A 72,089-nucleotide genomic window follows, 5' to 3' on the forward strand; every position below is an offset into this window, starting at 1 on the left:
TCGACTTTCGCATACCAAATCTCTTCTGTTTCTATAACTGTATGCGAGACGTATCAGCACATCTAATGTTCGTATGCAGTATGAAAGTAGTAACATCAATTAAATTTTTTCCTTAAGAAAATGGAAAGAGGTTTATACGTTATCTTATTTGAAACGTTTTCGATAGCGACTATAGCACAGCTTGCCTTACCGCTTACTCACTCGGCAAGCAATTATCTTGGAGTGGCGCACGTTTCCTCATTTGCTTTATCTCGTACGTGTAAACAGGGGCTTCCTCGTTCGCGATAACGGTCTCGCGTAGACCAATGGAACGCCGGGGAAAGCTGTGAACATATGCACACACGTCGCCCTCGCGTGAGATATCCTATTTCGCCACGAGGCCACTTAACTTCGTTCGTGCGTGCAAATACTTCTCTTAAAAATGTGTCGTACCGGATTATCTAACACGTAATGAAAGCGGATACTGCAGATGTCACCCACACAGATTGCTTCAAAAATTACAACCCACCAAGCATATGCAAATTTACGTTATTAATACAGATTACGTCGTAGGCTGTCCGTGACTAACTTCAAGGCTAGCGATACCTAATAATATTCCGTCTACAGTCACAGTATTTTTATTTCCTAATTACTGTCTAGCGCGTTTCACAACTACAGCTCCATTCTGGACTATATAGACACAATGTGCGTTACAACTGTTTCAGTTTTTCAACCAACAGTGACAGCACGCCACAGATGTTAGTTTTACGAGATCAACTGTCGCAAACGGGATTAATGATAGAAATACGGTACTGGAAAGTAAAAGATCACATGCCAAGATTGAACCAGTTTTCACACAGGTAGCAAATATAATATAAATATATAACGAACAAGTCGACTCTACGTTTGAATGTAAATAAAAAATCTGCAATGGCAACTCCTCTTTATTACAGCAAACGCATTCTTCCAGACGTCTATACAGATCTCACAATTTACCATAGACGACCCCCCAGGCACAAAACGCTAGATACTAGAGGCACTAGAAATACCCAGACTATAAATACACTGGCATGCTGAATGAACAGTTAGCGAATACAACCGATTACTTCCTGTAGTCAGTAATGAAATGACTGTCTCTTTAATACAACAGCCTCACAAGAAGTAATGATCACAGCTCCCTTTTCCCTATACGAAATAATAATACACCCTCTAAGTTAAACACACACACACACACACACACACACACACACACACACACACACACACATTATCCCCTCCACCGTAAACCCATCCTCCCATGATGCCCTAACTACCATATCATCCTCATTGTGACTTTGCAGTAGGTTATTTCATTTGATCGTCATGCATGAATTAAAAAAAACTAAATTAATATGATTGTACTAGATTACAATCTCAGTAAGTATACATCACACACTTAGCATTAGAAGCAGTAAATTGTAACGAGTATTTTGAGCCACTCTGTATGTTAATAAGCATGTCAAATCTCGTGTTGAAGCGGTAAGAATGTAAAACTATAGTTGTTAACTGTCACTCCTCTAAGTAATATTAAATCTATTTCGTCAATCTATCCAAACGCATATTATACACAGTTCGATACTGTACCACATCACTATAACATGGTTTAAGTGTGTGTCATTTAAGTCATCTAGTACTGTCACAAACATGCAATTTTCCACAGTATTTTCTAACGATATATTAGCAAGTTTTTCACCAAAACAGAAGACGAATGCTATGTGGCCATTACTCCCGTATGAAATAGATTTTCTCGGGAAAGCAACTACTATATTGTTCTGTTACTATTAGGTAAAAAAATGAAGCAGAAGTAACGCCTGTGAGTGCATACTGTACTTCAAAATGGAGTTGTAGCTCCGAAACGCGTTGAGTAATAACTAGAAAACAAAAATATTGTGATAAATATCGAATGTAGTTAATAAAATATGTTGTATAACTAAACGAAACTTTTTTTGTGTTACAATAACCACGTTTCACTAAGAACCCACAACGGAATCAATTAAAATGAATAAATTACATCCATAAGCAAATACAGACTACCTTTCGGAACACATATGTAATCAAAATAGACATAGAAATTTTACAAAATACTGGCGGATGAGAAGGAAAGCAGGCAGAGAACATTACAGAGCGATTTTTTGTTTTTTTGAAAGTATACATTTCTAAACCGTTAATAGTCAGTACTCGAAAACATCCGGAGACACAAACCCTACTAAGTTTGTAACCAACTGAGTCTCTTGAAATCAGATCGAATTAAGATTTCAAAATAACTTTGGCATGATGACAGAAATATTGTGGCTTTTATATCACGGCACTAACACGGAACCCCGGTCCGTCTTCACTTCGTGCAATAGTAACCCGATATCTCGTCCAAAAACCTGCATATTCTCTCATATTTTAATATAGGAAGCAAATACATACAATGAAAAATAGTGTAGAGTTACGAGTATGCGCCACCCCGTAGTTATTATGGGACTTAACAGCTGAGGTCATCAGTCACTAAGCTTACACACTACTTAACCTTAATTATCCTAAGGACAAACACACACACACACACCCATGCCCGAGGGAGGACTCGAACCTCCGCCGGGACCAGCCGCACAATCCATGACTGCAGCGCTTCAGACCACTCGGCTAATCCCGCGCGGCGCACTTGTCAACCTATGAAAATTGAGAAAAGCATACCTGATAGCAAACGTCGATTAAAAGTGCTCGTTCATAAGATACCCGACTAAAGCTAGGCAGTGATTAGCCTATCGTAGCCATCTCCTACAACAATTATAGAGCCAGCCCATCGAGCATATGATAATTTTTAATAAATCTATAACCTTGCATGTTCTTTGCTGCTTGTTTGCTTGTATTCTGCAACTCACCAAAATACAAAAGTTGGCCGGTTTAAATTCCCATTTACAATAAAAGAAAATAAGCACACATACACACACATAAAAAACATGGAATATATTGATTAGCGACAAAAGCTGTAAAGCAGAGAGAGTTAATGACTGTAGCGGTCTTGGTAAAGAGAATTCTTGGCAGTATAATTCGGAGATTTACACAAAATGGTTCAAATGGCTCTGAGCACTATGGGACTCAACTGCTGTGGTCATCAGTCCCCTAGAACTTAGAACTACTTAAACCTAACTAACCTAAGGACATCACACATACCCATGCCCGAGGCAGGATTCGAACCTGCGACCGTAGCAGCAGCGCGGCTCCGGACTGGAGCGCCTAGAACCGCACGGCCACCGCGGCCGGCTAAATTTACACATAAATGGCATATGTTTCACGACTACGCAGACTCTTTAGACCATCCATTCCCTCGATAAAATTCAGCAAGTGTAACAATAATACCATAGCGAGCGAAACTTGTAGAGCTTCGCAGACTCATCGAAAAGATAATATTGTTTAAACTGTCCGCAACTATTTGCAGGTGTAGCTGCAGTAGTTAGCTTCCAATGTGAATGCACGTAGCGCTCGATCTCTGAATACAGCGTCGAAGACACACAGGTAAATGACAATACTAGGCGACGGTGTCCTCTGCCTCTCGCAACGTGATCAGCTGACCCTGGCGCGTGCTAGCCGCCAGCACTGCAAAGCTTACTCCCTCTGCGGTAACTCCCCGGCAACTGGCGGGCTTGAGATCGCTACGGCTGAAACTGTCGTCGTCAGAGATCGCCGCTATTCGGTTGGCTGCCGGACACCGCTGCCCCCCCCCCCCCCTCGCCCCTCTCCCACAACCCCCACCACACCACCCAATAGGCTATCTGGGTGCTCGGGAGGTTCCTTGTCAGTAGCTTGCAGCACGTGCTGCCATGAAGGTGACGTTGAGTCGTGGAATGGCAGCGGCGCAACGCAGGAAAGCGGAGATCGCGCAGTCACTGTCGCAAAGGCGCGTCAACAAATCGAAGGTGAGCTGCGTCATGTGGTCGCACATGGCGTCATGATGCACCAGTCTTCAGAGCAGCAGTCGACAATGTTATGTTATTTCTACGAGTGAACATTTTATAAAACTTTTTTTTTTCACTGTCCGCTCGACTGTGGACAGTTACTTAATTTCAAATGGTGTGTCGAAGTGTCGTTTCTTAAAGTGAATATCCGAGTGGCTGCATTAGCTTTCCATCTCAGAAATTTCTCAAATGGTCAACCATGTTCAAATAAATCGTGTGGTACATAGAATCGTTTGTCATCAAACGTCAGAGTAATTTGGATCAGAGTCGAAAATGGCACTAAATGCACATACAGTTTGTATTGTGTTAACCGTTTTCTGTTGTTGATACAGTGACGAATTCTTGGCCTCGGATTTCATTTAGTACCAGGTACGGTAATATTTCAAACAGTTGTTAAGTGTGTACATTGCTTGACATTCTTACACATCGATAGGATCTTCAGCATTGTTTAATGTTCCTCCTTCAGAGACGACTTTGTTCTGAACTGTAAAACATCATACTGTTTTGTTTCCTCTTTGATGCCCCTTGTGTTTATTTCCGAAGATACAATTCGATACAATGCTGACATTGCAAGATGCACACTAATACGTGGTTAAGGCATCCTAGTACGTAATTTTTTTAAAACATAGACCCAAGGGCTTTTTTTGCCGTCGTTTTCATAGGCCTGGTGGAAGGGGGTGTGAGTGGTGGGGATGGAGAGGGAGGGAGGGGTGGGGAAGATTATTCAGTGTGTGAGCCCTATCCCTCTAGTGACTAGAGTCTAGTCTGTGAATACTGTTGCCAGCCCGTAGATGACAGGTGTGAACAGAAAACTTACCGTACAATAAAATTTCCACATACCGGTCATTTAAATTGCAACTACCTTATTAATTTACGGGTGATAGCGTAATCCTGCTAAAAATACCAAGGATTCATCAATGGCGATGTGGCTGCTGTTTCGAAGCGTTTAAGCACCACGGCGTGAAAAATAGGTAAATCCGTAATCTAGTGTTCCCACAACCAGCTTCAGTGTTTCAGATAGGCTTCAAAATTCTCTGAAATGAACACTTTCAAACAACAGACAAAAGTCATATACTGGATATGTACTGTCACTAGTGCCTACACAATTGTTCAGTAGTCTTGCATATTCCGTTAATAACTGTCACTAAAGTCTTCTTATACAGTACACCGTACAATGACTAGTCTTGTCATTTGAATCACAGTGTTCTATTACGTTTCTTTATACTCAGTCGTAGTTATGTTTTTTCAAACTAATTACAAGTGTTCATTAGTTGTCATAGAAAAGTTGGTATGCGTTTGTCCCGCAATAGTCACAATTTTCATTTCCTGGTTTCGTACGTCATTGAAGATGGAACAATAATTTAGTTTTACGAAGGTAATGCAGGAGCAGGTAGAGAGAATCGACCTTGTCACACCAAAACTATCACTGCAGTACTAGCCATAAATTATTCTAAAAAAGAATGTATTTAAATGTAGACGAACGGAGGAACGACTTTTCGAACCTTTCCTTTGTATTCAAGTTTGTGTTGATTTTCAAAAATAAGTAAATTATTCTGTTAATTGTCAGCGAACAAGTTGAATTATGATTCTAAATATTATACAATTCAACTATTAACTGTGTCATGAGTCGTCCGGCCCTACACCGTATGAGAAGTGTTGCATTGTTAGCGCCTTCTTTTAAAGTATTTGCAGCCGGTTGCGTTCCCCGTCAACAGTTTCTGAAATAGCCAGAGTTACAAAATACATCGGCATTTCCACGAAATGTTTCTGTAAAATGTCAAACCAAGATAGCCCCGATATTGCGCGCATCATTCAGCTATATTTCCTTAATGTCATCAAAACTGAAGAGTTACTTCAATCAGAAGATCGATAAGAGCATTTTTCCTATGGACTACGAACAGCTCTTTCGTCAATAAGGAAAGGTTCAGTTCTTTTTCCTTCTTTTCAGATTTACGAAAGACTTTGTGCTGTGCTGGTGTTTATAATTATTTTCCTTTTGTTTTTAATTAGCTTAGCGCTCGGTGCTTCGTTCGTGTAGACAGTGTGGGTGTGCACAGACAATTTTTTTTTTTCTTTAAACGAATTTATATATTGTGAAAATCTACACACTAGTCTACGCAAACTAAGCCGCAAACCGGGTATTCAAATTTAATAATGCAATGCTTCGTATAAGATTTGCACATTTTTAAAAGTTTAATTAAATTTATATATTCTTACGGATATGGTACATGTACAAATCAACAATCTAGAAACATTGTACCTGCTCATCTCAAACTGATATCCCTGTACACAGACTCGCATTCAAACGTTTTGTCATCAGTAACTGTTAGTGCCTGGCATTTATTTTACTAATATTCTATTAGAAACAAATACGAAAAATGAACTGTGTTTGTAGTGTAATATCAATAAAATTTCATTTCCTTATAGTCGTGAAAACGCATCTGAAATTACGAATTAGTCGTACAAAGAGCTATGCATAATGCACAAATGTATAAGTACAGTATCCAAATTAAGAACCATAGTACGCAAAATAAAAATTCTCTGTAATGTTTATTTAACTCAGAACCTGATTATAAACAATATTTCTAGTACGGTGGCCGTACCTGCTTCGCAAGTCTAAAACGCGATTTTGTAAATGTCTCTATGAAAACGCCTCTTCATAGCTCCGTAGGCGGCTATTGTATTCGCCTACGGCGTCGCAGTTGAAAGCTGTCAAAAGCGCTGCCTGATCTTAGGGATTTCCCTAAGATGACTCGATTTTAGGAGTGTCTTAGTAATAAAAAATAAAGGCATTAAAACTTCATGAACGATGCGGCATTTTTTTCACATCGCAGTGTTTATGACGTCATATCACCTTAACTATGACAGGTTCTTACTCCGACAGCGATTGTTGCGAGACACTAAGGAATACGTGTATCCAGTTTGGTTGAAATCGATCCAGTGGTTTAGGAAGAGATGTGGAAATTACACACAAACATTCATTTATTTGTCTAACATGTATGGATATTAGGCCTACTGAAAAATTAGCTTATGGAAGATCTATTTCTTTTTCTAAGCAATTAACAATGCCGATTTCGTGGTGACTCAAATAGCTTTCGTTTTAGTTCACAAATCGCAACCAACACCTTCTAAATTTTTCACGCTAATTAAGGCCACAAAAGCATAGTCTTTACCGAATGCACTTTGACCATAAATCAATTCTTGTAGCTCGAATCGGATGCTTTTAAAAAAAAAATTAAAAATATCCTGTCGTTCCACTTTTTGTGGTGACATTTCAATAAAAACTTTCGTTCCCTAACACACTATTTTATTTCTAGCCGAGAAGTCAATTACAAATTTTCGTAGGTTAAGCTTCAAAAATGCTTTCACTATGAATTATTTCCCCCTACTTCCCCGTAAACATCGAGTGAGTGTAGCTTGTCCCCCTGCGGATAGGATCGTGGTCTAGCACGCCGCGTCACTTCCTAAACGTGCGTTCACTGTAATTGCTGAATACTGTTAACGGCAGTTGTGCCAGCAAGCGTTAAGATATACAGCTCTGTTGGTGGGCAGCAGGAAAAGCGTGGCGGAAAGATTCGAGGTAGTCCCCGGCCCCCGTGCCGTGGGCCATGTTTCCGCGCTGAGCGGTTCTTTCCTGTGCCGGCCTTAAAACACTTCCTCTTCCGGTAGCGTCACACTGCCACCGACTGCCGTAGAGCTGGACAGTGCTTTACGGCAGTGTGAAAGCACCTATAAGACAAATCACTAAGATTCTTTTTTTAACTACATATTTCTGTGTAAAGTTACACAAGTGGTATTGCTCATTACCGGTTTCGACTCACTGCTAGTTACAGGAAAATTTCGCGAAAAGGATGACGCGAAAAATAATGCGAAATATAACGCGAAATTGGCGCTTTTTTACTGAAATAATGTGAAATCGCCGATTTCTATTAAATACTGTCATTTTCTGGTATAAAAATGTTATAAATCTGAGGACAACGGCTTACCAATATCCGTTGAATGTTGAAATGCATTTGCTATAAACAGCACCGAAATGATAAAAAATGACACCGAATTTGCAAAAACAGCACCATGTCAACAAACCAATAACGCCGGATTTGTCAAAAAAAAATCATCTCCATAGTTAAAATAACACCGAAATCGACGAAAATGATGATTATGAGGTCCCATACTCAGAGGAGCGTAGGGGACGATGCGGGAGACCCACATCGCCGTACTAGGCAAGGTCCTAGTGGAGGTGGTTTGCCATTGCCTTCCTCCGACCGGAATGGGGATGAATGATGATGAAGACGACACAACACCCAGTCATTACGAGACAGGAAAAATCCCTAACCCCGCCGAGAATCGAACCCGGGACCCCGTGCGCGGGAAGCGAGAACGCTACCGCAAGACCACGAGCTGCGGACATCGGCAAAAAATAACACTAAAATGAAGAAAAATCATCGTAACTGGCAAAACATAACAGCGACATTAGCAAAATAAATACTTAACTAGGCAAAAAAGTAAAACCGAATTTAGCAAAAAAGTAACACCAAATCTGGCAAAATAGTAATACATAAAATAGCAAAAAACAGCTCCAAAATGACACCTAATTTAGCAAAAAAATAACGCCAAATTCGGTAAAAAATAACACGGAAAAGAGAAAAATAGAAACTGGCAAAAAAGAGTGAAACCGGCGAAAAACGAATCAGACAAAAATAGCACAGTATCGCAATAAATAGCACCGAAACTGACAAAAAACAGAGTAATTGGTAAAGAATAACACCATATTTGGCAAGAAATAACACCGAATTTGGCCATGAAGTAAAAAGATTTTTTTCGTGTTCCTACTTATTACCGATTCGTCAGTTAACCTGGTTAAAAAAAGATCCGAATAAGAGCGAGCAGGACTCGAGCACAGAGTGTTCGTACAAACTTAATTATGTATACATATAGTTCATCCATCCTGAGAATCGAGAATTTCGACAATTTTTGCCTTTGTCTACGAGGGCTATCCAAAAAGTTAGGTCCGATAGCGCGCGAAACGGAAACCAATGTGAAAATCAAAAATGTTATCGTAGTGCTCGTCATAGAAGACAGCCGTCTTTGCTTTCCGCCATTTCTCTACGCTGGTCTGCAGCTCGTTGCCTATGGCAAACTGTTTTCATCGTAGCCAGGGTCATGTGAACAGAGATAAAAATCAGAGGGAGCTGCGTCCGGGCTCTATAGTTGGCGATCAAAGACTTCCTATCGAAATCCCTGCAGGTGCGTCTTCGTTGCCCCTACAATGTGCTGCCGAGAATTGTCAGTATGAAGGAAATGCGTGACAGTTAGGTTATGCTTACTGCATGAAATCAGGCGAAAGCTCACGGCGAGCACGCTCAGAACTGAAAAGGAGCGATGTTGATGCGCTCGATACGCATACTAGAGACACAGCCCAACATATCCCGTGGAAAGTTTCATCGGGTTTTCGCAGTGGTTTCCGTTTCGCGCCCGGTTGGCAAGATATCAAAATACCTGACATAAATGGGCGTCCTTTTGATTGAACTGTATTAGAAGCTTCAGTTTTTTACACCGCCAAAGGACTGTAATCCTTGGCATGTGGCAAAAATTTCAACTAGGTACGTATACCCATTCCTGAGAAAAAGGATTTTCAAAAGTCGGAGACACAGACCGTGACCCTATAAGGGTTCCATACCTCTGACGCTGTGAAAGAGAGGTCGCCGTGCAGAATACGCTGACGAGCAACAGATCTTCGAATGTTTAAAGCAAGAACGTTTTAGACTGCATCTACAGACTCCCTACTTATTTTCGTTGAAAAAGTATCAGACAAAAATCGACAAAAGTTACAGAAATGTGACATTTAATATTGTCCCTGCGAATTAAGTGCTCGAAGAGATCTTGGGACTGCAGCCGGTCTTCGCTGAACATCACTGGCAGGTGTCCATTCGAAATATCGTGGAGTGAAGTTTACAACGACCGTTGCAATCCCGAAATCTCTTCAAACTTTAACCAGTTTCATCATAAGAAATTCAAAGCTAGTGTAGACAATTTTCAAAGGTTCCTTCTCTTCTTCAACAACTGGAAATAGATATGGTTACACTCAGGTCCACAACTTAAACTTTTTCGCAATGTCATTTGTGCTTTTCTCACATTAATTTCCCCGTTTGGTGCAGGTATTTAAGGCACAACATATTAAGAGCTAAGGACAATTAAAGATCTTTATTAACTTCTTTTAATTTCACATCTTCGAAAATAGGTTACATTATGCAAGCATCCAATGAATTTGTCTTTCTCACACCCCTTGCAAGATCTTTTTGAGTGCTTCCGAAATTTTCTAGGAAGCACGAATGATATCTATATTATTATATCAGGCAGCGTTACATTCTCTTCGGACTACCCAATCGTTCACGCAGCTCATGTCAACAACGACAAAAGTGAAAGAGAGCAGACGATAGGTTTTTGTTGCTAACACCGAAGCGGAGAGGAAGCGAATTTTCCTTGATGGTTCGCTGAAAAGCTGACAACTAACGAAACAATCAGCGAAGAAATGCGAAAGCTAACCAAACAAAACCGAATGCCGCTTGCACACGCGCGCCTAGTTTTTTATGGCGTTTACATAAGAGAATTCTATTCATTCGTACGTCCGCTCCGCTGCAAAAGCGGCTTTACATAGTAATTCGTTAACTGCACTATGTTGGAACTGAAGTCTAGATTTGACTACGTAATGATATAACGTTGGTGGCTCTGAAAGACCAAAGATATGATTAAGAATATTCACACTGTAAAATTTATTATGAGAAAAAGCCTTCTCAGTCATAACTAGTAAAAAAAAATTCTTAACTACTTGTTTAGATAAGCTAGATGTGCACTAGGATTATGATACACGATGCGACTAGTAAACTATTATCTGGTGGTCTGAAGTGTAGACTTAACAGCCAGTATGAAACAGGAAAAAGACCCCAATGAAGAAAAAGGCAAGAACAGGGAGATAAGGCCTTGTAACAGATCAGAAAGGTCCTCGAAAAAGACATCGATACGGAAATCGCTTTGTTCATCTAACGAGAGATGTATTACTTTTTTTTAAGTTTAAAGTTCTTATGGGACCAAACTGCCGAGGTCATCAGTCCCTAAGCTTACACACTACTTAATCTAACTTAAACTAACTTACGCTAAGGACGACACACACACACACACACACACACACACACACACACACACATGCCCGTGGGAGGACTCGAACCTCCGACGGGGGGGAGCCGAGCGGACCATGACAAGATGCCTTTTAAAATTAGAAGAAATTTCAAGCTCTTAACGTGTATCCAAAGACATCCTTTATGAACCTGATGACAGACATCAAGGTGTGGAGCTATGCCTCCTAATTGTGCTTTAGGAACATGACAGGTATCAAGATGTTCATCTGTACCTCCTATACTGTACCAACTTTTTTTTTCTTTCTTTTCCCAATGAGAACCAAAAGCTGTTTTATTACTATCTAAATTATAAAGTTTAGTAAAGCGAACTTCAAAAGATCAACGCTTTTGGCCTACGTAATATTTCTGACAGGCGCCACGTTTATCTCATACATGCTTGCTTGACTTTGAGTACGTATTATGAACTACTGTAGTCGTATTTGGAAAGCTAAGTTATTATTTCTCCAGTTACAATTGTTTTTCTTGGCACAGATGTGTGCAATCAGCTTAGACAATTGTCGTGGACGGGAAGGTAATCTGGCCACCTTGTACCACTAAATTCAGAATAAGATGTCGACCCGGTGAGGATACGGGATAAGGCCAGGAAAAAAAAAATTGTCTTCCACACTCGTGTCCTCCGCCACTTTCGACAAAAGTTTACATGTCGCGGTAATATACTTAATGTCCTGCGAATTTCGCGGTGAAGTATTTTCACTCTTAGAATTATAAGCGTTTCTGTATCCGAAATAGTTAATTACATGAAATACGATCTGAAACCACCAGCAACATTCGCCTAACTGAACAGAGCACGTCGACCAATCCCATTTCCCTGGAACACGTTCATCAGTCGGCAGAGTTGGGAGCGTGAAATTGGGACTTGCCATAGCCTGTATTAGTCATGATCCTTACTCCGCCGACCAATCGGTCGGAAGAATACGATTCGACTAGCCTTACAGCCCGATCAGTGAAATTCACAGTGTTGGGAATGAACTGTCCAGAAACAGGCGTACATCAAACAAGTACTACGTGATGTGGCGAACTGCTAAGGGCAAATTTTCCTGTAGTGCCAGCACGAGTCTGCCGAGAAGTACGCTACTACATTCAGTTATCGGAGTGGCATACATAGTCGGGTGATCGTTGGTAATATTGCACCATGCGACCCAGATCGGTGTTGACAATGACAATCATACAAGGGAGATCACTTGTGTGTGAGATAGTCCAAATATTCACCCTAGCTCAGCATTCCGCTCATTGCCACAAACACCCATATAAAAGTATCACAACGTCGGAAGAAAACTAATATCCAGTGAAACTGGATACAAGAATTACGTGGATCAAACGTTTAGCAAAGTTATTAGCAAAGAATATTAGGATTTTCAATGCTTCAGCGCGTGTCAGTTTCATTCGCTCTAGAACAACAACAAAAACTTAACACATAAATAAGGCCTACTTTCAGTTGTCTTAAGAGACCAGATGCTTGAGCAATACAACCGATGACGTATAGCAGGACGTACGTTTGGTTATTCGAGCGTTCACCGTCCAGCGCTCTATAAGCACCACTGCCCACTCCCGTAGAACAGAGTGAGGCAAAAATATGTTAGCATTAAAATGATGTTTATTGTCAGGCGCGATGGTGCATTCCATCAGTATAGGTCTTGCATTTTTCTTGTACAATGCTTTGAGACTGAAAGAACTCAAAGGTTCAAATGCGTGTGAGTTCCTAAGGGACCAAACTACTGAGGTCTTCGGTCCCTTTAACTTATGCTAAGAACAACGCACACGCACCCATGCCCGAGGGAGGACTCGAACCTCCGGCGGGAGGGGTCGCGCAATCCGTGACATGGCGCCTCAAACCGCACGGCCACTCCGCGCGGCTGAAACACCTCAGTCCAGGTAGCTATCTTCCTTTGTTCATCAATGGAATATCGGGACGCCGTTGTTTAATCTGCGGTAAACAAAAACGAGAATTCCCACTTAATGTTAACAGAAGAAGCAAAAGTACCGACTGGAGGGGCAAGTAAATTTCATATCCCTTCGACCTTTTCTGCTTGCTTTGCTCCGAACTCAGCCGCTAGAAATCGAAAACTTTCGGTCAAATAGCACATTTTCTTGAAAACCCGCTCGCCGACCTCTGACAGCTTACAATATTGTAGCAAAGTGGCAGCAGGAATCCGTGGCTGAACATGAGCAAGGTGTGTAGGCGGCAGCTGTTTGAACCAAACGCTCTGTTGCAACATAAACCATGTCAGTGATAGACATCTGTTAAGTGGCTGTCGTTTCTTTAGGATGTTACTTGTACGTGACGAAACGTCGCTGTAGAAATGACAACTTTCTTTCTCACGCCCTTGCAAGATATTTTTGAGTACTTCCGAAATTTTATAGGAAGCACGAATGATATCTATATTATTATATCAGCAGCGTTACATTCTCTTCGGACTACTAATTGCGTTTACTGTCGCGGGTCGAGGGAAAGGCTCACTGGCAGAAAATATGAACACATAGGGTAGGATAACTCACGTATCCCTCTCCCTCCAGTTATTTCGTAAACAGTCTTTCTTTCCTGCGGTCGCTTTTACCTATTCAAAAAAGCAGATAAATATTCACTTGACGCCTTCCTGAGAGAAAATCTCCACTCATTCCAAATTAATAATATAAATGTAGACCAGATGAGGCTTAAACTCAGAGAAATAGTATCGGCAGCATTCGAGAGATTTGTACCTACAAACGACAGAGCTGATCCTCCTTGGTACACAAAACGTGTTAGCACACTGTTGCAGAAACAACGAAACAAACATGCCAAATTTAAACAGACGCAAAATCCCCAAGATTGGCGATCCTTTACAGAAGCTCGAAACTTAGCGCGGAGTTCAATGCGATATGCTTAGTTTCAAGAACCAAACTTTGTCTCCAAACCTGGCAGAAAATCCAAAGAGAATCTAGTCTTATGTGAAGTACTTCAGCAGCAAGAAACAATCAAGGCCTTCTCTGCACGATAGCAATGGAGAGACTATCGAAGACAGTGCTGCCAAAGCAGAGTTAATAAACACAGCCTTTCGAAGTGCCTTCACAAAAGAAGACGAAGTAAATATTTCAGAATTCGAGTCGAGAACAGCTGCCAACATGAGTAACGTAGAAGTAAATATCATCGGAGAAGTGAAGCAACTCAAATCACTTAATAAAAGCAAGTCTTCTAGTCCAGACTGTACACCAATTAGTTTCCTTTCCGAGTAAGCTGATGCATTACTCCATACTTAACAATCATATACAATCGTTCTCTCAACGAAAGATCCGTACCCAAAGACTGGAAAGTTGCACAGGTCACAGCAATATTCAAGAAAGGTAGTAGGAGTAATCCACTAAATTACAAGCCCATATCGTTAACGTCGATATGCAGCTGGATTTTAGAACGTATATTGTGTTCGAATATTATGAATTACCTCGAAGGAAACGGTCTATTGACACACAGTCAACAAGGGTTTTGAAAACATCGTTCCTGTGAAACACAACTAGCTCTTTATTCACTTGAAGTGCTGAGTGCTATTGACAAGGGATTTCAGATCGATTCCGTATTCCTGGATTTCCGGAAGGCTTTTGACACTGTACCACACAAGCGGCTCGTAGTGAAATTGCGTGCTTATGGAATATCGTCTCAGTTATGTGACTGGATTTGAGATTTCCTCTCAGAGAGGTCACAGTTCGTAGTTCAAAAAATGGCTCTGAGCACTATGGGACTTAACATCTGAGGTCATCAGTCCCCTAGAACTTAGAACTAATTAAACCTAACTAACCTAAGGACAGAACACAACACCCAGTCATCACGAGGCAGAGAAAATCCCTGACCCCGCCGGGAATCGAACCCGGGAACCCGACAGTTCGTAGTAATCGACGGAAAGTTAGCGAGTAAAACAGAAACGATTTCAGGCGTTCCCCAAGGTAGTGGTATAGGCCCTTTGCTGTTCCTTATCTATACAAACGATTTGGGAGACAATCTGAGCAACCGTCTTCGGTTGTTTGCAGATGACGCTGTTGTTTATCGACTAATAAAGTCATCAGAAGATCAAAACAAACTGCAAAACGATTTAGAGAAGATATCTGAATGGTGCGAAAAGTGGCAGTTGACCCTAAATAACGAAAAGTGTAAGGTCATCCCCATGAGTGCTAAAAAGAACTGGTTAAACTTCGGTTACACGATAAATCGGTCTAATCTAAAAGCCGTAAATTCAACTAAATACCTAGGTATTACAATTACGGACTGCTTAAATTGGAAAGAACACATAGAAAATGTTGTGGGGAAGGCTAACCAAACGGTGCGTTTTATTGGCAGGACACTTAGAAAAAGTAACAGACCTACTAAGGAGACTGCCTACACTATGCTTGTCCGTCCTCTTTTAGAATACTGCTGCGCGGTGTGGCATCCTTACCAGCTAGGACTGACGGATTACATCGAAAAAGTTCAAAGAAAGGCAGCACGTTTTGTATTATCGCGAAATATGGGAGAGAGTGACACAGAAATGATGCAGGATTTGGGCTGGAAATCATTAGAAGAAAGGCGTTTCTCGTTGCGACGGAATCTTCTCACGAAATTCCAATCAGCAACTTTCTCCTCCGAATGCGAAAATATTTTGTTGAAACCGACCTACATAGGGAGAAACGATCACCACGATAAAATAAGGAAAATCAGATCTCATACGAAAAGATATAGGTGTTCATTCTTTCCGCGCGCTATACGAGATTGGAATAATAGAGAATTGTGAAGGTGGTTCGATGAACCCTCTGCCAGGCACTTAAATGTGATTTGCATAGTATCCATGTAGATTCCCTATCTGCCTGGCAGGGGTCGCATCACGCCCACGGGCAAGTCCTGCACAGCAGATTATAAAATTTGCGTAGAATAATTGCAGGAAGGTAGTTTTGTGGAGAGGGGAGACAGCTTTGGGATTTCTGCCAAGGGCGCAGTATTACCTCGGTACGGCTTTGTTGACTGATCGTGCAAATAATTTGCTCATACCGCCTCTACGACCGGCACCCAACCATCCCATGCAAGTCAGCCAGAAAGCAGGAAACAAGAGGATGCGGAAGTAGACCACAGCTCGCGGAAGAGGCGTGGCTGGGAGGCAGGGCAGTGGTGGGGGGCAGACACGTGGCGCGAGGTTGGCACGTGTCCCTAGCTGCTGATGTACGTGTGACGTCACGTTGTATGCACGGCAGGCGTGTCGCGGCGTCTCGCGTTCTAGGATAAACAGAACGAACACTTAACCCCAGTTGCCGTGCCAGTCTGTACTAGTCTTATCCATAAACATTGTCGTAATAGGATGGATAAGGCAGGCGCGCCTTCTGTCGGTTTTCAGGCAAGGTTTAAGGCGAAGAGATTAGGATTTAACAACGAAATTATTAGAGACTAACGCGAGCTCCAACAGGTCAAGCACTGGATAGGAAATAAGCAATGTACATCTCAAAGGAACCATCCTGGTTATCGCCTTAATCAATTTAGATAAAGCTACATCTGGATGACCGGATGCAGATTTAAACTCAGTTTTTCCCGAATGTGATTCATTTTCTTAACCGCTGCGCGCAACGGGGCTGGAGATCCTTCTTGACCATTAGGGCTGCACATCCAGCACCTTACTTTCCCTACTTTTCGTTCATCTGTACTTAATAATACGTTCTTTAATGATTCCAATATTTTGTCAAACGGGCTTTCCACCAAATTTGTACTTGTGGATTGCAGTTGTAAATTTTTTCTGTGGAATTCATTACGAAAATTATTTTTTGGTTAGTCATTTGTTATTTTTCACCGGTAAGTCAAGACAAAGATTCAAAGTATAGTGTATCGAAGTTAATGTAACAATCATTAAGTAATTTCAATCATTTCTCCAATTGATTTGAACACCTAAATGAAGCATGGTAAAAATATTGTTGACAGTCGAAAAAGTACCCGTTTGGATTATTAGCCTCCATTTTTTAATTTAGGCAACTAAGCTGTACTTACTTTTAAAATTTTCTCAAATGTGACTGACAGGATACTTGATCTGTTTGTGTACTTCCAAAACTGTAATACTTTTCATTTTCTAAATTAGTTACGAATAAACACAAAAACGTGAGCCAATTTCTGTACGAAGTACCACAGGGCCTACTTGGATTTTTTATGGTATCTATTCTGTCCGCCATGTTGCCCTCAATTCGTTTCCCAAGTGATTGTCGTTCACAAAAATACGTTCTGTAATTCGGTATTACTTTAAAAGAAATTCATATCCTGTACGTGATATACGTTACTTTGTTTGGTTATATGATGAAACTTACCACTTCAGCGACAAGAGGGGAAAATACTAAAAAAAACTGTTTTTCGAAGATGGGCCTAATTCAGAAATCATAATAGAAAAATAGTTTATTTAATGAAATTATGACTGGTTGTAGTGTATTTCCTCATGGCCATGAAACTGCCTTGCGATAAAATACTGCCTTGTGCAGATAAATCTAGAGTCACTCTGCCGGGCACAGGCAGAAATTCTCTTCAATTTTTCATTGCTGCTCAGTAGTTTGGTGGTAAATTGCCAAACTACAAATACTATAGTTATCATGTTCGATTCCCGATCAGTCCTAGGATTTTTATCTACCACTTTTCCCTTCTTTCATCTGTAGTAATGTTTGTTGTGAAAAATGCAGTCACGCCGTGGTTCGGAACCCATGTTGCACTGTTAGGTACTTCCCGCCCCCGCTGACTGCCTGGGTCGGTAGGTCGGTCAGTCAGCCAAAGGACGAAGAAGGCAACGGCATACGGTACCTCTCCCAACAGACCATGCCTGGTTAAGTACTGTGTTAAAAACAAACTGGCTTGATGACAGCTTTTTGGCTGGAAAGTAAGAAATGGTACTACATCCAAAAGATGATTGCTCACGTAGTCAAGCAAATCGCAAATTTCATATGACTGTGGAACACGAAGTTTATTCTTTTTAAATCATAAAATAGAATGAATATTGTCGTACTCGATCGAATTCCACTTCATAAAGTATATTTACGTCTGTTACAGAATACCTCTGAAAGCAGTTCCGACCTTCTGACCGAAGAATACGACGAACTGAAGAGGAATTATCGGTCAATGCAAGAGGAAAATTTGAAGTTGCAAGCTATCATAACGGACGTAAGTAGCTCACCGAATAAACGTGGCCTTGGCTGTTTACTTTCTTGACTTCATCAACGTGTTTAGTGTACCGTCATATAATGTTAAAACTCGTGTCACTTTAGCTTTCTGCAGAATCGATGAGACTAATGTAGCATCTTCAGATCGTTAGCTATGATGCTTCTAATGAAAAATCGGATCTCTTCATTGCTTATTCGAAATTCATTCATAAGCATTGTTCCCGTTCATGTAAGCAGTCAATAGCACCGAAGACAATTACACTGCCCGTCAACTTTGACCAGTGATATCAACCAGTACCTTTTTGGCGACTAATGCAATACAATCCCAGTTAGACTGAGACTCCCGTACAGTGAGAACAAAGGGAGTTTGGGTGGACCCTCAAAGCGCATTAAAAACTTGAAAATATCGTACTACAGAAGAAAAATTGTTTTTATGAGTGACATAAGTATAACAACAGAACGTACAAAGATTGTGTTGACACAGTTGTTCGTTTTGCCAATACACAACCAAACTGTTACTTTACTCAAGCTATAATCCGTTTACCATAGGAATAAACCTGCTGTAAGCATTACACTATGCCTTTTGTAACAATCTTTTCGTTGTGCCTCTCGGCAATGTCATCTTTACAATGTGTAACTAAAAAGTGTTTAAATGTTAATCAAACCGAATCTTAATAATAAAGGGTGCCAACACACTAACATTAGCTAGTATGGAAATCCAGAGCGGAATATGGTGACTGTGCATGCATATTGTAAAGAATATTAGGGTGGTATGTTCTGAGATTGATCAAGGAAAGGGAAGGAGGGTGGGGATATCCTTTTAGAGAAATGCCAGAAAATCTAAATTTACATAGGTGGGAGGGATGTTAAGCCCCACTCCTCGAAAATGTGAGTCATGTGTCTTAACCATTGCACCATCTCACTCAGGCGCCCATAAAGACCAATAAGAAATATTTTATTGCAGGTACATGACATTTGATATATTTTCACATTGTGTGTTGGATTATCAAAAAATGAAGATGATAATGATAGAGATGAGTGGTATTTATTAGCCATGGAACAAGAATAAAATAATTACATAGCAACTTCTCATTCAATAGGAGGGAGGGGTCACCCTTAATCATCCTTACGTTACACAAGAATCACGGCCAGTATTGCAAATTGTAGTTGCAGTTATTATGATATACAGTCAGATATCTACTTTGATGCAGTTCGCCGGCTGCAGTGGCCGAGTGGTTCTAGGCGCTTCAGTTCGGAACCATGCGATTGCTACGGTCACAGATTCGAATCCTGCCTCGGGCATGGATGTGTGATGTCCTTAGGTTAGTTAGGTTTAAGTAGTTCTAAGTTCTAGGGTACTGATGACCACAGATGTTAAGTCCCATAGTGGTCAGAGCCATTTGAACCATTTTTGATGCAGTTTACATTGCTAGTCTATCCAGTGCAGGCTTCATCTGTGTTCATTTGAATCTGCTTACGACAGTCGACCCCCTCTCTCTCTCTCTCTCTCTCTCTCTCTCTCTCTCTCTCTCTCTCTCTCTCTCTCTCTCTCTCTCCCTCCCCCTCCCTCCCTCCCTGTGTCAGTTTGCATCATAAACTTTTTTTGCCAGCTTGTGTAGTACATCTTCATTAGTTATTAGATCCTGATTTACTCATCTAGTCTTCAGCATTCTTCTTTTGCTCCAGAAGCTTCTTTTCTCTTCTTGTCTGAACTGTTTATTGTCCAAGTTTCACTCTAGATAAATATCTTCAGACAAGATTTCTTAACACTTGAATTTGTATTCTATAATAACAATTTTCCATTTTTCAGAAATGGTTTTCTTATTATTACCAGTCTGCATTTTATATCTTCCTTCTGTCAACATCATGTTATTTCTCTGCCCCAATAGCAAAACTCAATTTTTAGTCTCTCATTTCCTAATCTAGTGCCCTCAGCCTCAATGGACTGGATTTGAGTGCATTTCATTAACCTTATTTAACCTTTGTTGGTACCCACCTTTTAACACATTTTCAATGAACTATCCGTTTCCTTCACGTGATCTTCAAAGTACTTTGTCATCCATGACAGAATTACAATGTCATCAGCAAACCTCCAAATTTTAATAGATATTCCCTGAACTTCAGTTCTCTTCTAAATTTCTCTTGGATTTCTTTTCCTGCTTGTTGAATGTACACTGAATAACATCAGGGACATACTACAATCCTATCTCACTTCCTTATCAACTACTGTTCCCTTTCACTTTCTTCAACTATTACAATTGCAGTCTGGTTTCTGAAATATGTTGTGCATGCAATATACAGTAAAATATATAAATCCTTACAAGCTACTGAATTAATTTTCTTAGTGCACTGACTCCAAAACTTGCACCACTAAAGTGTGATAGCAACATAACCATATTTAACCCTTTAAGTGACAAAAGGTTTTTTTTACTAGCTCTACAGTGAAATATGTCAGTAAGTACTCTTTGGGAACAGAAATGAATAAACTTTATCAATTTATTACGTATTTTTAAGTCTGCCCTGATGTATGAAGTGATAAAGGTTCATACCATTGAAACAAGAGAAAAAACAATTATTCATGGTAATTCCAGTTGTTTACCAGTGGTACATATCAGTGCCATTTAAAGGGTTAAATGCCTTCTGTTACACACAGATGAGGGTAATATTCAATATATTTGCACAGATGTTCGAGCAGGTAAATACTACATTGTTTCTAGGGCACTAGTAATAGTTTCATGTACTTCTCATTAAATTGCGTAGCCATTTAACTAGATATTTTTTACAGGTAACGCAGGTGAACAAACGGTGGCAGCGATATAATAATGATCGTCAAGTGTATGTAGACAAACTTTTGACAACCATAAAAGAACAACAAGAACAAATGAATAAGATATCTGAGGACTCAGCTGTCAACTTGAACAAACAGGTATGATTCCAGTCATTTGTATTCACTTACTAGTATTACCATGGATTTCTTGCCACTTGCATTGTTAGAATTAGTTTCTCTAAAAGGTAATTGATAATCAGTACTATAGCAGAGGTGCTAATCCATCTGAATATGAAGAAGAGCTTCCGTGGAGCTTAGATAGTTGGGGAGAGATAATGGCTAAAGTGCTCGACAGCTCTTGGTAAGAATATTGCCACAAATGGCAAGCTTTCAGGCTTGAATAAATCTGGTATGTGGTTTTGATCTCCCACCAATTTTCATACCAGAATACATCAACAAAGACTGTGGTATCATATTTGGCATTGCTGTCACGTATTTGTTCCTTCATATGTGAAATTTGCCAGGCAGCAAACAAAGATTTATGCTTAAGTTGTTGTATTTATCAGATGATCATTTAAAATATTGTGACTAGCTTTTTGGAAAATTTACTGACTTTTGAAGTACTGAGAATAATCTCTAACAAATAAACACAGTTAACTAACTAAGCTTCTTGTTAATAGTATAGAGATAAGTATTTAACTCACTCTAAGGGAGTGTTATTTTAAGTATTGTGCTTTCGAGAAGAGCGTTCTGAAGGCTGCATTTGTACCATGTCACAGTTTGTAGCCACACAGAATTTCATGTAGTACAAACTGTGAATGTACTAACAATGGACCCGTCCAGGTACTTCCAACCGAGCGAGGTGGCGCAGTGGTTAGCACACTGGACTCGCATTCGGGAGGACGACGGTTCAATCCCGTCTCCGGCCATCCTGATTTAGGTTTTCCGTGATTTCCCTAAATCGTTTCAGGCAAATGCCGGGATGGTTCCTTTGAAAGGACATGGCCGATTTCCTTCTCCCTAACCCGAGCTTGCGCTCCGTCTCTAATGACCTCGTTGACGGGACGTTAAACACTAACCACCACCAGGTACTTCCAACAGACAAACTCGGACTTCATCCATCTTATTTTAATAAACTCCAGGAAGGTTTCCTACATACACTGTCAGCCTTTCGTCTGAGAGAGGTGATATTCAGCAAATAATGGTTTATCTGCATACTAGGGTTTCTTTCACACTTTAGTTTTGGGCTGCAAGTCATATCCAAATGTGGGATGTTAGAGTTGTAGGTTACTTTGATCTAACAGACCATGATGGAAGTTATTATAGATAAACAAAACACTTGCTCATATCTTGACTGATGTTTACAAATATTTATTTCTTCATTAAGTACTTCTGCAGTTTACTTAACAGATTCACACTAAATAATAGTTTGTTGAGTGATGGTATATCATGCATCATTTGAGATTTTATGCACTTAAATATGCTGATAAACAGAACCTAAAGCAAGAGAACTCGACCATATAATCAGGCACGTAACTCAAGCATCACATACCAACATAAAAATAATGGCTTAACAGCTGTGGTTCTTATCACACATTTCAGTTACCTAAGAGTGGAGGTTTACTTTGTTAGTATCCTCTCCTAAGAAGAGGCATATCAAAGCCTTGATTAACACTGAAATTCACTTTTAGTGCAAGCATTACTAATGTATAAAATATTACATTTGTAGTGCTGCCATCATTATCTGTACTATTTCTACTCCAAAATCTAACTTTTCTTGGAAATCTTTGTGTTACTAACAGAACTCAGCTGGCAGTGAAATTGAGAATCTGAGACAAAAAAATCTGGAGCTGAGAGAAGAGGTTCACCATTTGAGGAAAGAGCTTGATGAGAAAGAACGAGAAGGAGCTGCTCTGAGGGTACAGGCGCAGGTCCACCGCGATGACTGGGAAGCAGAGCGTGCAGAGAAAATTGCTGCCCTGCAGCAGCGCGAACAAGCAGAGAAGCGTGTAGAAGAATTGAAAATGGACTTACGGAATCTTTCACACAAGGTGAGATCTTACAGCCAACACAGGGGAAAGCTGTTCTACTATTCTTGGAATTCATTAAGTATCTTTATCTACTTCCTTGTACAGACACACATATCGCCCTCCCCTCAAAACTACAGATTAAAAAACACTTGCAGTATTAAATGTAAACACTTATTATTCCATGAGAAGACTACAGTGTTGTTAATCAAATGAGAAATTTACACTTGCATGAAAGCATTAGATATACACAAAACTCAGATAAGAGCTTACACTATTTGCATAAATATGCTGTCAAAACTATCACAATAGCTATTTGAATGAATATATCCATACCCCACATTTTTGTGGTTTTATACATGCTCATAATGTCCTTGTTTTATACCACAGTTGAGAGAAGAACGCTTGCGCAGTCCATTCCAGTGCCCAAGCTGCGGGCACTGTATTCCTTTAGAGGATACAGCAATAGCTCCTAAACCTGTGGAACCATGCAAAAGAAGGGTAAGAATCCAAAATATTAACCACTAGTTAATTCAATAAACATATTTTATCCTGGTGTAAGGTCATACTGAATGCAACGGTAAAGAAAGTAACAACAGATGTCAGTAGATAAGTATCAATTTATATTCTTGCCATCTGCATGAACTGTTATGTAATCTTACTGATGTATTACTTTCGGTTTTCCTTTGCAGGGATCCTTGATAGCGCGAGGTTGTTACATGACATCAGATGATGATATGTACCTCACCTGTGATGAAGTTGCCAGCAGAAATCCATCATCTGCACTGGTCAAAGATTCAAATACAGAAGACTCTGGCAGTAGCAAAAAAAGCTGTGAAACAACTGAAACACTTAAAAATAATTTTCCTGAAGATTCTCCATGCACAAGCTTCTCAGTTGTATCTGGTGAAGGTGCTGTGACATTGGGGTTCAGCAGTTCTGGGTTGGCTTCCGTTACTTCTTTCCCTGTACATGCATATTCTCCAACGGCAGCAAGTGGAGCATCAAGGAAAAGTACTCCATACCGAAGTGGTTCTCCTCCCTCAGTTCAACGGCACTCAAGAAGGTCTTCACAATCATGTACCCCCGTCTCGACACAAGAAGATGAAGATGAAGATGGTGGCATAGCAACACAAACTCGTATGGACATAATTTGCCCTGGGTGTAGTGCTGTATTCCCACCTGGTCACCACATAGACTTCTTAGACCACTTCGAACTCTGCCAACAGCAGAAACCTCCAATCAGTGAGGAACTAGAAGAGCCAAAAACTGTGCTGAAATGTCCAAAATGTAGTCGGACTTTTCCATCTTGTCAACAGATTAACTTCTTAGATCATTTTGATCAATGTAAGTGGCCAGAAAGGAGGTTTGTTGAACAGGATACAGCAAACAATGGCTGTATGAGCAGGTGATATGCCTAAGTTTGAGGAGTGGCTTCCCCGTATCCAGTCAGAATCCTACCCAACCTGCAGCTCCTCTTCTGCTTCTCCTAGTATATTTATTGTGCTTCTGTTGCAAAGTGTGCAGTAACAGTATTCTCTCTCTCATATTTCTGAGAGAAAATCTCTGTGGTTAGCAAACCTCTCTCATTTTTACCAGTGTAAATATCACATGCTCCACCTATTAGAAGGCATAGGAAGAAACCTTCTAGACATGGTAGAGAACAGAACAGGCCATTGTGTTCAGTGTAACAAGTAATTTCATTACAGCAAGATGTAGTATGATAAACATTGAGTGAAGAAATCCAAATGTCTGAGACAAGTAAAGTAAAACAGTGCAGGAGTGGTAGTGATAACACAATGAGTGTGTCACAATCTTTGGATAATAGAGGAACTGTGTTGGGGAGACTCCTTCTGTTTCCTACTACAAAGTGCTGAAAGAATGAAAATAGACAAGAATTGTGAGAATGAAAAAGTATCTCCTGTGTTGCAAACTACATTACACAAAACAAAATGAAAAAGTTTTCTTTTGTTTTCCTCTCTTCTTACCACAGAAGCAAGGAGAATGAAACTTGAAAATAATTTACACTGGCCCTGTGTTCCACAGATTTGAAAATCTAGTCAAATTACAATTTCTATTGATTGTAACACAGTATGATATAAATTGTATTACTTAATGTTTATTACTGTTGGTCTGAAAACAAAAATATTTCTCAACTACACAGAACTTTTTCTTTGTGCAATCTACCTCATTGTTGACAGAAATATGAAATTGTTGTTTTCTTTTATTTGCCCAGATATAACACATTTTTCTCATACAGACTTATTTTGGCAATTATGGTATATCTTACAAAATATTTGCCAAAACAGGCTTGTGGCGAAATTAAAACTCCAATGCAGCCAAACTCAGCAATTGTTTGACAAAATTCCGTAAATGTCACTGGATAAATAAAAGAAAAATGACAGTAATGGCACCAGCAATTAGTGTTGTATTTTACCAAGCATGTCATTCATATTAAGTGTATGATTAAATCAGAATAATCCTATAAGATAATTATGAATTGGTAAACACTTCATCAAAAATCAGGGTTTATTAGTCTCATTTTTAGATAAAGCTGCAAAATTTAGTATTACTGCATTGTAAAGAACTTCATAAAGATTTAATACTTAATAAGGGGTTCAGCTCTTTGGTCAATTAATCTCTACCAGTCAAACAAGCAGTGAACGGGTACAGTGAGAGATGTCACTTTGTTTATATTTTCAGAAGAAGCATTTATGCTGTGCTCATTCTTTATCAGAAAATTCATAATGGAAAGAGAGGAAAGAGGTAGTTCATAAAAAAGGAGAACATAAAGGAACAAAATTTTGAGAAAATTTGTCACCAATTCCTGTAGTAAATATAGTATAACCTCATTACTTGAGGAAGCTCAGCAACCAACCACTTTTCTGTGCAGCTTTACTTCATACATGGATGTGTTTTGGGTTATCATCCATCCTCAACTTGCAGCTAAAGCTACATTAGATATGAAAGACAAGTCTCTTTTTACCTTTATATCCATTGCAACCTTGCCAGGGCGGGGAGGATTGCATGCTTCAGTGATACAGATAGCTATACTGCCAGTAAAACCATAATGTAGCAGTATCTATGGAGAGGGCAGACTAAACCTTGGTTCCTAAAGGAGAGAAGCAACCTGTTCAGTGGTTGCAGGGGGGGGGGGGGGGGGGGGGGCAACAATTTGGATAATTGAATAATTTGATCTTATAACATTAGCCAATATGGTCTTGCTGCACTGGTGCTATGAATGGATGAAAACTAACAGAAACAAGCCATTATTTTTTCCCCCCTGAATGCATGCAACTCTGCTTTGTGTCTTAATAATGTTAGCATTCTCTTGGGCAAAATGTAAAGGAAGTAAAATAGTCCATTAGGATCTCAGAATGAGGACTACTTGGGAGGATCTCATCATCAGGAAAAACAAGACAGTCATGTCATGGTTGTTGTAAATATTTTTTAGCATACAATCCTAATATTAGGAACATAATCCCCAGAAACACGTTTTGGGCTGTCATGAGATAATCCTACATAAAGATAAAACTCTGAAAGCACTCAAGGTCAACATATAAAACAAAATTATTTGAACATGAAGTCATTGTCTCAGTTTAAAAATAGTACCACCAGATTTTCTGCTACATGTATCCGTGTTACTGCCCATTCACCAAAGTATTCCTTCTGTAAAATGGTAAACACTGGTCACATCTGCTGCTCTATACACCACTAGTTCATAAGCATTTGTACAAACTAGCAGTGCATCGGGAGACAGCTGATGCAGCCAGTTTTTACCGCATTATGGAAGCAAAGCTTTGGTGTACGAGCGGTAACACGGACAAGTGGAGCAGAGAATCTGGTGGTGGATTTCATGTCCAAATAATTTTAATTGTTTTTATATTCTGACCTTGTGAGCTTTTGAAAAGACAGTCAAATGATGGGAGCTTACCTCCCAAAACATGAAGCTTATGATTATGTTCCTAATACTGGCTGTATGCTAAATCAAACAATGGAAAGTTCAGGATGGAACATTGATAATTATAAAAAGGATAGATTGCTACTCAGCATAAAGATGGCACATTGAGTTGCAGACAGGCACTCATTAACCTTCAGCCAAAGTGTTCATCAGAAAAGAGCAAAAAAAAAAAAAAAAAAAAAAAAAAAAAAACACACACACGGCTATTAACCACCAAAGCATTCCTTCTGTAAAGTGGTAAATGCCGGTCTCATCACTACCTCCCAATGCACTGCTAGTTCTTACGCATGTTTATGAACTTGGAGCAGCAACCTGTCCTTTCCATAATTGTTGGTTGTATATCTATAACTATTATCTTAACACCTTTTACCTCCAGTCCTTAAGGACAATATTAGAACGTTATTCTGCAGGTTGGAGATGGGAATATTACATCCCTTAATTGGCATAGTAGTTTAGAGAATTTAAAGGAAAATAGATATGTTGAAGTAAGATATAGGGAGAATTAGTGAAGTGTAGTGGCAGGATGAACAGGAGTTCTAGCCAGGTTATTATGGGGTTCAAATTTTTGACAGGTCTTCATATCCGATCAACTGTAATCTGCACATAATATTTCTGTGCTCCATCTGGCCACCATCATCAGGTGAGAAAAGCTAATTTGCTCTCACCGATAACTGGTTTAAGCCATGAAGAACGGACCCTTTATATGCAGCAAAAATACTAAGTGCGTACTCTGAGGTAAAATGCGGAAATGCTTAATTGTTGCTGCTGCTCCATGGCACAAGAAGAGTTGCAGCACCTCCAGTGGGGAATACTGTCAAAAAATGATATATTGTTAAAGATTATTATTCATAGCTGTCTGATTCAAATTCTGTTGCTTCTTAAAATCTGATCAAATAGGATTCCAAGCTTTACTTAGTGGGTATCCTTTATCATGGTTAGTGACATTATCTGTTAGCCTGATTTTTAACGGTTGTTGTTGTTGTTGTTGTTGTTGTTGTGGTCTTCAGTCCTGAGACTGGTTTGATGCAGCTCTCCATGCTACTCTATCCTGTGCAAGCTTCTTCATCTCCCAGTACATACTGCAACCTACATCCTTCTGAATCTGCTTAGTGTAGTCATCTCTTGGTCTTCCTCTACGATTTTTACCCTCCACACTGCCCTCCAATACTAAATTGGTGATTCCTTGATGCCTCAGAACATATCCTACCAACCGATCCCTTCTTCTAGTCAAGTTGTGCCACAAACTTCTCTTCTCCCCAATCCTATTCAATACTTCCTCATTAGTAATGTGTACTAACCATCTAATCTTCAGCATTTTTCTGTAGCACTCCATTTCGAAAGCTTCTATCCTCCTCTTGTACTAACTATTTATCATCCATGTTTCACTTCCATACATGGCTGCACTCCATACAAATACTTTCAGAAACGACTTCCTGACACTTAAATCAATACTCGATGTTAACAAATTTCTCTTCTTCAGAAACGCTTTCCTTTGCATTGCCAGTCTACATTTTATATTTTCTCTACTTCGATCATCATCAGTTATTTTGCTCCCCAAATAGCAAAACTCCTTTACTACTTTAAGTGTCTCCATTTCCTAATCTAATTCCCGCAGCATCACCAGATTTAATTCGATTACAGTCCATTATCCTCATTTTGCTTTTGTTGATGTTCATCTTATATCCTCCTTTCAAGACACTGTACATTCCGTTCAACTGCTCTTGCAAGTCCTTTGCTGTCTCTGACAGAATTACAATGTCATCGGCGAACCTCAGAGTTTTTATTTCTTCTCCATGGATTTTAATACCTACTCCGAATTTTTCTTTTGTTATTTTAACGGATTCTTTTAAAATGCAATCCCAGTAACATGAGGCACTTGCAACCACTTGTCTCATTGTATAGCATCATGTGTCCCTCTGTAAGAAAGTGCTCAGCCACCGCAGATTTGTCGTTTTAATAATCATGTACAGCTAGAATGTTCAACACATCTGTCATTGACAGTATGAATAGTTTGGCCAATGTACACTTTACTGCACTCATATGGCATCTTGTAAATGCCAGACTTCCTCAAACCTAAATCACCCTTAATATAGCCAACAAGTGCTCTAATCTTAGCCATTGGAAGGAATACACATCTGATTTCATATTTCTTAAAGACCTACCTATCTTGGCAGACATATCCAGCATATGGAAGGAAAGCCACAAATTAAAAGTGTCTTCAGCTGGTTTAGGTAGTGGTCCAAACTCAAAAGCATGTCAAATCTGTCTGTCCATATAGCCGTTATGATTAACAATGCCCTTAAGACATTACAGCTCTTGTGGTAAATTCTCAACATCCAAGACAACACATACTCTTTTGACCAAGGTATATAGGACTTCTCTATGTTGAAATGGATGACAGCTGATAGCATAGTAAGTATGTATGTGTTGGTTTCCAATGAACTCTGTCTTCATAAGTTCCGTTATCTTTTTTATAAACTAGTACATCCAAAAAGGGTAACTTCCCCACCTTTTAAATTTCAAATGGCTTTGAGCACTATGGGACTTAACAGCTGAGGTCATCAGTCCCCTAGAACTTAGAACTACTTAAACCTAACTAACCTAAGGACATCACACACATCCATGCCCGAGGCAAGATTCAAACCTGTGATCACAGCAATCGCACGGTTCTGAACTGAAGCGCCTACAACCACTCGGCCACTGCGGCCGGCTTTTCAATTTCCATTATGAAATTAACGTTAGGATGAAGACAATTAAAATGGTCCAATAACCTATGCAAAGAATTTATTTCATGTGGCCAAACAAGAAAATATCATGAGCATACCTCAGAAAACAAGTACGCTTCAAAAAACATGTTTTCAGGGAGATGGACTCTCCATAGCCACACCATCAGTATATTCAAAATATCTGCCAATCAATAAAAAATAGATGAATGTCAATACATGATGGCAGAGCTTTGTTATTTCGATATCTAGTTTTTATTTATTAAAATCAGTAACTGTTCAAGAGGGACCCAAGTAAAAAGACACACCAAACTGAAACTGACGAGTAAACCAGAGAGACCAAGACGAAGTGGCTTTAAAATCTGAATAAAATCCACGGAACTGGAAATATGGTGTTCACATTTACCCATGTGGGGTGAGCATCTACGCTACATATTTTGCCAAGTTGTAAGTCAGCACACCCAAATTAGTAACAGTTGTGTTGTATCCCCCATAGTCACTAATCTTTTTATGGAAGACTGAGAGGATATGGCCCTGAAAACATCTTTATTTTGTAGCCTACTTGCTTTTGAGGCATGTTGACGATATGTTTCTTGTTTGGTCACATGGAATAGATTCTTTGCACTTGAAGAAATATGAAATCAGATGTGTATTCCATAAGCCAACTGAGATTAGAGTGCTCCTTGGATCTGTTAAGGGTAATTTAGGCTAGAGAAAGCATGGCATTTACAAGATACCATGTGAGTGTGGTAAGATATACATTGGCCAAACTATTCAATACTATCAATGACAGATGTGTTGAACATCATCGCCATAAGCAATTCTTAGAACCTGACAAATCCGTGGAGGCTAAGCTCTGCCTTACACAGGGACAGAAGCTACTATACAATGGGGCACAAGTATTTGCAAATTCCTTGAATTACTGGGATTATGCTCTAAAAGAATCTGTCAAAATCAGACTAACAGACAATATCATTAACCATGATAATGGATATCCACTAAGTAAAACTGTTTTATCAGATATGAAGAAACAACAGAATCTGAATCGGCTGGCTATGAGTAATAATCTTTAACAATATATCATTTTTCAACATTATTCACCACTGGAGGTGCTGCAACTCTCTTCATGCCATGGGGCAGCAGGAACGATCAAGCACTTGCACATTTTACCTTAGTGCATGCACTTTCGTATTTTCATTGCATGCAAGGTCTGTTCAAAAAATTACAGAACTTTTCTACAAACTTTTTCTACACTTATCTTTTATTTATTATGCATGGTCTCCTTCAAAATACCCTCCTCCATGATTGATATACTGCTCCCAGTGTTGTTTCCACTTCTGGAAGCAGTCTTGGTACACCACTTGCTGGTGTGTGTAAAGTGCTGTCTGCAAATTTTCTGTCATCTTCTCCATCATTGCATATCTTCATCCTTTCAATGGAGTTTTCAATTTGGAAATAAAAAAAAGTCCACAGAGGTCAGGTCCAGACAGAATGGAGGATGAGGAAGCACAGTGTTTTCATTTTTTGTGCAGTAGTCATACACTAACAGGAATGAATGTGTGGGTGCGTTATCGTGATGCAAGAGCCATGTATTGTCTCACTACATTTTACGCTGCTTCCTCCTCACATTTTCTCTGATAGTACCATCGATTAACAGTTCATCCCTGTAGCACGAATTCGTGATGAACTAATCCTTCAAAGTAAAAGAAAATTATCAGCATGGCTTTGACATTTGATGTGACATGACGAGCTTTTTTTGGTCTTGGAGAACCGAGTACAACTTAAGCACTCATCACTGTAGGCTTCTTGCATCATTTGGTGTGTCTCTTTAAAGGTTTTCTTGAGTATTACACAAAATTTAATGCAGATGCATTAGTCCTCTAACACTGCCATCCTGAAATTCACAAACTGTGCAACACAACGTTCTACTCAGTATCTACTCAATACAGCACTGACAGACATACAACAATGCAACTTTTGGTAGTTACACATTAAACAAAGGTGTGTACAGGGATGCAAATTGCATTTTACTCCAGCACACCACTGGTACAAAATTACGAATGTTCCAGAGTTTTTTTTTGGAAAGACCTCATATAAAGGTTCCATCATTCATGGTTTGAATTAGTTATAGGCAAGAGCGGCTTAGCTTTCCTCACCTGATGATGGCAGCCAGGTAGACCACGGAGATACTGTGTGCAGGTGACAGTTTAAGCTGGCTGAAGACCCAATGAGAACTTGATTTGTTAATACACCAGTAAAGTCTACATAGTCATAGCAGTATGGCGTTATCAACACAAAATCAAATTGGGGTATGCAGGAATAGGCCTAATAATGAATAAGGAAATAGGAATGCAGATAAACTACTATAAACAGAATAGTAAACACATTATCATGGCCAAGATACAAGCAAGAGCAACACCCTCCACATTAACACAAATTCATATGCCAACAAGGTCCGATGAATGAATGTATGATGAGATAAAGGAAATTATTCTGATAGTTAAGGGAGATGAAAATTTAATTATGATGAATAATTGGAATTCAGCAGCTGGAACAGGAAGAGAAGGAAAAATAGTGGAAGGTGGACTTGGATAAATGAATGAAAGAGGAAACCACATCATAAAATTTTGCACAGAGCATAACTGAATAATCAATAGTACTTGGTTTATAAATCATGAAAGGAGGTTGTATACATAAATATACAAATGAACCAGGTGAAATGGAATACAGACATCTACAAACTGAGATTGACAAAAAGGGAGAAATGGCTACGGGACAAATACAAGGCTGCAGAAGCATACATTTAGAAGCCACTTATAGGAAAATCAGAGACATTTGGAGAAAAAGGAAACAACCATATGAATATCAAGAGCTTGGACGACACATCAGTACTAGGCAAAGAAGGGAAAGGTTGAAGGGATATATAGGGAGTCTACATAAGGGAAACAAACTTGAGGACAATGTTATAAAAAGAGAAGAGGAAGTACTGACAATGAGATGCAAGACATGATACTGCAAGAAAAATTTTAATGCTGGAAGGCCTCTGGAATAGACATATTCCCTTAGAATTACTGAGATCCTTGGGACAGCCAACCATGACAAAAATCATTCCACCTAGTTTGCAAAATGATGTACGAGACAGGAGAAATACCCTCAGACTTCAGGATGGCTGTAGGTGTCGAAAGTTGTGAATTCTACTTACGTACCTATTAAGAAGTCATGGTCGCAAAATATGAGTTATTTACAAAGGAATGGAAAAAATGGTAGAAGTCAACCTTCGGAAAGGTCATTTTGAGTTGTGGAGACAATGTTGACTGCAACAATCTCTTTGAGATTTTGAAGGCAGCAGGAACAACATAAAGGGAGTGAAAATTTATTTACATCTTGTAGAGAAAACAGACTGCAATTACAAGAATTGAAGAATATGAAAGGGAAGCCACATTTGAGAAGGGAGTGACACAGAGTTGTAACCATCCCCAATGACATTTGTTCTGTACACTGAGCAGTAAAAGAAATAAAGGAGAAATTTAGAAAGGGAATTAAAGTTCAGGACACAAAATAAAAACTTTAAGTTTTGCCAATGATATTGGGATTTGTCAGAGACCACATATGACTTGGAAGAACAGTGTCCTGAAAAGAGATTATAAAATGAACATCAACAAATGTGAAACAAGGATAATGGAGTGTAACGGAATTAATTCAGTTGATTTTGGGCGGATTCAGATTAGTAAACAAGAGACTAAAAGAAGTGGACAAGTTTTCCTATTTGGTCAGTAAAACTATTGATGGCTGAAGCAGAGTTGACATAAGATGCAGACTGGCCATAGGTAGAAAAACATTTTTTTTTCCAAAAGTGGATTTTGTTAACATCTAATATCAGTTTAAGTATTAGTAAGCTTTCCTGAAAGTATTTGTCTGGAATGTAGCCTTGTATGGAGGTGAAACATGGAGAATAAGCAGTTCAAACTAGAAGCTTTTGAAATGTGGTACTACAGATGAATGCTGAAGATTAGACAGGGAGATCAAATAACAAGCAAATAAGTACTGAACTGAATTGGGGAAAAACTTATGGCTCAATCTGACTAAAAGAAGGGATTGGTTGATGGACACATACTGAGGCATCAGAGAATTGTCAATTTGGAAACAGGAGGAAGTAAGGGGGAACAAATAGTAAAGGGAGACTGAGGCTTGAATACATTAAGCAGGTTAAAATGGATCTAGGTTGCAGTAGTTATGCAAGAATGAAGAGGCTTTCAAAGGACAGACTAGCACGGAGAGTCAAATCAAACCTGTCTGTCAACTAAGATGACAATGACAACAACAACAGCAAGAAAAACAACAACTGTCGACAGCACAAAAACTACTATATTCACAAATTCACTGATGCATCACTGCATTTGCCACATGGCCAACAAAGTCAAAAGTGAAAATACTGACTGAGAACCTTTTGTTTCAGTCAAATTGTAAGCTCAGTTTTGAAAACACGCTGTTGCTAAGCAAAATCACTTCCAGCCATTTTTATTATTCTGTTTATTTCTTTTACTGTCCACACAGTAGTTGTCTCCAACTGCCCTAAATACAAAAACTCATCAACTGGGTCTATCACTTGGTTGTTAATATTTTTACTGCCTTCAATATCTTGGAGACAAAAAGTTTTAGAATACTTAATTTGGTAGTACTGTTACTATTATTAAGTTTTAGGCCTATTCTTCAACTTGAAATATGCACACTAGACAAAATATAAGTGACTCCCTTAAAAGTGCACACTGGTCACTTTGGAGTGCTGTCATTGTGTAGAACTGGTACCAGGTGTCATGTGACTCTCCTCAACATATGTAAACATGGAAGTGATGTATACATATGTGCAAGTCATTCATATGGAATCAGTACAGTTAACATTATAATGAAACATATCAAGTACATAAGGAGACAGGCAGCTTTAACATCAGGTGCTGCAGGTATGTTTGAAAGTGGCATTCAGGCAGAGGCTGTAGAATGCAGATTGTCAAATTTGGTGAGGGCTTAGAGACACAGAACAGCCTTTCGTAAAAAGCTAGACGGTGTGTGCCATGGCGTAATTCTGATGGGAATTAGTTTAACAGCTCATGCATCCAAGCTACTGACAATAATAATACACAGAAGAATGGAAAAGAAAATTGAGAATCTGTTAGATGATGATCAGTTTGGCTTTAGGAAAGATAAAGGCACTAAAAAGGCTTGGTAATGGAAGCAAGACTGAAGAAAAATCAAGTCATGGCCATAGGATTTGTAAGCCTAGAAAATGCTTGTCACAATATAAAATCACACAAGATGTTCAAAATTCTGAGTAAAATAGAAAGAAGCTGCAAAGAAAGACAGGTGGTATACAATATGTAAGAGAACCAAGAGGGAACAATAAGACAGGAAGACCAAGGACAAAGTGCTCAGATTAAAAGAGGTGTAAGAGAGGGATCAGTCTTTCACTCCTACTGCTCAATCTATACATTGAAGAAGCAGTGACAGAAATAAAAGAAAGGTTGAAGAGTGGGATTAAAATTCAAGGTGAAATTATACCAATGACAAGATTCACTGATGACATTGCGATCCGCAGTGACAATCTGTTCAATGAAATGAACAGTTTATGACTACAGAATATGGGTTGAGAGTAAACTCGAAAAAGATGAAAGTAATGATAAGTAGCAGTAATGAGGTTAGTGAGAAACGTAGCACCAAAATTGTTGGTCACAATGTAGAGAAAGGTTAAGGAATTCTGCTGCCTTTGAAGCAAAGTAACCCAAGATGGACAAAGCAAGGAGGACATTAAAAGCAGACTGTCACAGGCAAAGAGGGCATTCCTGACCAAGAGAAGTCTACTGAAACCAAATGTAGGCCTTAATTTGAGGAAGAACAGGAGAGTCAAGGTTTTCAGATATGGTGTGACAGGAGAATGTTGAAAATCAGGTGGACTGATAACAAAAGGAATGAGAAGTTTCTCCATAGAATCAGTGAAGAAAGCAACATGTGAAAAACATGACAGTCATGTGTTAAGATATCAAGGAATAACATCCATGACAATGGAGGAACTACAGAGGGTAAAAACTGTAGGGAAAGACAGAGATTGTAATACATTCAGCAAATAATGGGGATGTTGTGCTACTGAGATGAAGAGGTTGGTGCAGGAGGGGAATTCATGGTGGGCCACAGTAAACCAGTCGTAAGAATGATGACTAAAAGAATGAGGTCCTGTTTACTATAAAGGACAATTAAAATATTCGCAACATATAGGCAAAGAGGGTCTGGCTCGCACCCAGTCATCTGGAGACATTAACTATTTTTTTAAGCCCCAGTTACTATAAAATGATATTAAAGGCTAAATTAGTGTGGAGGGGAGTACCATCCCAACTGGCTGTCACACCTGTTGTTCGGGGTAGTTTAGAGATAATACTGCTAGAAAAACTTCACTTCTTCCTCAGTTCTAGTAAACAGTGTACATGCAAGCATGGAAAATCATCAGCTGGGAGATAGATTTGATTATAGTGATACACAACTTTCATGAGGTGTTGTATATCAATTACCTTCTTGGCTTTGGGTCTCCCTACCCAGGATCAGTTTGTGGCCTAGCAATTTTAGTGTAAATAATTCCTTCTGATGTTGTTACACACATTGTAAGCAGTGTTTTGAGTGTACACGTCGTACGGCATGTCATAAAGGTGAAAGTATAGTTTGGGAACCGTTGCACTGGAGGACTGTTTCCAGAATTAATTTCACTCTGCAGTGAAACGCATGCCAATTTTAAACTTCCTGGATCATTTAATCTGTGTGCTGGACCAAGACTCAAAACTGTGATTTCCCCTTTTGTAGGCTAGTTCTCTACCAACTGAGCTCTCCAAGCAATGACTCCACTGCAGAGCAAAAATTCATTTTAGAAACAATCCCACTGGCTGTGGCAAAGTCATGTGTCAGCAGTATCCTTTCTTGCAGGCATGCTAGTTCAACAAGGTATGCAGATGAACTTCTGTAAAGTTTGGAAGGTAGGAGACAAGTTAGTGGTAGGAGACAAATTAGTGGCAGAAATAATGTTGTGACGGTGGGTTGTGAGTCATCCTTGGATAGCTCAGTAAGTAGAACACTTGTCCGAGGAAGGCAAAGGTCCCAGGTTCAAGTTGCGGTCAGGCACAATTTTGAATTGCCAGAATGTTTCAGTTGTACTGGAGTGTTAGAGAAACCAGAGCTCAGTCCACTGGAATCCACAAGTTTTGGAATCTGCTTTCCATAGTAACAGCATTTTGAATGCTTTAATACTACAAACAATTTATACCACTATAACATATAATAAAAGAAAGAAGCTATTGTGCCTGGACTTGACCATGACCACTCAGTGAATGAAGTTGCCCAAGATGTTGGTGTATCAATGTGAACTGTCCAGCAAGTATATTAGGAGTGGTGTACCATTCACAACTATGTAACATGGCACTAGAACACTGATATAAGCATCCATACAAACAGGAGCCTTTTCAATGAAAAATGGTTTCAAGTCTGACAGGAATTGTTGCCTTCAGTAAATTTAGGGCCATCTCTAACCAATTCTAAGTGAACATCCAGTAAATATATAGACTTGAGTATGTCATAAAAGGCCTAACAACATAGAAACTGGACAATAACATGTAGTTCAGTCCAACAAATCCCAGTTTTGCCTCTTTTTACAAATTATCTGAGGACTCCAAGGGCACTAATGGCCAGATAAACTGTTTAACCTGCAGTGTGTGGAGGGTGTAGATCAGACCGAAGATATTTCTGTAATGTTTTTGGGGTGTACTTGATACCATGATATGGGCTCACTAATTGAAGTTACTGCGAATTTCTTCAGTAACCAAATATTGCCCTTTCCTCTACATCTTCATGATGCTTATGCTGTGGACACTTCCATCTTCCAAGGCGATAACTGACTGTTCACATAGGATTGCAAGCGTATCTTCCTGGTCTGACAAACACTGAGGCATCCTATTGTATCTTGACTGACCCACTCAACCATTCAACCTTCATCTCACAAAAAAAAAAGTCTGGGACTATTTGGAACAAAAGGTGAAATGTAGCAGCCCTCGCTGACCAACATTTCCAACCAATTTGCCCAAAATAGAGCCTCCCACGTCAAAGATACCAAACACTTCATTCACCAACTCTCCACCATCCCCATCCCTTTATATCCTGGACTCCCATACATCACTGTTGACACTACGTTCCTATAATACACCAACAGCCCTCATGCCCATGGTCTTGTCACTGTTGAACGCTACCTCTCCTAACATCATTCAGACTCCAAACTCAAAACCTCATTCCTCATACACCTTACTAACGCTATCCAAACTCACAACTACTACTTCTTCAAAGGGAAGGTTTCCAAACAAAGCAGCACAGCCATGGGCACCCACATGGCACCCTCCTATCCAAACTGTTTATAGACCATCTAAAGGACACCTTCCTAGCCTCCCAAAACACCAAACCCCTGGCCTACTTCAGGTTTATTGACGATATCTTTACAATCTGGACCCAAGGCCATTACACCCTATCTCATTTCTTCACAACCTCAACACCTTCTCTCCCATCCTCCTCACTTGGTCCTCCTCAACCCAGTGTGCCACCTTCCTCTCTAATAGCTCCATACATGCCTCTGTCCACACTAAAATCACCAACCTCTGAAAGTACCTGCATTTTAACAGTTGCCACCCCTTCCACAGCAAAAAAGCCCTCTCATACAGTCTTGCTACCTAGGGAATGCATATCTGCACTGACAAGAACTTCCTTGCCCAGTATGCTGAAGATCTCACAAAGGCCTTCATTAGACGGGCAGTATCCCCCAGACCTAGTCCACGAACAGATTTCCTGAGTCATATCCCCGAACACCTCCAAGAACCAGCTACAAAAGAGTGCCCCCTTCATTACCAAATACCACTATGAACTTCAGCAACTGAACCACATCTTCTGTCAGGACTTTGATATCCATCATTATGTGATCCTTCCCACCACTCCTAAAGTAGTGTTCTGTCACCCACCCAACCTTCACAACATCCTAGTCCTCCATTCTTATGCCAATCCCAATCCTAGCCCTCTGCCGCAGTAGTCATATTTCTGTGGAATACCCAGGTACGAGACTTGCTCAATACACCCACACAACACTTCATATTCCAGTCCAGTCACAGGCTTATCCTACCCCATCAGAGGCCACGCCACCTGTGAAAGCAGCCATGTATATACCAGCTCTGATTCAATCATTGCACAGTTTTTTATATTCATATGCATACCACTCATCTGTCCACAACGATGAATGGCCACTGCCAAACTGTAGCCAAGGACAAAGTGGACCAGCCTGTGGTACAGCAAGCAGCTGACCATAACATGCTTGATTTCAATGGCTGCTTCACAACCCACATCACCTGGATCCTCCTCTATACCACTAGTTTTTCTGAACTGTACAGATGGGAGTTATGCTTACAACACGTTCTCTGGTCCCAAAATTATTCTGGTCTCAACCTATGATAACCTACTGCCCCACATCCTCCACCCATAGTTTTCACCTCCTCTATCCTGTCAATTCCTCCCCATTCACATCACTTCACCTCACCCTCATTGTGCACCACTGTCTGCCAATGCACCCATCACTCTTTTCCCTCTCTCCTTTTCCACTTCTCCACCCCAAGCTTGTCCTGCTGCCTTCTAGTCCCTGCTTGCTCCAGCAGGCAGACCTCCTCTCTCGTTCCTCTCATCTCCTGCTATCCTTCCCCATTGCCAGCCTCACTTCAGATTGCTATTTTGTTCAATAAAATAGTTTGCAGTCTGGCCAGAGATACCGGTCATGTGTACCTGCTTGTGTGAATGTGTTTTTCTTCCTTTTCCGAAGAAGACTGTGGCCGAAAGCTAAGTGTGTAACAGTCTTTTGATTGTGCCTGTCTGCAACTCAGTGTGTCATCTTTATGGTGAACAGTAATCTATCATTTTCTTGATTATTGATATTCCAACTTGGACTTTCCACTGTTTCACCTTCTCTGGAATTTGGTAGCTCTGTGAGATCTGTTCATCAGAGAGTGGCTTTAGCTAGATACGGCATACCTCTAGAAACTTTTGGGCCTGCTTCTTCACCAGACTGAGACCATTATCAAGGATAAATGTGGTATCACACAGTACTGGTATGGCATATCCTGAGCATGACTGATCTTTTGTCCAATGTGCTTACAATATTTTTCCATCATTTGTTGAATTCTTCTCACTAAAACTAAACATTACAGTGACTTAAGCCACCTAAAAGTGGTTCAGATATGTTCTGTTGACTTGTAGCTCTTATTTGTTCTCTCAGTTTAAAGTACTAAAAATTTCCTCTGGGACAAATAGTTTTTGGTAATATAGTATGCCCTCATCTGACTTCTTTTCAAACTCTGAATTTATCACTAACAAGATTAATTAGAATTGGAGGTGTAGCAAATTCTTTTGCCAGTAAAGCTAAATGATTCCTGTGCTTTTTAAGTGCAGCCAGTACAGATTTTCCTGAAACTGAGTCAGAAGATTTCTGAAAATCTATGACTCCTAGGTCAAGTTTTAATTTGTACTCCTTGTTGTGTTTTATAATTCCACTCTATATTGTTGCATCCAGTTCTAAAGCCAGTGTGTTCCTTTACCTGATTAAACTCTAATGTCCTGTATGTTGTTTTGAGAAACTGTCTTCCTCCACTGTCATTCTGCAAGCAGTTTTGTTAAGATGTTTTGTATTACTTTGCCTCCAGCTTCAACCATTTCTATTAATGATCATTTCAGCACCAATTTTTAGCGTTCAAGAAAGTAATTTTTAACACTTTCACTCCAATTGTTGTGACCATTTGAAATTTGGCTTGGGTCTTCATATCTCACTTCTCATCTTCATTTGCATATAGCACAATACCTCATATCATCAATATCAAAAGTTATCAGAATGTAGATAAAATCACAAGAAGTGTGCCCATTGTGTTTTTCTCCAACATCCCTGGTTGTTGAATTCCTAGTACAAATAAAGTTCCAAGATGATAATTCCACTCGTAACGTTTCCAATACACTGTATGGAAAACAAAAAATTTAGAGCAAAATGGGTAAAAATAGACATTAACATATCTTGAAACAGTTCTTCCTGATTCCTGATCTATTACTATGTCACAACATGAGGGAATTAAGAATTATCTATCAATATTATTAGTCAATTACAAGGAGTTGGGATGGCTATCCAGTGCGTACTTCCTGGAGGCAAAAATCCTACTGCTGGCAATAGAAACACTTCAAGGGAGGAAATAAGGATTTAGTAGTGTCAGGAAGGAGGAGCACATCTCTATAATTCTAGGTTGGCACAGGCTGTGAGAACAAGGGAGATACGGTAGATCTGGAAGCTATGATCTGTATTTTCTACTTTAGTTATTTCTCAGCAGTACAAGGAATTTTATCTTCTGAAGGTTATTACTTGCCAGTCATTCTGTTTCCTTGTAATTAAGTTTTTTTTTAATTGAACTTTCTCACTCACATTTGTGCAGGCGCTGCAGTCAGATTACTGAAGATGATGAGGTAAAGCCCATTTTCATGGCTACATTTTTTTATGTAGATGAAAGAGGATTTGTCAGTTATACTTTTTTTACTGAAAGTACAGTATTGTCTGTGAATTTGTAGAAATAATCTGCACAAAAATTTCGGCTGGTGCATTCATTTCCCTTCTTTTGGAAAGAGAATGCTTTCTGGATGTAATTTCTAATGAACAGGGTGTAACTTGAACATTACCAATATTTGCTGCTTAATAACATTTCAAATAGGAGACTTTGTTGCAGTTTGTTGCTATTATTTCTGTATAGATACTGCTTGCCTTACTTTGGTCTTTCAGTTCACTCACTTAAACACTCAACAGTAAGCCACAAAGCACTTATTATTTTACAGGTATGAAAAAACATTTATGTAAACAACTTTACTATATTTTAGTCTGCTTACATTTGGTCTCACCAGGTTTTTAATGCTGCATCCATTCAAGCTTTTCCCATTTTGAGAAGATCAGTGGCAAAAATTTCAATTTTACAAAAGAACACAGTCTCGTTTCCAATTTTTCACAAGCCTGAAATATGAGAAGTGCAAAATATTTGTATAAGTTAAGTAATCTCTATATTTGATTATAAATTTAATTTAATACTTACAGTCACAAAGTATTCAAAATATTCTTATATGCCGGCTGTTGTGGCCGAGCAGTTCAAGGCACTTCAGTCCGGAAACCGGACGACTGCTATGTTTGCAGGTTCGAATCCTGCCTCGGACATGGATGTGTGTGATGTCCTTACGTTCGTTAGGTTTAAGTAGTTCTAACTTCTAGGGGACTGATGACCTCAGATGTCAAGTCCCATAGTGCTCAGAGCCATTTGAACCATTTTTTATTCTTATATACAGGGTGTATACGCAGACAAGGAAAAAAAAATCCCGGATTTTTCCCGGATCTCCCGGTGAAAAATATATTTTCTCCAGAGTGAAAATACACTTTTTCCGTGTTAAGTGACAGTATACTTTCCCACTGAACTGTAAAACTTATCATTTGAATGGATATGGTTTTATATAGCAGCGTAGAATTTCCCGGCACTTTTGAAAACGAAACTCAGGGGGAAAAACACGTTTTGGAAAGATCTTGGATGTGCAGCAACATGTACGCTTTCGCGTTACGAAAGTATAAATTCGAATTCCACCAACAGGAAAAGTTAATGGTATAAATTAATATACATAGTGTTGCTACAAGAAAAGAAAAGCTTTCGCATATAATATTAGTCTCTAAGATTAAGAAGCAACAAGAGAAGCTAAGCTTTCACATATAATGTTGATCTGTTTAGCGCATGTTACACTTTAAGATACATCACACATATACGTCAGTAAAATTTTCAATACCGACATACATCTTTGATCTTCTGGGCTCGAAATTCTTTTAAATGGCTCGTCGTCAAAGAGTTGATTTTTAAAAGAGAGCGAACGCTCTGTGATTTAAGAAATTCATCGTACATTCTCGCACATAGTTCATAGGAAATTTACTTTGAAAATATCGTTTTTCGAACAACAATTCGCAATATTTTCCCGCGATCTGTTATAAATAGACTCATTTCAGCAGTCGCCGGAGAGCGCCAGATAAGAGGCGTCACCGCCCTGGCGCAGCTAGTAGGAAGCCCGTCGTATGTTCGTATGTGTGTGTAAAATAAATAAATAAATAAATAAATAAATAAAAATCTTCCATTATGTCATAAAAGAAACAAAACATCAGAGGATACTCCAACAGCGTCGGAACTTCGTTAACCATACTAAGATGCATAGCGCACATTCTTATGTCCAGATTCCCAATGACGTAGGCCTCGACCTGATATCAAGTTTTTCAGTTCAAATGGCTCTGAGCACTATGGGACTCAACTTCTGAGGTTATTAGTCCCCTAGAACTTAGAACTAGTTAAACCTAACTAACCTAAGGACATCACACACATCCATGCCCGAGGCAGGATTCGAACCTGCGACCGTAGCGGTCTCGCGGTTCCAGACTGCATCGCCTAGAACCGCACGGCCACTTCGGCCGGCAAGTTTTTCAGTGTGATGGATCTGAGCACTATGGGACTTAACTTCTAAGGTCATCAGTCCCCTAGAACTTAGAACTACTTAAACCTAACTAACCTAAGGACATCACACACATCCATGCCCGAGGCAGGATTGGAACCTGCGACCGTAGCGGTCGCGCGGTTCCAGACTGTAGCGCCTAGAACTGCTCGACGACTCCGGCGACACTTTCAGTAAGGTGTCTGAATATCTGTGAAGAGGAATGGCAGCCCATTCTCCCTCAAGAACTAAAACCAGAGATGTTGGACATTAGGGTCCAGAGCGAAGTCGACGTTCTAAAGGTGTTCCATTGGGTGCATGTCGGCACTCTGGACAGACTAGTCTATTTCAGAAGTGTTACTCTCCACGCACCATTGCCTCGCAGATTGTGCCTTGTCATGATGATACAATCATCGTCTTTGATCTGTCCCTCTAGAGAATACAGTACACAATGCTGTAAACTGTGTTTATATCCTTCCACATTTTTAGTGTGATTTTCGAAGCGTAAATTTTCTTGGAGTACCAGTACTGTATTATCTCATGTTTGGTTCTTTATTATGGCATAATGCCATATGTGCTAGAAGATGAAAACGTGCACTTGAAATGCAACGAACAGTTGAAACTAGCCAATAGTGTGGAATTAAACACTTCGTTTCAAATAAATTGACTGCCTCAGCAGGAAAGCTTAGTAAAAGCCGTCAAAAATTTAAAAAAAAAAAGCCTTTTCAAAATAAGTTCATTTTGTAGCGCACATCTTTCTGAGGAGTCTGATACATAAAACACATATCTTCGACGAAATTTACGACACGGTATTGGTCTTAAGTGTGCAGTGCAGTGCCACGCCTCTTCAAACAATATTCTTATACCGCACGTCACTGCATTTCGCTCTGTGGAACTCAAACATGGATATTTTGTAATGAATGCCATCCAATTATTTCAGGACAGTGGAAATTAAACACACAGGGGCTTCAACTGGCCCTGTCTAGTGTAGCGATCTGGCCAAAAGTTTTCTGTCAAAATTTCACTTTCTTGGATACACCGAGAAGATAATTCGTAATCTTTCTTACCTGTTATTCCTGTTAGCGTTTATTTCCACTCTGGTAGTCTGAATCTATGGATTTCGCTAGTAATTATAACAACGCTGAACATTCACAAACCAAATCAACCACATAAACAAGCAGCAGTTGGCATTCACCGGTTCGGCTTTATTCCGCTCAGATCTTATAACCCGTCCCGTTTTGTCTGCAGGAATGTTTATTTCTAGATGTGATGAGGATTGCTCTGGCAGAGACATCACGAACACTATGCACGCATTCAAAAATCAACTTATAATTCATTCAGAAATCAACTTAGAATGTGTTCAAAAACCAGCAGGGGTGCGTTTCAAAATCATATGAATAATCGATAGACCGACGAACGCTGGATGCTAGGTGCTTTGTGAAACAAGGTTTTTTTCCACAAGAATATGAATTTGCCCCCTCCCCCGAAATTGCCGTCCGGTTCAGATACCCCGGTTTCCCCCCCCCCCCCCGCCCCCCCACGCCACCAGTAGATCCGGGCCTGCTGCGCACGCGTGAATCTGGCAGCTTGGGCGCGCCAGTAAAATTTTTCCGGGTACCATGTGGCTGGTTGCTGCTTACACAGTCACATTTATGTAGCCAGAAGCGGGAGAAGGTACTACTCATAAGCGACTTAACTGCGCGTGTGCACGAGCCCGCTCGTAACTGATTGAGTGTACGTTTACACTGCCTGTGATGCGACGCAACGCGACACGATGCGAGGCATAATGGCCAAAGCGATGCAATGCGATGGAGCGTTCACATTGCACACGATACAGCGCGCGCGATCTGGCCAGCAGTTATTGAGCAGTCTCGGCACGATGTCGTTTTTCCTCGACCCAGTAAATTCTTTTTTATTAGAAAACAGTGCTCTGAGAATTCAACGCAGTCGTGAATGGGTGCATGAAATCAACAAGGAGAGGAGGGCTTTAGGAGAATTTCATCATTTGTACAGTGACTTGAGAAAAGATGAGGATAAAGTTGGAATTATTTCAGAATGATGACAGAGACATTTGATTATATAGTGTCGTCTGTTTCAAATACACTCCTGGAAATTGAAATAAGAACACCGTGAATTCATTGTCCCAGGAAGGGGAAACTTTATTGACACATTCCTGGGGTCAGATACATCACATGATCACACTGACAAAACCACAGGCACATAGACACAGGCAACAGAGCATGCACAATGTCGGCACTAGTACAGTGTATATCCACCTTTCGCAGCAATGCAGGCTGCTATTCTCCCATGGAGACGATCGTAGAGATGCTGGATGTAGTCCTGTGGAACGGCTTGCCATGCCATTTCCACCTGGCGCCTCAGTTGGACCAGCATTCGTGCTGGACGTGCAGACCGAGTGAGACGACGCTTCATCCAGTCCCAAACATGCTCAATGGGGGACAGATCCGGAGATCTTGCTGGCCAGGGTAGTTGACTTACACCTTCTAGAGCACGTTGGGTGGCACGGGATACATGCGGACGTGCATTGTCCTGTTGGAACAGCAAGTTCCCTTGCCGGTCTAGGAATGGTACAACGATGGGTTCGATGACGGTTTGGATGTACCGTGCACTATTCAGTGTCCCCTCGACGATCACCAGTGGTGTACTGCTAGTGTAGGAGATCGCTCCCCACACCATGATGCCGGGTGTTGGCCCTGTGTGCCTCGGTCGTATGCAGTCCTGATTGTGGCGCTCACCTGCACGGCGCCAAACACGCATACGACCATCATTGGCACCAAGGCAGAAGCGACTCTCATCGCTGAAGACGACACGTCTCCATTCGTCCCTCCATTCACGCCTGTCGCGACACCACTGGAGGCGGGCTGCACGATGTTGGGGCGTGAGCGGAAGACGGCCTAACGGTGTGCGGGACCGTAGCCCAGCTTCATGGAGACGGTTGCGAATGGTCCTCGCCGATACCCCAGGAGCAACAGTGTCCCTAATTTGCTGGGAAGTGGCGGTGCAGTCCCCTACGGCACTGCGTAGGATCCTACGGTCTTGGCGTGCATCCGTGCATCGCTGCGGTCCGGTCCCAGGTCGACGGGCACGTGCACCTTCCGCCGACCACTGGCGACAACATCGATGTACTGTGGAGACCTCACGCCCCATGTGTTGAGCAATTCGGCGGTACGTCCACCCGGCCTCCCGCATGCCCACTATACGCCCTCGCTCAAAGTCCGTCAACTGCACATACGGTTCACGTCCACGCTGTCGCGGCATGCTACCAGTGTTGAAGACTGCGATGGAGCTCCGTATGCCATGGCAAACTGGCTGACACTGACGGCGGCGGTGCACAAATGCTGCGCAGCTAGCGCCATTCGACGGCCAACACCGCGGTTCCTGGTATGTCCGCTGAGCCGTGCGTGTGATCATTGCTTGTACAGCCCTCTCGCAGTGTCCGGAGCAGGTATGGTGGGTCTGACACACCGGTGTCAATGTGTTCTTTTTTCCATTTCCAGGAGTGTAGATTACAGAAGCAAAACACAAATTTCAGAATGGCTATTACCCCTGAAGAGAAAATTATGGTCACCATCAGGTAAGTACACAATATTAAGTTTACAGCAATCATTTTATTATGAAAAATTTACAAATTGTGATAGATTCAAACTTTCTTTTAATAAATTTTGACGTACTTGACAATGAGAAGTAAAATACATCACCGTTCACTCTCTTAAGTATCAAAGTTTTCAGCAACTTGGTGGCTTGAAATAACAATGTCATCAGGTTGAATTTCATAAATGACTATTTCATTTTGCGGGTTTCCAGCAATTACGATTTCAACTGGATTTTCAGGTGCATAGGGTAACATCGGGACCAAGTAAGTGGTCCCGACAGTCGGGATACCAGTTACTCTGGAATAAGGCTGGGCATCTCGGACATATTCTGAGTCGTGGTCACCTTTGTGCTCATACGGCAAAGACTACCAAATCCACCGGTTAGTCCCTCAGCCGTTAGGGGTAAAACCCAATGGGACTCGGGGCAAGTAAGGCTAGCAACCTGCTTCCCTGGTACCTTAAATATGATGCTGGCAACAATCAGAGCAAAATGCCTCGGACCTTTGGAGGTGACGGAGTCCCACCTCTAACTGACAAACCAGGGACTCCTAAGATACGACTTGGCAAACAAATGGTAATGAGATGGGGAGCTATTAATATCAATGGGGGCTACTCTGGGAAGAAGGTAGAGCTGGCAGAGGCTGCAAGTAAGATGGGGCTGGACGTTTTAGCTGTTAATGACATTCGGGTAAGGGGTGAGAAAGAAGAGGAAGTGGGAGAATACAAGGTCTACCTGTCAGGAGTCAAAGCAGGAATAGCACAATGGGGTGTAGGGCTTTACATCAGGAAAGAAATGGAACCCAGCGTAGTTGCAGTAAGGTATGTAAGCGAACGACTGATGTGGATAGATTTGACAGTGTCTAGCAAGAAAATTAGGATTGTGTCAGTATATTCGCATTGTGAAGGGACAGATCAAGATAAGATGGATAGTTTTTATGAGGCACTCAGTGATATAGTTGTTACAGTAAAGGACAAGGACAGTGTTCTGCTCATGGGTGATTTTAACGCCAGGATTGGAAATCGAACAGAAGGGTATGAAAAGGTTATGGGTAAATTTGGAGAGGATATGGAGGCCAACAGGAACGGGAAACAACTCTTGGCTTTCTGTGCCAGTATGGGCTTAGTAATCACAAACTCCTTTTTTAAACATAAGAACATTCACCGGTATACTTGGGAAGGCAGGGGAACCAGATCTATCATTGACTATATAATAACAGATCAGGAATTCAGGAAGGCTGTGAGGGACACACGTGTATTCAGGGGATTCTTTGATGACACTGATCATTATTTAATCTGCAGTGAAATTGGGATTGTGAGGCCGAAAGTGCAGGAGGTCAGGTCCATATGTAGGAGGATAAGAGTGGAGAAACTTCAGGATAAGGAAATCAGGCACAAGTACATAACAGTGATCTCAGAAAGGTACCAGATAGTTGAATGTAGTCAATTACAGTCACTGGAAAAGGAATGGACGCGGTACAGGGACACAGTACTAGAAGTGGCTAAAGAATGTCTTGGAACAGTAGTGTGTAAAAGTAGGATGAAGCAAACAGCTTGGTGGAATGATACAGTCAAGGCAGCCTGTAAAAGGAAAAAGAAGGCGTATCAAAAATGGCTACATAGCAGAACCCAGGTAGACAGAGAAAGTTATGTTGAAGAAAGAAACAAAGCCAAACAGATAATTGCAGCATCCAAGAAGAAATCGTGGGAAGACTTTGGAAACAGGTTGGAGACTATGGATCAAGCTGCTGGAAAACCATTCTGGAGTGTAATTAGCAGTCTTCGAAAGGGAGGTAAGAAGGAAATGACAAGTATTTTGGACAGGTCAGGAAAACTGCTGGTGAATCCTGTGGATGCCTTGGGCAGATGGAGGGAATATTTTGAAGAGTTGCTCAATGTAGGTGAAAATGCGATCAGTAATGTTTCAGATTTCGAGGTAGAATGGGATAGGAATGATGATGGAAATAGGATCACATTTAAGGAAGTGGAACAAATGGTCAATAGATTGCAAGCGGCTGGGGTGGATGAAATTAAGTCGGAACTCATCAAATACAGTGGAATGTCAGGTCTTAAATGGCTACACAGGATAATTGAAATGGCCTGGGAGTCGAGACAGGTTCCATCAGACTGGACAAAAGCAGTAATCACACCAATCTTTAAACATGGAAACAGAAAAGATTGTAACAACTACAGAGGTATCTCTTTAATCAGCGTTGTGGGTAAAATCTTCTCAGGTATTGTTGAAAGGAAAGTGCGAGTATTAGTTGAGGACCAATTGGATGAAAATCAGTGTGGGTTTAGGCCTCTTAGAGGTTGTCAGGACCGGATCTTTAGCTTACGGCAAATAATGGAGAAGTGTTATGAGTGGAACAGGGAATTGTATCTATGCTTTATAGATCTAGAAAAGGCATATGACCGGGTTCCTAGGAGGAAGTTATTGCCTGTTCTACAAGATTATGGAATAGGAGGCAAACTTTTGCAAGCAATTAAAGGTCTTTACATGGATAGTCAGGCAGCAGTTAGAGTTGACGGTAAATTGAGTTCATGGTTCAGAGTAGTTTCAGGGGTAAGACAAGGCTGCAACCTGTCTCCACTGTTGTTCATATTATTTATGGATCATATGTTGAAAACAATAGACTGGCTGAGTGAGATTAAGATATGTGAACACAAAATAAGCAATCTTGCATATGCGGATGACTTAGTTGTGATGGCAGATTCGATTGAAAGTTTGCAAAGTAATATTTCAGAGCTAGATCAGAAATGTAAGGACTACGGTATGAAGATTAGCATCTCCAAAACGAAAGTAATGTCAGTGGGAAAGAAATATAAACGGATGGAGTGCCAAATAGGAGGAACAAAGTTAGAACAGGTGGACGGTTTCAAGTACTTAGGATGCATATTCTCACAGGATGGCAACATAGTGAAAGAACTGGAAGCGAGGTGTAGCAAAGCTAATGCAGTGAGCGCTCAGCTACGATCTACTCTCTTCTGCAAGAAGGAAGTCAGTACCAAGACTAAGTTATCTGTGCACCGTTCAATCTTTCGACCAACTTTGTTGTATGGGAGCGAAAGCTGGGTGGATTCAGGTTACCTTATCAACAAGGTTGAGGTTACGGATATGAAAGTAGCTAGGATGATTGCAGGTACTAGTAGATGGGAACAATGGCAGGAGGGTGTCCACAATGAGGAAATCAAAGAAAAACTGGGAATGAACTCTATAGATGTAGCAGTCAGGGCGAACAGGCTTAGATGGTGGGGTCATGTTACACACATGGGAGAAGCGAGGTTACCCAAGAGACTCATGGATTCAGCTGTAGAGGGTAGGAGGAGTCGGGGCAGACCGAGGAGAAGGTACCTGGATTCGGTTAAGAATGATTTTGAAGTAATAGGTTTAACATCAGAAGAGGCACCAATGTTAGCACTGAATAGGGGATCATGGAGGAACTGTATAAGGGGGGGGGGGGCTATGCTCCAGACTGAACGCTGAAAGGCATAATCAGTCTTAAATGATGATGATGATGATGATGATGATGATGATAGGGTAACATCAACGAATGTGCAGTGGAAGTGGTTGATTGTTCCAATTCTTCCAAAAAAACCTGCTGAATTTTTATCCTGGCTCTCAACTGAGCTGCTGGTGATAGTTTTCGCTTTGCTGGCAGCAAACTCACTACAAAATGATAGCTGTCATCTTGCGTTTCTGATTTCAACATTTGCTGCTCAATTATCTTCAACTTTTGCTTCTCTATATTTAGCAACTCAGAATTTGTCGATTTCTTGGATCTCTTGTTTTGGTTCGTGTGTAGGGTGGGTGAGGGAGGAGGCTTCTGAACTTACAGTCAGTCAGTCTTGAAGAGCTGGCTTGATTGGTTTCATCAGGTGAAACATACACTATTTCTGTAAGAGCTGGTGAGAATGGTACGTCGTCGTGTTGCGATGCTGTTCTTTTACTGTGATGAACATTAGTCTTCGTCTTCCGTGGCGTCATTATGTCAGTCAGGAAGGTCATTAGCTCGTACCACGGCCAATTGGATTGGAAAGGCGACAGGCCACCTTGGTCTCCCGAACGTTCAGCACGAGTTTTTTTTAGTTCAGAGCGGAAAGTGTCACGTAGGTTCTTCCATTTATTCTTCAGTACCCCGCCTGAAAATATAGACGTGAAAACATGCGTAAATAATTAAGTACACTGTATACTTAATACATTTTTTGTCCTTAGCACATTAACTGCAAATCCTACGAAGATCCTACACTTCATTCTTTTTCAGATATTTGTCGATTGGGATGTCTTTCCATGCACTGTCACAGTCGTTTCGGATGGGTCTAACTACAGTCGCACAATGTGTGCATGAAACGTGCGCCACAATATGTGAAATTCTGAGCCCTGTACACCTTCCTTCTCCTACTATACCACTGCAAACTGCTTCAAAACACATGTATGCCAACTGGAATTTTCCGAATTGTGTGGGGGTCATTGATGGTAAGCATGTTCGGGTTAAATGTCCCCCTCATTCTGGGACAATGTATTACAATTACAAAAAATATTTTTCGCTTGCTTTACTAGCTATCCCAGATAGCACAGTAAGCCGGTTTCAAACTTGTTTCCAGATGTAAAGTTCAAGTATATAAGCTTGATCAAAGCTGGAATATTCAGGCCTGTTGGATTCAAGCTTGAAACAAACATCAAAGTTGGCAGAGTTCAAGCTATATTTCAAGCTTGACTTATCAAGTTTGGCTCCAACTGTATCTACACACGTGGAATACAGCCTGATATTTACAGCTTGTTTTAAGCTACAAAATTATTAATCTGAATTTATTGAACCTAATTAATTAAATAAATATCAGAATGGAAATGGCGTGAAAAAAATTATCAAGACATGTAAGTTTAAAATTTTTTATTTTCAAAGTGTTTAAAATTGTTTTATTTTAAAATTTAATTATTCTGAAGCCCCTCCGGCCCCAGCACACAGACCAGAGCAGGATCAAATATCGCTGACTTCTGCTGGTATAATGATCCTGTAACAGGTAAAAGAAAATGTTAGCCATACCGAAACATAAATGTAAAAAGTTGAAACCGATCAACCTAAATATAATTTATGCCCCAGATTAGCAAAATACCTTCAAACTAACTGATGTAGTAAGAATCATTAACTAGTATAAACGTCATTGAGTAAGCAGCTGCTTCTGGTGACTTCATTCCAAAGAGTTTTTAAAGTAATTTGAAATAACTTTTTGTTTGAAATTTTTAAAGTAACGATGAGATTTGGGTAATTTTGTGATGACTTCATGAAGAAGCCACACATCACTATTTCTAACAGTTTCAGGGCCATTTAATCTGAATTATGAAGTAACAATTACTTGAAATCATATACACCTCATCGTGTAAGCGTATGAGGAAACTACCGTTTAGAAAAATGTAGACGTTTTATTCTATCCACAATTATATTTTGGTGAGTAAAACTGAATCAAAATGAAATAAAAGATGAAATAGAAATAAATTTAAGAAATTACCAGTTCAGTGGAACTGAAATGTAAAAGAACAAAAAATGTTCTCCTTGTCATATTTTAATATTGCCTTTTATTAGATTTCAGCCACATTACAAATAACAATAAAAGTAAGAAGTACCAGTAGGCCTTGCAGTATTATTTCACCTAGGGAACAACAAAATTAAGAGCAATTGAAGACCAGTCAAAGCTACGTAAATAAAAAAGACTGACACCTATGTAGTGACTGGTTCTTGATGCACTTTTTCCCGTTCACCATGTCATTACTATTTGTATCCGCAAAGAAACTTTTCACACTTCACGATTATTCATTCATGGTGTGACACACACGAGTATTTACAAGTAAACAAATGAAATAGGGCAATATATATAAAAAGGCGAGATTTTAAAAAGGTAAAATAACATTAAGTTTTAATTTATTGGTCCCACGTACTAGAGAGCTAGTTTAAAATGACCTCTTTTTGCTGAACAACATGTAATATGTTTTCTTAGCTGGTAATCCATTTCACTTTCATCCAGGTTCAATTTTTCTACGTAAAAGAATATGATATTTCTTCACGTTACGTAATAATATTTAACATTTGTAATATTAACATACCACTAGAGAAAAATGCACCAGCGTACCTGTAATACTGCTATACCGGGTCTGAAGAAGATATATAGTGTAAGGCAGGGGACGCCACACACTTTCCGAACTATTTTCCAGTATAAAATAAACTTCAAAACATTCAACAATCATTAACGCACGTCACAGAAATAAAATGGCTGTAAATCTAGCAGAGTCAGTGCAAGGCTTATAAACGCTTGTGGCGCTTCCCGTGGACGTCTACGGAAGCTATGCTGCGCGCGCATCTGCTGTACAGCCTTCCAGGGAAATTACAGTTTATTTTAAGCTTGGGAAAATTATTTTAATTCAAGCTAAATTTTTACAGCTTGATGTAAACTGTGTAACAGGTTGATTTTTCAATCTTGAATTTTCAACTGAACCTAAACTCAATATCCACCTTGAAATAAGCTTGAGTGCTAGCTGGGATAGAGCCGATGCTAACTGCAGATTAATAGCAGCTGACATTGGAGGCTGTGGCAAGCAATCAGATGGTGGCACATTTTGAGCAAGTAACTTGTACAATAATATTTTGAACGAAACTGAAAACTGGCCTCCACCGAAAGAACTACCAGGTTCAAATGGTTCAAATGGCTCTGAGCACTATGCGACTTAAATTCTAAGGTCATCAGTCGCCTAGAACTTAGAACTAATTAAACCTAACTAACCTAAGGACATCACACACATCCATGCCCGAGGCAGGATTCGAACCTGCGACCGTTGCGGTTGCTCGGCTCCAGACTGTAGCGCCCAGAACCGCACGGCCACTCCGGCCGGCCAACTACCAGGTACTTCAGTAAAAGCCCCATTAGTGTTGGTTGGAGAGGAAGCCTTTCCACTACTGGAAAACTTAATACGCCCTTTTCCTGGACTGTCACTGACTGAGGAAGAGAGGTTATTTAACAGGAGGCTATCGAGGGCTAGAACGGTGGTGGAACGCACTTTCGGAATTATGGCCAGCAAGTAGCGTCTTCTCCGAAAGGAAATTGAAACTTCTGTAGAACATGCAAACATTATTAGTCAGTGCATCTGCGTCTTGCACAATATAACAATCGATAAAGATGGGCCTGACATTTCCCTTCAATTTTCTATTGACCAGGACATAACAGAACACAGTGCTTTAGCAGTGTGCTTCCAAAATGACAGAGCAAACAGTAGTACTTCAAGAAGAGCGATGAGTGTCAGAGAGGCCTTCAAAAACTATGTCAACAGTCATTAAAGCAAATATATTTCGTGTTGAACTTATCAAATACTGTAACTATTGTGAACGTCATATCATTATCAAAATACTGTAATAGTATCTATACACAATTAAAATTAGAAAATAAACGAAGTTGTTTGTGTTACTTATTTCTTGGAGTCTTGTAGCAATTTATTTAACTTTTTTGTACTTACTATCTGTTCCACAATCTTAAGCTATTTCATTCCATGCTTGACGAACAAAATCCTATTGTGGTAATATTTATTTTTCTGGTTCCACAACACAGGGGGGGGGGGGGCGGGGGGCGTTCACGCACATTGTTAATTAGTCTTTCGACGTCCATCGCAAGCAAACAAGCAATTACTCCAGACGCAAGCGCAAACAAGCAATCGCTCCAAACACTCGCGCGAAACACAAACTCGGTTGCGAGTTGCGACTCGGCGGAGTCATCTCATCGCACCGTATCACATCGCTCGGCCCAGACTGAAGTCTAAACGGGCACCACTCTGTAGCCACTGTTAAACCAAGCTTGCTCATTGTCAGGTGATTTCAGCGCGTCATCGCTCCGCTCGGCTTGACATCGCATCGCGGGCAGTGTAAATTTAGCCTGAGTCTAATGTAAACAGTTGTGACGTCACGCTCATCGGAGGCAATTTGTTGTTATGAAGCATTGCATAGTCTTCCGAAAGCCCTTGACTCATTTTGCTGTTAGCAGACGCTTGTACGAGGACTGTGTTATTTTATATGGCGAATTTTCTTCGCAATTTAAGTTTTATTTTGGTTTTTTTCTCTCGTTCATGTTTTAATGCTGCAGTATTATTCTGCAGCAACGGGGTACAGTAATATCCTTTGTTAGAGTATCGGTTCTTACCAGTCAAAATTACAAAAATTTAACTGAAAACTAAAACAACGAAAAATTCCCTCAATTCTAAAAAATTCCGGGGTTTTTCCCGGTTTTCTCCCGGATGAAAAAATCCCCGGGTTTTTCCCGGTTTTGTATATAACAAACAAGAAATAGTTGACAAATGTACAATAATCCAGACAATTCCTGCAGAGAAGAAGAAAAGTAGTTTTATTATTCTTTCGCATTAATTATTTCAACATGTCTGCTAGTTTATGTAAATAAGTAACACAGAAGATACATTGCAGTGATGTAAGGCAACACAACAAAAAATGCTCTGCGATAAAACAAAGATAACAAAATGGGAACTTTGGCAGCATACACGAACTGGTATTAAAGAAGAAGACATACATTTTTATTGTTAATATTGTCACAGCGTAACCTCAATCAAGTACAAATCTGAAGGAAAGGTTTTGAATGAAGTACAGCACTGAACACACATTTATTATTAACATCGACATAGAGCCAGAACAGAACAGAACTGAATTCCTGGATGTGTCGCACTGTTATTTAAACAAACATAAAACATTCAATGGTGTATAAATGTAAGCAATTTCAAAAGAACTTTCCCCAATTATGATAAAAGTAAACTGACCTGTAGCATGTCAGCTAGAGCAAATAATCACTACACCACAATGTCTGCAGCACAGCTCATGGCATTGTTCCCTCTCCTGGATAAGCTAGCTGTTTTAGAAGTTCTCATTGAACCCAACTGCAGCACCCTAGACATAGATCTTATCAATGGTCCCCTCTATGGCATTGTTGGTAAAACCATGCATTTTAGTCATGTTGCCACTTCCTCCTTACTCTGATGAACATTGAAGATAACCCCTCCCATCAATGCTTGACAGTCACGCCTATCTCCATTTTCCTTGAACAAGAAACCCTCCATCATCAATTTACACCTCAGTACTATAGTAGGGCTTCATACAGAGGACAGGTATGATATCTCTACAATTTTTTCCTCTTAGTGAAGGGTCATAAGGTTTAACTCATATTTGACATCCAGCAAGCGAAGAAGGATACAATACTTTTAAGATAATCACACTTTCCACACAGACATAAGAATCCGTGCCAAGTCTACTGGGCTGTACCTCACTGGCTGGTGCTCAGCATTATAGTGCTCTTGGTCCTTCTCTTGGGCATTCAGGGGCCATATGCCAGCCAGCTGTGTTGCTTCTTCGGTCTTGGTGGTGAGTTGTTTTCCATAGCCATCCTGAGTATTTTCTATTTGAAGCAGAAACAGCATATCCATTGTCATTTCAGCCACACGACCACAGAGCAGAAAGAATGGTGTGAAGTGTGTAGTGTCCTGCTTCACTGCATTGAATGTGAATGTCACAACCAGCAGTATCGTACCCCAATCTCTTTGTTCAGCATCAGTGTCTTAAAAGTATTGAGAGCATCTCTGCCAACATCTTATTAAAATATTCTGTGAAGCCATTTGTCTGTGAGTGGAAAGCAGTTGTCATCTTGCAGGTCATGTCACAACATGAAATTACATCTGATGCTAGTCTTAACTGTGTGAGAGCTCAGTCGATATGCATGTTCCCAATGAACTACACATCTTCCCTATCGTAATCATTGAACTCCCGACTTGATGGAATCTTCTTAAATCTTGATTTGACGCCAACATCTACCAAATCAGTACTCTGACAACTTGGAGTTACAATCAGATTTCATTACACGTTAACTATACTTCAGACACCAGATTAGTATGCATATTTATGTTTGCCATCCAGTTCAGGTTGAGCATACAACCAATTAAACAAAATGTTACTCCAAAAAGATTCAATATATGTTGACATTACTGCCATGTATTATGTTAGAGCCATAGATTAGATTAGATTAGATTTACTTTCATTCCAATTGATCCGTAGTGAGGAGGTCCTCCAGGATGTGGAACATGTCAGAAAAACAACAATACATGACAAATATGTACAACTAAAACAAATAAGCTAATGTACCATTCCACAGGTCCCAAGTGGAATATTCGTCATTTTTTTAATGAACACTAAGAGTCATTTTACAAATACTAATGCACTGAATTTAAAATAAAAAAGTTTTTTATTTATTTATAAGGTAATAAACATGTAATACAACTACTGAAATACTTATTTACAATGAACACATTACTGCACTGAAATGGTGCAGAAGTTAGATTATACTTACACACAACCACACACACACACAGACACAGACACACAATTTTTCAGTGAACACATTACTGCACTGAAATTGTGCAGAAGTTATGTTGTACTTATATACAAATCAGTTGGTTTTACTAAGAAATTCATCAATGGAGTAGAAGGAGTTGGCCACCAATAAATCCTTTAGGCGTCTCTTAAACTGAATTTCATTGGTTGTTAAGCTTTTTATGGCTGCTGGCAAGTTACTGAAAATGTGTGTTCCTGAATAATGCACACCTTTTTGTACAAGACTAAGTGACTTTAAATCCTTGTGAAGATTATTCTTATTTCTAGTATTGATTCCATGAATTGAGCTGTTGGTTTGAAAAAGTGATATATTTTTAATGACAAATTTCATTAAGGAATAAATATATTGGGAAGCTGTAGTTAGTATCCCTAGTTCCCTAAACAGGCTTCTGCAGGATGTTCTTGAGTTCACACCACATATAATTCTTACTGCACGTTTTTGTGCCCGGAAAACTTTAGCTTGGCTTGATGAATTACCCCAAAAAATAATCCCATATGACATTATGGAATGAAAGTAAGCATAGTATGCCAGCTTTTTCATTTTTATATCCCCTATGTCTGACAAAATTCGCATTGCAAACAGAGATTTGTTAAGACGCTTCAGCAGTTCTGTGGTGTGCTCCTCCCAGTTGAATTTATTATCAAGCTGTAATAGATATTCCTGTGGGCCATGCACGGCATAGCAGTCTCTTTGCTGAACTTGTGATGATGTCAAGCACAGGGCTACAGTTCTCGTCTCCGCACAAAGTCCTTTAGAACAACCGTGACAAACAATGCCCCACCACAATCCTTCATACATAATAAAGACAGTTCTAACCATATTTCTCACTTGTCAAATAGTTCATCTCAGACTTGGAGAGTAGTCTGGAAACACTTTCCTGAATTTGTATTGTGATAATTGCACCTGACCCATAAATGCTGGGATTGGTGTGAAGTTCTATCTCGGCATTCTTATATCAATGTTAGGACTGGAGAAGATGTTAGCATCTCCTTAAGGATAAGGAAAGATCTTTCTTGCATCTCTTCCAGGAAAATGTGGCATCTCACTGCAGTAGTTCTTGCAAGGAATGTGCCTTGGTACAAAAATCCTTTATGAATCACCAGTAATAAGAGCACATTCCGAGAAATCTTCTCACACGGTGAAGGTACTGCGGAGTCAGAAAAAATTTGACTGATATTTTCTCTGGATCAGGATGGACCTCATTGCCATTAACTAGGTGCCCAAAGATAATTATTTCTTAGGCAGTAAAGCAGCACTTTTTTGGTTTACAGTGGAAACCTGAAGACAGAACACACTTCAACATGTTTGTCAGGCAGCTCAAATGTTGTTCAAATGTCTGCAGAAAAAATGACACTATCATCCAGATAACAAAGACATGTCATCTATTTAAGGTGTTGAAGTATGTTGCCTATCATACATTCGAAAGTGGTTGGAGTGTTATATGGTTCAAATGGCTTAACTTTTATCTCATAGAGCCTGTCAGGGCTATGAAGGAACTCTTTTCTGGCCAGCCTTGGCAACCACAATTTGCCAGTAGCATGTCTGCATGCCCATAGTTGAGAAATGTTTTGCTCCTTTCAACTGGTCCAACAGAGGAAAAAGAGGATATAATTAAAGAACAGTTCTACGAATACTTAGAAAAAGTATACTGCACAGTACCTAAATAAGACCTGATGCTAGTAATAGGAGATTTTAATACAAAAATAGGGAGGAATGAACACCCACATGGAGTTTCTGGAAAGTATTCACTACATGAAGAAAACAACGAGAACGGAGACTTACTATGCCAATTCGCAGCAAGGAATAATATGATTATTAAAAGTACTTGCTTTCCACACAAAAGGATCCATCCAGGTACTTGGAAGTCTGCAGCCAATGGAGTAGTCAATCAGATTGACCATATTTTAGTGATTGCACGCCACTCCACGTCAGTTATGGATGTACGGAGCTGCAGAGGACCAAACTGTGATTCAGACCACTTTGTGATAAAATCAGGCTTGAGAGAGAAACTGTCACTAACAAATGGCAACAGAGCAGGAAAGATGATGAAATGGAATACAGACAAACTGAACATCCCTGATGAAGTAAAAAAATACCATGTAACACTAAGCAGAAAGTTGAGCAATGAAGAGACCACAGTAGGAGTAGATGAAAGGTGGAACAGGTTTGAAAAAGCCATTAAGGATGCTGTAGAGGAAATAATAGGCATAAGAAGAACCCAGGAATGGTTTGATGAAGATTGCAGGTCAGCAACAGAGGAAAAGAACAAGGCAAGAACAAAAGTGCTACAGAGAGAAACCAGAAATAATGGGGAACAATATAGAGAATTAAGGAGAAGAGCTAACAGACCATGCAAGAGAAAGAAAAGAAAGTGGAATAAGAAGAAATTTCAAGAACTAGAAAAACTAAAGGAACAGAGTGAAATAAGAAAGTTCTATCATGCCACAAGCAAAATGAAGAATAGATTCCAACCAAAAACAATGGCCAGTTCCAGTAAAGATGGGAACATGATAAGGGAGGAAGAACAGATAGTGGGAAGATGGGCAGAGTGTTTCAAAGATACACTAAGCACCAGCCTAGAAGATGAAAAGACAACCGCACAGGAGGGAAGAGTGGAGCTGGAAGTAGACAATGAAACCAATGAGGCAAGAAAGCCAACACTACAAGAGGTCTCCCAGGCTGTGCACAAGTCAAAAAACAATCAAGCCCCTGGGGAAGACAGCATAATTGCTGAATTAATAAAAACTGGTGGTGAGGCTGTAATAAAGGAACTGCACACATTAATATCAAATATATGTGAAACAGAAACTATGCCAGATAATTGGAAAATTGGAATAACAATCCCCATTTATAAGAAAGGGGACAGAACAGCATGTGAAAACTATAGAGGTATAACACTCCTAAGCACAGCTTATAAGATCTTCACAAGTATATTAAACGAAAGGATACAGAAGTGTGCAGAAGGCATACTAGGGGAATATCAGTGTGGCTTTAGACCAGACAGAGGAACAACTGATCAAATATTTGCGATAAGACAAATGATGGAAAAGTTCTATGAATATGATATAGATCTGCATTTCCTATTCATCAACTTGAAACAAGCCTTTGATAGCATATATCAGCAAGAACTATACAGAGTACTGAAAGAAGTTGGTATATGTGCTAAATTAATAAGACTAATCAGAATGACAATGACAGAGGCAAGAGCATAAATAAAGGTCCTTAGCAGAACAAGTGAAAGCTTCAACTTTAATAAAGGTGTGAAGCAAGGGGATAGTCTCTCCACTGTCCTATTCAATCTAGCCCAGCATAGTACAGTAAATAAAATCAACGGAAGTGGCACCATATTTATGAAAACTAGCCAGATATGTGCATACGCTGATGACATTACTACAGTAGGAAGAAATACCAATACACTCCTAGAAACATACCAGGCAATGGAAACAGAAGCCTTAAAAATTGGCCTCATAGTAAATGAAAACAAAACAAAATATATGGTAATATCACAGTCTGAGGCCAGAAGAGCCCCTAAAAACCTAAACATCAATGGGAAATGCTTCAATGGAGTGTCCTCTTTTAACTACTTGGGAGCCCTAATAACAAATGATAACAGTATTGGAAAGGCTATAAGGGAAAGAAAACAGAGCTTACTTTGCAAATATGCAACTTTTCACAAATAGCCTTGTTACAAGAAAAACTAAACTGCTAATATATAATTTCCTAGTCCGCCCAGTTATCACATACGGCTCAGAGGTATGGACATTGACAGAACGTGATAAAAATGCACTAAGAACCACTGAGCGGAAAATACTACGCAAAATCTATGGGCCAATAAGGGAGGAAGAAGGCTGGAGAATATGCTACAATGCCGAATTACAAGAGTTAATACAAGGCAGGGACAAAGTAAAATTTGTGAAATCACAGTGAATATGATGGCTAGGACACTTGGAGAGAATGGCAGAGGATAGAATTCCAAAGAAAATGATGAAAGGTGTGATGCATTCAGTTAGGTGAAAAGGGAGACCTAGAAGAAGATGGATCGATGAGGTAATAATGGATACCACCAGTATGGGAGTCCGGGGGTGGAAAAGAGCAGCAAATAACCAAGAATAGTGGAGGAAGTTGTTAAAGAAGCCAAGGCTCATGAAGGGCTGTAGCACAACTGAAGAAGAGAAGAAGAAATGGTCTAGGCGTGTCATCAATCCACAGCAATGAATACACAACTTCATGATTATGTCGAGTCATCAGTAGTCAATGCAGAAATGTCATGTACACCTTATTTTTCACAAGGACAACAGGAGAGGACCAAGGACTCTTTGAAGTCCACTCATAGCATCTTCTACACTTCCTACCAAATTATGAATCATTCAGACAGTGCCACCCAATAAGAACACTGGCTAATTTGTTTTTTCATTGGCTGCTTGGACTGTCTTTTCTCTGTATTCGAAAGTGTCCAAAAATTGTCGTAGAACAGCTAACACTTGCTGATGTTGTTCCTTTGTCAGGCCACGATCCAGTTGGCAGCTCATTACAGTTTCCTCCACTGCCTTGTCTGTAGTGGTCATGGGGTATGATTCTTGCCCATTGCCAATGATCTGCCCATCCTGTACTAGTTCAGCTTCCTTATGTGCACACCTTTAAGAATCAGGTGTGCATCACTCATCAAAGGCTGCTACTCTGGTAGCTGATTGTGTGTGGGATGCACACAAGGGTTTTTTTAGATTAGGTAACACACCATCCAATCCCGATAATGATAGCTGTAGGAAACCTAAAAATGTAAGTGTAAGATCAAAAGAAATACTCCTCACAGGAAGAGCATTATAATCCTACTGGTTAACTGCCAAAGCCTTCCCCTTGCCTAGTTCTTTACAACAAGTTAACAATACAAATAAAAAGATATCTAAATGAAGATACTAATTCCATCAATATTGGAAAATTTAAATTTAATATATTAAACAAAACTTAAAATAATTATACAATCAAAATTAAAAATAATGAACTAAAACACAATCTCAAAGATAGCTGTTTAAAAGCTTACTATTATGATCAAAATTAATTACATTATGGCCCACATCTCGTGGTCGTGCGGTAGCGTTCTCGCTTCCCACGCCCGGGTTCCCAGGTTCGATTCCCGGCGGGGTCAGGGATTTTCTCTGCCTCGTGATGGCTGGGTGTTGTGTGCTGTCCTTAGGTTAGTTAGGTTTAAGTAGTTCTAAGTTCTAGGGGACTGATGACCATCGATGTTAAGTCCCATAGTGCTCAGAGCCATTTGAACCATTTGAATTACATTATGGGTTACTAGCTATGCACCTGCTGCTCCGTTTGTGTAGACTGTGTGGTCTGCACAGATTTCTTTTGTTTTTCTTTAATTAAATTTTTATGTTGTTCACAAACTGCCATAACTCATAAACTTTTCACGCTAATTAAGGCTATAGAAGCATGGTCGTTTCTGAACGTATCTCTGACCAAAAAGCGATTCTGGCAGCTGGAGTCCAATGTTTTTGTTAATTATACCTTTTGCTTTCTTGTGGTGATATTTCCACAGAAACTTTCATCACTTAACACATATTTCTTTACATCTGACTAAGAAGGAAAATACCAGTTTTATATATTTAGCTTTAAATTTTGTAATATAGCAAAATATTTTCTTAACAATTTTCCTCTGCTATTGTACCCCATTAGGGGGTTGAGTTTTTGAAAACAGTGAATCATATGGTTTTTATTTTTAACAGAAAACCGAAATACAAATTTCATAGCTTCAGTTTTGAAAATGCTTTCATAATGAAATAATTTTATAAAACGTTTCATCTTTTATTCGTTTACTTAAAACAAAGGGTTGTATTCCCAAAATCACTTAAATATGTATTTTTTTTTTATTTCCAGCCGAGAAATCAAATACCAATTTTCATAGACATAGCTTTAAAAATTCTTTAATAGTTCTTTAATAATGATTTATTTTCACAAAAAAACCTTCACCATCTACTTTATCCCCAAAGTGGTTAAATTTCCAAAAATTCTGAAATAAATATTTTTTTCTTTTTTTATTTTTGACTGAGAAACCAGGTAACAGTTTTCATAGTTCTAGCTTCAAAATTGCCTTAGTAACGAAATGTGTTTAAACCGTCTTTCATCTTGTATTTCACCCCCATAGGAGTGGAAATTTGAACAGTCCCTTCTTAAATGATTTCTACAATACAAGTTCCACACCCTCTCCAAATTTTAAGTTTTTATCCCAAGCAGTTTGGGCTGAGCAAAGATGAGTCATTGAATCAGCCTGGCCCTATCTCATACCCTTAGGGGCTGAATTTCCAAAACAATGAAACATATTTTTTTCACTTATAAACCAGAGGCCAAATACCATAGATTTAGCATTAAAATGCTTTCACCATGAAGTATTTTCACAAAAAAATTCTCCCCCTTAGGTGTTGAATTTCCAAAAAAGACGAGAAGCCAAATTCTAATTTTCATAGATTAAGCTTCAAAAATACTTTCATAATGAAATATTTCATACAATATTTCATCTTATATTTCTTCTCCTTAGGAACTGAATTTTCAAAACTAGAAAAACACTTATTTTTATTTGTAACCAAGAAGTCAAATGCCAATTTTCATACATACAGCTTTAAAAATGCTTCATTAGTTCCTTTATAATGATTTACTTTCAAAAAACTTTCACCTTCTATTTAACCCCCATGGTGATCGAATTTCTGAAAATGCTGAAACACATTTTTTTTTTTAATTTCTGACTCAGAAATCAAAGAGCAATTTTTGTACAGCAACCTTCAAAGTTTCCTTTCTTTACGTAATTGTCAGGACACTTGCATGAAAATCTCAACAAAAGAAATTTGACATTCAGTTCAAAAGTTCTGCTGTTGCATGTTTTCATAACAACAACAAATTCAGCATTGAATATTGATTTTTGCGAAATAGTATATACGAGGGTTGGAACTTAAATGGTGTAACTAATTATTCACAACCGATACAAAAGTTACATGTTTGCACCTGTTACTGTCCTTCAAAGTAGTCACCAGCGTTGTGTAGAGCCTGTTGCCAGCAATGTGGAAGGCGTAGTAGACAATTAGCACAGGCTGTGCTGTTGATGGTGCAAATGGAGTGGTCTACTGCCTGTCGAACTCTGAAACAGCTCTGAAGCGAATGCCATGAAGTGGTGCCTTCATCTTTGGAATCAGATCAAAGTCACAATGACTTAAGCCTGGGGAGTACGGTGGATGATACAGTACTTCCCAGTCCCATCATCCAGAATAGTCACAGCTTTATGCTGTACGCACCTGTGCATTGTCATGCAAAATGATTGGTGGGTACGCAGAAAAAGTCGCTTCTTCTTTCGCCAAGCTGCTCGCAGGTCATGCTCCAAAAACAAACAGTAATACTGTGCATTGATGGTCTGCCATGGAGGAACATAATGCATTAGGATAACACCATCACAGTTGTACATCAGAACATAACTTTAGACTGCTCCATTCGCACCATCTACTTTGAAGGACAGTAACAGGTGCAAACATTTAACTCTTTTGTATCGGTTGTGAATAAATAGTTGCCCTATTAAAGTTCCAACCCTCGTAGTTGAAAGTGATATTGTGTGTGTGTGTGTGTGTGTGTGTGTGTGTGTGTGTGTGTGTGTTCTTAAGGAAAAAATACCACAACTGAGGCATTGAAATACCAGTCAGTATATGTGCAATGCAGGACAGCTACATGGTTATGAAGCCAATGAGACTGACGTAGAGCGTAGACAGTGTTTGGAGGCAAACTGAATATGAATCTCTCAAGTGCTAGAACAACGGATACCGTGAAATTCAACTCGCTCAGTTGGAGCTTACGCACAAAATAATTTGGAACATCAACAAAACAGACGGCCATACATGGCAATTCAAACTGAACATTTGTCATTCACATATGATCCAACAATCCATTATGGTGTGGATGTATTAGTCGAATTCAGAACAATACACAATGTTTCTCAACATTGCAATGCTTTGAGGTTTCATCATGAACAACCAGGATTATTTTGTGAGAGCAGAAAGGTCAAATTACAACTGACACCGCTACCAGAGCCATTGGCATCATTGCTTTCTGCCCAAGCCGATCAGAGCATGTTAATTCTTAATAGACTGCGTCATACATCAAATACACAAACACATCATACAATACATAGCTAACACTTGGTTTAAGAATCATGATAGAAGGTTGTATACATGGAAGAACCCTGGAGATACTAAAAGGTATCAGATAGATTATATAATGATAAGACAGAGATTTAGGAACCAGGTTTTAAATTGTAAGACGTTTCCAGGGGCAGATGTGGACTCTGACCTCAATCTATTGGTTATGACCTGTAGATTAAAACTGAAGAAACTGCAAAAAGGTGGGAATTTAAAGAGATGGGACCTGGATAAACTGAAAGAACCAGAGGTTGTACAGAGTTTCAGGGAGAGCATAAGGGAACAATTGACAGGAATGGGGGAAAGAAATACAATAGAAGAAGAATGGGTAGCTTTGAGGGATGAAGTAGTGAAGGCAGCAGAGGATCAAGTAGGTAAAAAGACGAGGGCTAGTAGAAATCCTTGGGTAACAGAAGAAATATTGAATTTAATTGATGAAAGGAGAAAATATAAAAATGCAGTAAATGAAGCAGGCAAAAAGGAATACAAACGTCTCAAAAATGAGATCGACAGGAAGTGCAAAATGGCTAAGCAGGGATGGCTAGAGGACAAATGTAAGGATGTAGAGGCTTATCTCACTAGGGGTAAGATAGATACTGCCTACAGGAAAATTAAAGAGACCTTTGGAGATAAGAGAACCACTTGTATGAACATCAAGAGCTCAGATGGAAACCCAGTTCTAAGCAAAGAAGGGAAAGCAGGAAGGTAGAAGAGTATATAGAGGGTCTATACAAGGGCGATGTACTTGAGGACAATATTATGGAAATGGAAGAGGATGTAGATGAAGATGAAATGGGAGATACGATATTGCATGAAGAGTTTGACAGAGCACTGAAAGACCTGAGTCGAAAGAATGCCCCCGGAGTAGACAACATTCCATTGGAACTACTGACAGCCTTGGGAGAGCCAGTCCTGACAAAAATCTACCATCTGGTGAGCAAGATGAATGAAACAGGCGAAATACCCTCAGATTTCAAGAAGAATATAATAATTCCAATCCCAAAGAAAGCAGGTGTTGACAGATGTGAAAATTACCGAACAATCAGTTTAATAAGCCACAGCTGCAAAGTACTAACACAAATACTTTACAGACGAATGGAAAAACTAATAGAAGCCGACCTCGGGGAAGATCAGTTTGGATTCCGTAGAAATACTGGAACACGTGAGGCAATACTGACCTTACGACTTATCTTAGAAGAAAGATTAAGGAAAGGCAAACACTATGTTTCTAGCATTTGTAGACTTAGAGAAAGCTTTTGACAATGTTGACTGCAATACTCTCTTTAAAATTCTAAAGGTGGCAGGGGTAAAATACAGGGAGCGAAAGGCTATTTACAATTTGTACAGAAACCAGATGGCAGTTATAAGAGTCGAGGGACATGAAAGGGAAGCAGTGGTTGGGAAGGGAGTAAGACAGGGTTGTCGCCTCTCCCCGATGTTATTCAATCTGTATATTGAGCAAGCAGTAAAGGAAACAAAAGAAAAATTTGGAGTAGGTATTAAAATGCATGGAGAAGAAATAAAAACTTTGAGGTTCGCCGATGACATTGTAATTCTGTCAGAGACAGCAAAGGACTTGGAAGAGCAGTTGAACGGAATGGATGGTGTCTTGAAGGGAGGATATAAGATGAACATCAACAAAAGCAAAACGAGGATAATGGAATGCAGTCGAATTAAGTCGGGTGATGCTGAGGGTATTAGATTAGGAAATGAGACACTTAAAGTAGTAAAGGAGTTTTGCTATTTGGGGAGCAAAATAACTGATGATGGTCGAAGTAGAGAGGATATAAAATGTAGACTGGCAATGGCAAGGAAAGCGTTTCTGAAGAAGAGAAATTTGTTAACATTGAGTATAGATTTAAGTGTCAGGAAGTCATTTCTGAAAGTATTTGTATGGAGTGTAGCCATGTATGGAAGTGAAACATGGACGGTAAATAGTTTGGACAAGAAGAGAATAGAAGCTTCCGAAATGTGGTGCTACAGAAGAATGCTTAAGATTAGATGGGTAGATCATATAACTAATGAGGAAGTATTGAATAGGATTGGGGAGAAGAGCAGTTTGTGGCACAACTTGACCAGAAGAAGGGATCGGTTGGTAGGACATGTTCTGAGGCATCAAGGGATCACCAATTTAGTATTGGAGGGCAGCGTGGAGGGTAAAAATCATAGGGGGAGACCAAGAGATGAATACACTAAGCATATTCAGAAGGATGTAGGTTGCAGTGGGTACTGGGAGATGAGGAAGCTTGCACAGGACAGAGTAGCATGGAAAGCTGCATCAAACCAGTCTCAGGACTGAAGACCACAACAACATCATACAATTCACAAAATTGTAAGGAGGATATGGACAGAGAGATGAGGGAGGAGGGGATGTATAGTGTGTGGGATAAAAGATCTACAGAGAGCAGGAGGAAGGTGATTGGCGGGGGGGGGGGGGCTGAAAGAGATGGACAATGAGGGGGGGGGAGGAGGAGGGAAGGATAGAGGGGGGAAGGAGGGGAGGAATGGAGAAGGGGAAGGAGATTAGGAGATATATACAATTCCCATACATATTTAGCAATTGTGAAGCATTGCCGTGTTCACTAGTAAGTTAATATTTTTAAATAAAAAATTTAATAAAACAAAATTACCTATAAAAAGTGATTTCTTCTTAAGAAACTAGATGTATCAGGAAACAATTAAAATTTCATTTCTAAAATCAGCTGTAAATAATAATGACATTAATTATAAATTAACTGAACTGATCCTAAATTGAGACAAGTAAATAAATACCAAAATTTTGATAAACTCTGATACAAAACATACAATATATAAAATTTACTCTATTAAACTCAAAAAATGTTTAGTAATCCACTTATATCATTAATAAACTTCAATATAAAAAATAAATTACAGAAAATATACTAAGACAATAAATTCCACAAAACTATTTCTATCAAAAATGAAGTAAACAAAAAATAAATGTAATCAGTAAATTCTTATTTGCACAGAAAAATTTTCAATGTATCTGAAATACTTCACTAATAAATCATATCTTGAATCTCTTGCTATATACAGTTTCCAGTAACATCAGCTATGTTATGACTTATCTTATTGGAAAGTAGCTTATTGAAAAATTTTAGATCGAATTGTTGCACCACGAAAGATATTATGGGAAAATACAAAATTCTCTTGAACTTTTCTCCAGCCAGCACTACAACACATCAAACCATGCTAGCATACTGTGTAGCAATCACAATAACAAAAGGCAGAGATCCGAAATGCAGAGATCCAATACAGCAAACATTATGGTATACCCCGGAAGCCATCACTTCATCTCAGTGAGATGTCAAATTGTTTATCCAGCAACATGACCTCACTAAGGGGAGATCATTATATCATTCTGTCAGCACAGCATGATGTTGCAAGAATGAGCAAATCTTCCACAAGAACACCTATCAGTCTGCTGTCTTGGTGGAAAAGCACCAAGCTGAAGCACTGAAAGCCACTGTTGTCACATTGACATGTACCGAAGAATGCTAATGAGCCCAGAAAGTGAGGGCATGTGTTCACCCTCAGGAAGACACCACGAAAGATATTATGGGAAAATACAAAATTCTCTTGAACTTTTCTCCAGCCAGCACTACAACACATCAAACCATGCTAGCATACTGTGTAGCAATCACAATAACAAAAGGCAGAGATCCGAAATGCAGAGATCCAATACAGCAAACATTATGGTATACCCCGGAAGCCATCACTTCATCTCAGTGAGATGTCAAATTGTTTATCCAGCAACATGACCTCACTAAGGGGAGATCATTATATCATTCTGTCAGCACAGCATGATGTTGCAAGAATGAGCAAATCTTCCACAAGAACACCTATCAGTCTGCTGTCTTGGTGGAAAAGCACCAAGCTGAAGCACTGAAAGCCACTGTTGTCACATTGACATGTACCGAAGAATGCTAACGAGCCCAGAAAGTGAGGGCATGTGTTCACCCTCAGGAAGACATAATGTCATTGCCACCAACAGACAGTGATAAATACTCAGGCTTCGACATGCAAGCCAGCTATGATGCAGACTCTGTGATGTACTTCCTACTGTGCGCTAGACGACTTCTATTTTCAAGATTGCCGCACGCCTGGTCTGCCAAAGTTAACACTTTTTATTATCAAATCCATTATAAACAAAAATCTACTGTAACCCACCTCGTCTTAGTTGTAAACTGCACCTTGGCCTTAAGTACATAGCTGGAAAAAGAATGCAGCACTCCCATACTGTTGTTTGATGGTGTCAGAGTATAATGTTTCATACTGAGGTGTTGTAGTGCTGCTGGTTCAAGTCATTGGCGGTCATGTGGCACTCAGCAGGCCTGTCTGTGCACTGTCTGTTTTGACTCTGCAGTCAGCAATTTTGCTGAGCTCAGAGATGAACAGTGTTTCCAACACTCATTCTAGTGTGAAACTATGCCCCACCAAAGAACAGTTTCAGGCATTTGAATGGGGTCACATTGTGGGCCTGAGGAAAACTGGACTGACGTCTCAACAGATTGCTGTGCATGTTGGGCACAACGTATCAGTGATGTGTCACTGCTTTCAACAGTGGTCTGTGGAACATTCCCACACCTGTAAACCAGGTTTTGGATGCCCACATTCTACAGACAGCTGTCAACGCCGATGCACTGCGTGAGCTGTGGTGGCTGATCGAATATTATCTAGGAACAAAACCTGGGTACATGTTACACCTAATGTGTCATTAGGGACCACTGGAAACTGTCGGCTTGCAGCAGGATTACAACATCTGGCTCTGGCCAGGCTACTACTGACATCACAATACCTCCAAGCAAGGCTATTTGGCATCACGAAAGAGTTAACTGGAGACTGGAATGATGCTCTGTTGTCTTCAGCGATATGACTACATACTGTCTTATGCAAGTGGTGGGAGTACATATGTATGGTGTAGACTTGGTGAACTGTCTATTCCTGAGGGCATTCATCCACAACATACAGGCCTCACTCCAGGTGTCATAGTGTGGGGGCCATCAGTTCATCAGTTACAACTTATGGTCATATTTGATGTTTCTGCAGAATAAACTAGTTGCAACACAATGTTTCCTTCATGGTGAACAACAGCTGCCCTGGCCACCAAGATCACTAGATCTCTCACCAGTTGAATGTGTATGGAGCATGATGAAGCAGGAACTTATGTCATTCTCCGGGGACTGCGAGAACCACTGCTGAATTGCAACAAAAGGCACAATATGCTTGGGACAATCTATCACACGATGACATTCAGCACCTTTATTATTGTTTGTATGTGAGAATACATGCCTGGATTTCTGCCAGAGGAGCTGTAGATTCTGTATTAATGCAACTGTTTGGCACCCTTTACTGTGTCCATTATAATTATCCGGGCTGTTATGCCGTGGTCGGTTGATGAATTCTGTGTCGATTCCCAACATTTCGTCTCCGACTGCGGGAGACATCTTCAAGGGGGTCCGTAGCTCAAAGGAAGATCCAACACACCCACTGGCTAGCGAGCCAGTTTCTTTGGCAGTTCAGTGAATATTAAGAAACGTAAATTGCATATTTTCGATCACGGGGTACTTTCCTCTCAATGGAATAAGATACTGTCAAATGCTCTTGGCTTAAAGTGCTTAGGTAACAGTACTCGGGTAAGTATAAGTAACACCTGAAATATTGGCATATCTAATCCTAATTAAATTTCACGGATTCATAAAGAGAGCTTTAAAATTTGAAATTTCACCTTACAAATTCATAAAGTAATTCAGAAGTTATAAATAACTGTTTAAATCAACAATATTTACTTGTATCCATCATATAACAGTGACTGCTGATGCAAATTATGCTGATACTAAATCAGTTGCTAATTCCAAGATCACTTGATAATTAAATCAAATTACTGCAAAAAAATAACATTAATCTAACAAAACTTGTGTATCTGTTGTTTCCAGCGAACAATGTCGTGTGGTAATTACAATCAAGTCCAAATCAAAAATAGTGTCATCAAAGTAGTGCAACACCGAAGTACAGCAAGGAAAGCACGTTTATTATGAACATCAATGCACAGCCAGAATTGAACTAAACTCCTGGATGGAGCATGCTGTTATTTATACGAATACTGAGTACACAAACATTGCAATGACTGCTGGTGGCTGGGTTTGAGCTGGAAAGCCACAATACACGAACCAGCAACACTAACAACTACGCCACAATAAATGTACTACAGATCTTAGTAATCTGTCAGAAAAAGTTCTCCAAAAATGAAACTACTACAATTCAATACACTTACATTCAACAACTGCTTATGATCTAAAAGCTAATACGATCATTGAGTTTTGGGGTGGGTGTTTACACCGTATGGTAAACAGGGTTGTAGGATAGGAAGAATTGAGATTAAGCCATGCTGGGCTACTGATCGTGTGGGAAAGGGAGAGACAAGACAAGGCAGAAATTAACCGTACAATTGTGACAACAGAAGAGATTTGAGAAAGGTATAAATTGCTTACAAAGCATTCGGTTAGAGGTATGGAACAA

At 39.8% G+C, this 72,089-nt stretch overlaps 1 protein-coding gene across 1 annotated transcript; it reads left to right on the plus strand.

The window, feature by feature from the left end:
- Window positions 1–3,817: 3,817 nt before the first annotated feature.
- Window positions 3,818–25,505, plus strand: LOC126091980 (uncharacterized). The gene is made up of 6 exons (XM_049907344.1): window positions 3,818–3,920; window positions 18,159–18,269; window positions 21,054–21,194; window positions 22,838–23,086; window positions 23,453–23,563; window positions 23,755–25,505. The coding sequence occupies exons 1-6, from the start codon at window positions 3,825–3,827 to the stop codon at window positions 24,472–24,474; spliced, it is 1,428 nt and encodes a 475-aa protein (XP_049763301.1). The 5' UTR covers window positions 3,818–3,824; the 3' UTR covers window positions 24,475–25,505.
- Window positions 25,506–72,089: the final 46,584 nt, after the last annotated feature.

This window comes from Schistocerca cancellata, chromosome 7, assembly GCF_023864275.1.
Source record: "Schistocerca cancellata isolate TAMUIC-IGC-003103 chromosome 7, iqSchCanc2.1, whole genome shotgun sequence".
Lineage (NCBI taxonomy): Eukaryota > Metazoa > Arthropoda > Insecta > Orthoptera > Acrididae > Schistocerca > Schistocerca cancellata.

Excerpts from the sequence above, each read along its gene's own strand:
- LOC126091980 (XM_049907344.1), top strand. The coding sequence starts at position 3,825 with ATGAAGGTGACGTTGAGTCGTGGAATGGCAGCGGCGCAACGCAGGAAA. Across the intron at positions 3,921-18,158 it reads GGCGCGTCAACAAATCGAAG|AATACCTCTGAAAGCAGTTC; the intron begins GTGAGCTGCGTC and ends CGTCTGTTACAG. Across the intron at positions 23,087-23,452 it reads TACGGAATCTTTCACACAAG|TTGAGAGAAGAACGCTTGCG; the intron begins GTGAGATCTTAC and ends TTTATACCACAG.